A 72089-nucleotide genomic window follows, 5' to 3' on the forward strand; every position below is an offset into this window, starting at 1 on the left:
CGGCGGTGTTGTCTGAGTCTCTGTTGCTGGCCATCTCCTGAACTAGACGTCCTTCCTCCAATTCCTTGCTGTTGACATTGACGACCACCGGTGGCGGGTTGAGAGAGACGACAAATCACAGGTCACCAACCAGTGTATGGAAGACCAGATGCGATGCATGAGATGACTGGGGAGACAACGAGGGGAAGCCGCTGCCGCCGTCGCTGAGAGCCCAAGCCTGAGCGCCGCCACAGCCGCCTGCGTGCTGCCTTCGTCGCCACCTGCGCTGCAAGGCAAATGAAGATTACTAGATGGGAGACGAATAACCGACGACAGTTGTGTGCCTTCGCTAAAGCAGTGAAAATGCTAGGGTAAGAAACATGAATCCATGGGCTTTTGAATAGGCTACTAAACAAAGATCCATACGATTTGGATGGAAATTATTAGATGGTACAGTTGGATTAGGGCTTTCGAAAGCTCATGACTCCTAATATATATATATATAATTTTACATTAGCTCTAAACAAATTAACCGCCGTAAATTAAATTATTTACATTGGTTTCTTTCGTATTGACATAAATAAGTTCTTTATTTACGACAGTTAAACTTAGCCCATATAAGTTAACTTATTTATGCGAGCTTTAATTTAGACCAACGTAAATTAATGTGACCGACATTGATTTGGTTTGTTTTTGTTGTGATTAACTGTAGCCACATCCTAGTTAATCAACACATTCCTCTAGCAACGTATATTAAGTGTTGCCACATCCTATTTAAACAATGGATACTGCTAGCAACCCATATTAAGTGTTGCCACATCCTAATTAATCAACGGATGGTGCTAGCAACACATATTAAGCGTTGCCACCACCCTAATAACTTAATGTATGATGCTTGCAACACATATTAAGTGTTGCCCGCTAATTTCTTACAATGCATAAAACCATGTGTTGCTATGAATGCGTTGCTATAGGGGGGTTTGTGGTGTAGTGTGTCAAGCGGCCAAGGCCTGTCGGCCTCACAAAACATGAGCGCCATTTGACATGTGGGTCCGAAAACCCTAACAGTCTTCTCCTCCTCGCAACCACGCGACGTGGTCCGAGCCCCTCGCCGTGGAAAACGGATCTCCTCCCTGCAAATTCGGCCTCACCGTTGCACCCTTGACCGATTCGGGTGTATATAAGGTTCACGCCCTTCCGTGCACGTTGTGTCCCCTGGATCGAGAACCAGCACCGTGCTATACAGAGAAGGAGGAAAGCGGAGAGTGAGGGAGAGGGTGTCGATCCACGCCACCGCCGTAGCCTCACCCTTGGCCGGCTTCCCAGTCGTGGCGGTCTGTCCCGGGTGCACCAGCGGGCTCCGCCGCGTGTGTTGGACCAAATCCCAAGTCGGTTTTGCTTGCCCGTCGATGGAAATTGCTCGCCGTCTTTAGCGTTTCGCCTGGAATCCACGACTGTCGTGGACTACTCGCCTACGCGTATAATTCCTGGTATGAATTACTCACCAGTACCCGTCTTCATTGCCATAGTGAGTGGAGTTGGTCGAATTAGAGTTTGATACACTCAAGCCATGGATTAAAATGCGTCGGCCATGGCACGCCGCCGCGGTGACCCTGCGCGGCTACCAGAGTTTGGCCAGGGTAGGGGAGCTGGGTATCGGCCATCGGATCTGGACTGTGCAGCTAGGATTAGATCGCACCTTACCTCTTCGCGAAAATTAAATCGGGCGCGTAGATTTGGTATCGGGTGGATCAGATCTAAAGATGACGTGGCACTCTGTGGATCATAGGATCGTGATCCGAGCGCGTGCGTAACGTGTTGTTTGCTATAAATCCAAGCCGTTGATTGTAATCTGGACGGCTGTGCGCGTCCGATACCCCTTCGGCCGAGTAATTTATTAAAGAGACCCTATGTTTTCTGGATTTCAACCCGCAGTCCAGGGACCCTATTCACTGAGTCTAGGTTATCTTGCGCAGAGACCACTGTCTTCTCTGAAAATTGAGGCCCAGTCCAGAGTTCATAGGAAATGGATAATTAATAACAGGAAATGATTTTTAATGAGAAAATAAATGCTAGAACTTGTATAAATTATAGAAAATTCATATAAACTCCAAATTAATCCATTCCACTTCCTATAATTTTGTAATAATATTCTCATCAAATAGTATCACTGTTTTGACATGGAAGTCTTTTTAAAATTTATCTCCTAATTAATCTAGTACGTAGCACATAAAACCTTCAAAAATTCATATGTTAAAATCTATAACTCCAAAATTAATGACTCCTGTTCCTAGGATCTTATTTTATTGTGTAGATTTTTATTGTGTACTTTATTCACATGTTTGGTATGATGTTAATTTCTCCTTTATACTGTGTTGATTTGTATCGTGGCGAGTAGAAGAGCCTGTGACTAAGGATCCTGGTGCCCAGCAGATAGAAGTAGCTGAGCAGGAGCTCATTGAAGGCAAGTTGTGCCCTTGATCCACTTTTGTTACCCAATAATATTCTTTATTATCATTATTCAATGCATAGGTTTAATTTTGATGGGTCCCAGTAGGTCACCCTAGTCTGTTTATCCTGTTTACCTTGTTTACCCCTGATTCACTTGGGTAGTTATGCTATTGCATTATTTGGTTTTGGGATTAATACTTCATTATATCCATGTTCCAATTATTTTGTTATTTTATTTATGTTCATGTCAAGATCATTATCTTTAATTGGAACATGGAGCTTAACTTGAGAAACACGTGCCACCACAAGGGTGAAATGGGACACCCTTCGCTGACTAATTAGGAAATCTAGTGGAAGACTACCTTACTCGAAAGGGGCAAGGGCAGTAGGGGAGTTGCATGCAGGGAGGTTCTCAGGTTGATTTTGCTGCGATAGCGGTCAGACGGGGGATTCTTGCAAGTGCTCTTCCCATAAACTGTAGTGGGTTTTCCGAAGCTAGTGAAACTTTGTAAAGGCCTCGTAGTGTTACCCTGCCTCGCTTCCTTGGTAGAGGTGTATGGGGCCCATACAACCCCGTGGCAGATGGGTAACATGACTTGTGGGTACAAGGTACAACCTCTGCAGAGTGTAAAACTGGTATACTATCCGTGCTCGTGGTCATGAGCAGCTCAGGACTCTCGCATGATTAATTTATGGAACTTAAATTCAATTTGTCATTTGCATTGAATGGGATTTGTTATTAATTTTGTTCTATTACTTTTATTAAGGTTTGGTATTTACTTATATCTAGTAACTGCTAATAAAATTTTGACCAACTACTTAAAAGCAATGCTCAACTTTAACCCTTGTTGTTGATTAGCCTTACACTTCACATGAACTCCCACCTTTGGTGAGTTCATGCACACTGGTTCCCCACAACTTGTTGAGCTATGATCATGTGTGAGCTCACCCTTGCTGTCTCACACCCCGCCCACAAGAGAAGAACAAGTGGTTCAAGAGGAGCCACACAACGAGGAGTTCGACCTGATCTAGGTGGCGTCTTCTAGTTCACTTATTGGCGCCAAGGGTGATCCTTAGTTCATTTTATATTTATCTTTTATTTTGTAATAAGACTTCCGCTATGTAATAAATACTCTGATGTTATTGTGGCATTTATCTCTATACACTCTGTTATTATATATGTTGTCTTTTTTGGCGCATGTATGAGATGCACCCGGCTTTGTTCCTTAAATCCGGGTGTGACAGTACTCATTCCGCCTGCCCGCACAACACCGTGCCGGGCCCCGGCCTGTGCTTCATTCCCTCGGTAAGAAACCTATCATTGGTGATTGTTTTGTCTTCCCCATAGTGTAGCTCGGTCCAATTTAATGCTTAGCACCCGGGGGTGGTTGATTGGCTACCTCACCAGCGTTCCATCGGGTGAGGAGGCTGGGCCTCGCCTCGTACAGTTGGGGGGTGGAAGAAGGGTTGCGGACTGTCCGATGTGGCTTGGGCGGTCTGGATTAGAAGTCGGGTAACCGTTCGCGCCTTAGCACCTGAACCGTCAATCGCAGATTGAGTAGTTGTAATCGTGTGATAGTTCATAAAAACGTGGTCGGATCCTGGATGTTGATTCCAGATCCAACGGTTGAAGGGGGAGCGGGAGACTTGACCAAGGCTGATCTATTCTGGGCGCCTCATTCCTGATCAGACGGCCGAGGGATCACAGTACCCCTTCATTGTGCACGTTTTGCAGAAAAGTCCTTCTGTTTTTAGAAAACCAACCCACAGTCCATCTCGGGTTTGCACTAAGTCTGGGGAGAATTGTGAGTTAGACCCTATGTTTCTGAGTAAATGACGCGTAGTCGAGAGGAAAATAAAAATAGAGAAATAATTAGGGAAATTGATTTTTAATACAAAAATAAATTCAGAAACTTGTATAAATCATATTAAAGTCATTTTAGTCCAATTTGATCCATTCCAGTTACATTAATTTTGTTTTAATATTGTCTATCACATAGTACCTCTATTTAGCCATGAAACTTGAATTAAAATTGTTCATTTGAATTAATCTATTCTAAGCGCTAAATAACTTCAGAAATGCATAACTTAATAACTGTAGATCCGAATTTAGTGATTCTTGTTCCTATGATCTCGTTACGTAGTGTAGAATATTATTATGCATTCTGTTCTGTTGTTTGGTGTGATGTTAATTTCTGCTATACTATGTATGTTTGTATTGATGCGAGTAGACGAGCAAGCCACAGAGGATCGAGGGGTTTAGCAGGTGGAGACTGCTGAGCAGGAGCTCGTTGAAGGCAAGTTGTGCCCTTGGTCACTTCCTTTTTACCCAATCATATTCTTATTAATCATAATGATCTGCATAGGTTAATTTTGATGGGACCCAATAGGTTACCCTAGTTTGGCTATCTTTATACCTTGTTTTACCACTGAATTTTTGGGTAGTGCATGCTGTTGCTTCACGTGGTTTTGGGTACGGAGATATACATTATTCATGTTCACACTTTTATTATCAGTTTATTATTATTGTTCATTATATGATCAATATGTTAATTGGAACATCGAGAACCACCCGGGAAAACAGTGCTACCACAAGGGTGGTATGGGACGCCCTTGGCTGACTAACTAGGAAAGCTAGTGGAGGAATACATTACCCGATAGGGGCAAGGGCAGTAGTGGAGTGCTCAGTGTAGGGAGGTCCTTGGGTTGATTTTGCTGCGATGGTGGTCAGGCGAGGGATCCCTACATTGGAGCTTCCTAGAAACTGTAGCGGGTTTTCTGAAGCTAGTGGAACTTTGTAAAGGCCTCGTAGTGGAAACCTGCCTCGCTTCCTTGGTAGAGGTGTATGGGGTCCGATCAACCCCGTGGAAAATGGGTAACACGACTTGTGGGTAAAGATGCGCAACCTCTGCAGAGTGTAAAACTGGTATACTAGCCGTGCTCACGGTCATGAGGAGCTCAAACACTCACATGATTAATTTATGGAATTAAATTCAATTTGTCATTTGCATCGCATTGGGATTATTTATTATTATTTTGACTTACTATTACTATGGTTTGGTATTTACTTACACTTAGTAACTGCTAATAAAATTTTGACCAACTTATAAAAGCAATGCTCAGCTTTAACCATTATTTTGTTGATCAGCCTTACACTTCACATGAACTCCCACCTTTGGTGAGTTCATGCACATTATTCCCCACGACTTGTTGGGCTATGATCTTTTGTTAGATCACTCTTGCGATATATAAACCCCCCCACACAGGTGAAGAGCGGGTGGTCGAAGAGGAGCCGCACAACGAGGAGTTCGACTTGATCTAGGTGGTGTCTCCCAGTCAGGTTTGTGGCGCCAGGAAAATAATATTAGTTCGTTTATATTTATCATTTATTTTGTAAGACTTCTGCTATGTAATAAGTACATTTATGATATTTATGACATTTATCTCTATGCACTTTATATGTGTTGTTCTTCCTTGGCGCACATATGAGACGCACCCGGATTTATCCCTTAAATCCGGGTGTGACAGAAGTGGTATCAGAGGAAATGTTGAATGTAGGACAAAACCTAGATATACTTGGACAAAACCATTACCTACTTACCTTACTCTGATTCTTTCTACACTTATCTTGATCCTATCTCACCTTCTACTGTTCTACTCTGATTACTCTTATCTTTTCTACTCTAAGACAAGATGGGTTTCAGACCTTTGAATCCTACAATTATGATCCCTTTTTAAGAGATAGGAGACCTAAGACAAAATTAAAATTATTTTCCTATTTAAAATGTTGGTTGATTGTTCTAATGATAAATGCCTGATTTTCTTCTTTGATTGATTGAAATATTATAGAAGGACATCTTAGTATGTACCACCATAAGGTAATGGATTAGCTTTAGTAGGTGACACACTCATCTACTTAGGTAATAAATTCCCCAAAGTAATGTACGTCGTAATTACTCGCCTATTCTACAATTCTATCTTACCATGTATTTCTAACCTAGATGGTCAATACCAGGAAGGGAGGAGGAATTGATCTACCCCCAATCCACACAATCAGAGGGTACTTAGACAACAACAACAGCAAGCCGAGATGAATCCTCTGAATCCTCCACCAGCCAGAACTGATCCAACAGTTGCAGCCTAGATGCAGATAATGCAACAGATGGCTGATGCTATGGCGGATATGCACACGCAGATGTAGCAGGAACGCCAAGAGATGCGCCAAGAGAGAGAGAAGATGCATCAGGAGAGGATGGGGCAAGAACAGCAAGTCCCATTTGAGAGCACCTAGAGGGGGGGGGGTGAATAGGTGATCCTGTTCAACTTGAAAACTTAAGCCACAAAACTTGGTTAATCGTTAGCACAATTATTGCCAAGTGGCTAGAGAGGAATCAAAACACAATAACCACAAGAAATCAATCACAGAGATGGCACGGTGGTTATCCCGTGGTTCGGCCAAGACCAACGCTTGCCTACTCCACATTGTGGCGTCCCAACGGACGAGGGTTGCAATCAACCCCTCTCAAGCGGTCCAAAGATCCACTTGAATACCACGGTGTTTTGCTTGCTTTTTCTCAATCCCGTTTGCGAGGAATCTCGACAACTTGGAGCCTCTCGCCCTTACACTTGAAATTCACAAAGAAGCACGGAGCAAGGGAGGGATTAGCAACGCACTCAAGACAAGAAATCACAGCAACACCACGCACACAAGTCGCAACGAGAGCTCACAACACAACTCAAAGAGTTCACTACTCAACTAGAGCTCTAATTGCTATTGCAAAGAATCAAAGGCGCGGAATCGATGTCTTGGTGCTTAGGAATGTTGTAGGAATGCTTGGTGTACTCCTCCATGCACCTAGGGGTCCCTTTTATAGCCTCAAGGCAGCTAGGAGCCGTTGAGAACAATCTGGGAAGGCAATCCTTGCCTTCTGTCGTCTGGCGCACCGCACAGTCCGGTGCACACCGGACACTGTCCGGTGCCCGATTTCTTTCCAAAACTGGCGCAGCCGACCGTTGGCAGCCAGAGAGCCGTTGGCGCACCAGACATGTCCGGTGCACACCGGACAGTCCGGTGCCCCCTTCTAGCTGTTGGCTCGGCCACGTGTCCCGCGCAGATCGCGCGGCCGACCGTTGGCCCGGCCGACCGTTGGCTCACCGGACAGTCCGGTGCACACCGGACAGTCCGGTGAATTATAGTCGTACGTCGCCGGTGAATTCCCGAGAGCGGCCACTTCGCTCGATCCAGTCTGGCGCACCGGACACTGTCCGGTGCACCACCGGACAGTCCGGTGCTCCCAGACTGAGCAGATTCTTGGCTGCTCGAGCCAAGACATTTCCAATTGGATTTTTCCTGTTTCCAGCACTTAGACACAATACATTAGTCCACAAAACAATGTACTAAGTCCGAGAAACATACCTTTATCCTTGGTTTGTACTTTGTTCACCATTTTACATTTAAGCACTTGTTTTGACACTAAATCACCAAAATACTTAGAAATGGCCCAAGGGCACATTTCCCTTTCAATCTCCCCTTTTTGGTGATTTATGCCAACACAATATAAAGCAAGTAGAACAAATAAAACTTACTTCAAATAAGAACTCAAATTGTTTTGATTCAAATTTGACATATATGGATCACTCTTTGCCACCACTTGGTTTGTTTTTGCAAATCAAACTCAAATTTCTATCTCTAAGTCAAACACACATGTTAAGACATAAAGAGAGTCATTCCAAGAGAAATTGATTCAAGATTTCAAAAACTCCCCTTTTTCCCATAATCAACACTTCTCCCCACAAGAAGCCATCTTTTGACAAGAGAGATAATAAAAGAGTTTTGACAAACCAAAAGCTCTATTCTACTATTTTCAAAATTTCTCAAGTGGTAGCTGATCCATTTATCGCTTTGGCCTTTATTTTCTCCCCGTTTGGCATCAAGCACCAAAACGGGATCAATCTTGGCCCTAGAACCCCATTGCCTCACCAAAATCTTCAATAAGAATGCAAAGGCAAAAAGAGTACATGAGATGAACTTGGAATAAGTTACCCTCTCATCGGAGTGCAGTGGAAGTCTTGCATGGTCCAAGTCCACCTTTTCCCTTTCAATCTTCCTTTGAGACTAAATCAAGCAAACTCAAGCACATGGTCAGTCTCAAAGGGTCAAGTTGTAACACATCTCCCCCTAAAAATGTGCATCACTTTGCAACGGACTTGTGAGGTCCAGGGAGTGTTTGTACAACTTGAGCACCATTATTAAGCAACACAATGCATAAGGAACATGATCAAAGGCATAAACACATGTATGCTATAAATCAGTCCAGGTTCCGCGAATCTAAGACATTTAGCTCACTACGCAACCTGCAAAAGGTCTTCTCATCTAGAGGCTTGGTAAAGATATCGGCTAGCTGGTTCTCGGTGCTATCATGAAACACTTCGATATCTCCCTTTTGATGGTGGTCTCTCAAAAAGTGATGCCGGATGTCTATGTGCTTTGTGCGGCTGTGTTCAACAGGATTTTCTGCCATTCGGATAGCACTCTCATTATCACATAGGAGTGGGACTTTGCTCAGATTGTAGCCAAAGTCCCTGAGGGTTTGCCTCATCCAAAGTAGTTGCGCGCAACACTGTCCTGCGGCAACATACTCGGCCTCAACGGTGGATAGGGCAACGGAAGTTTGTTTCTTAGATTTCCATGACACCAGGGACCTTCCTAAGAATTGGCACGTCCCTGATGTACTCTTCCTATCGACCTTACATCCAGCATAGTCGGAATCTGAATATCCAATTAGGTCAAAGGTAGACCCCTTAGGATACCAGATCCCGAAGCAAGGCGTAGCGACTAAATATCTAAGGATTCGCTTCACTGCCACTAAGTGACACTCCTTAGGATCGGATTGAAATCTAGCACACATGCATACGCTAAGCATAATATCCGGTCTACTAGCACATAAGTACAGTAACGACCCTATCATTGACCGGTATGCCTTTTGATCAACGGACTTACCTCCTTTGTTGAGGTCTGTGTGTCCGTCGGTCCCCATCGGAGTCTTTGCGGGCTTGGCATCCTTCATCCCAAACCGCTTCAGGAAGTCTTGCGTGTACTTCGTTTGAGAGATGAAGGTGCCGTCCTTGAGTTGCTTCACTTGGAACCCAAGGAAGTAGTTCAACTCGCCCATCATCGACATCTCGAATTTCTGCGTCATCACCCTGCTAAACTCTTCACAAGACTTTTTATTAGTAGAACCAAATATTATGTCATCGACATAAATTTGGCACACAAATAGATCACCGTCACAAGTCTTAGTGAAAAGAGTTGGATCGGCTTTTCCAACCTTGAAAGCATTAGCAATTAGAAAGTCTCTAAGGCATTCATACCATGCTCTTGGGGCTTGCTTAAGTCCATAGAGCGCCTTAGAGAGCTTACACACATGGTCGGGGTACCGTTCATCCTCGAAGCCAGGGGGTTGCTCCACGTACACCTCCTCCTTGATTGGCCCGTTGAGAAAAGCGCTCTTCACATCCATTTGGAACAACCTGAAAGAATTGTGAGCGGCATATGCTAGCAAAATACGAATGGACTCTAGCCTAGCCACAGGAGCAAAAGTCTCCTCAAAGTCCAAACCTGCGACTTGGGCATAACCTTTTGCCACAAGTCGAGCCTTGTTCCTTGTCACCACTCCGTGCTCGTCTTGTTTGTTGCGGAACACCCACTTGGTTCCCACAACATTTTGCTTAGGACGAGGCACCAGCGTCCAAACTTCATTCCTCTTGAAGTTGTTGAGCTCCTCTTGCATGGCCAACACCCAGTCCAGATCTAGCAAGGCCTCTTCTACCCTGAAAGGCTCAATAGAAGAGACAAAGGAGTAATGCTCACAAAAATTAACTAATCGAGATCGAGTAGTTACTCCCTTGCTAATATCACCCAGAATTTGATCGACGGGATGATCCCTTTGAATCATCGCTCGAACTTGGGTTGGAGGTGCCGGTTGCGCTTCTTCCTCCATCACATGATCATCTTGTGCTCCCCCTTGATCACACGCCTCCTGTTGATGAATCTGTTCATCGTCTTGAGTTGGGGGATGCACCATAGTTGAGGAAGAAGGTTGATCTTGCTCCTTTTGTTCCTGTGGTCGTACTTCACCAATCGCCATGGTTCGTATGGCGGCCGTCGGAACATCTTCTTCATCTACATCATCAAGATCAACAACTTGCTCTCTTGGAGAGCCATTAGTCTCATCAAATACAACGTCGCTAGAGACTTCAACCAAACCCGATGATTTGTTGAAGACCCTATACGCCTTTGTATTTGAGTCATAACCTAACAAAAACTCTTCTACAGCTTTGGGAGCAAACTTAGAATTTCTACCCTTCTTCACTAGAATGTAGCATTTACTCCCAAATACACGAAAGTACGATACATTGGGTTTGTTACCGGTTAGTAGCTCATATGACGTCTTCTTGAGGAGGCGATGAAGGTAGACCCTGTTGATGGCGTGGCAAGCCGTGTTCATGGCTTCCGACCAAAAGCACTCGGGGGTCTTGAATTCTCCTAGCATCGTCCTCGCCATATCGATGAGCGTCCTGTTCTTCCTCTCTACCACACCATTTTGTTGTGGTGTGTAGGGAGCGGAGAACTCGTGCTTAATCCCTTCTTCCTCAAGGAACTCCTCCACTTGAAGGTTCTTGAATTCGGACCCGTTGTCGCTCCTTATCTTCTTCACCTTGAGCTCAAACTCATTTTGAGCTCTCCTTAGGAAGCGCTTGAGGGTCCCTTGGGTTTCAGACTTATCCTGCAAAAAGAACACCCAAGTGAAGCGGGAAAAGTCATCAACAATAACTAGACCATACTTACTTCCTCCTATGCTTAGATAGGCAACTGGTCCGAAGAGGTCCAAATGTAGCAGCTCCAGGGGTCTTGATGTGGTCATCACATTCTTGCTGTGATGCGCTCCTCCCACTTGTTTACCTGCTTGACAAGCTGCACAAGGTCTATCTTTTTCGAAAGTAACATTGGTTAGACCTATCACGTGTTCTCCCTTTAGAAGCTTTGTGGAGGTTCTTCATCCCCACATGTGCTAAGCGGTGATGCCACAACCAGCCCATGCAAGTCTTAGCCATTAAGCATGCATCTAGACCGGCCCCTTCTTTTGCAAAATCAACTAAGTAAAGTTTGACGTCTAGTACACCCTTAAAAGCTAGTGAACCATCACATCTTCTAAAGACAGACACATCTACATTTGTAAATAAACAGTTATATCCCATATTACATAATTGACTAACAGATAGTAAATTATATCCAAGACTCTCCACTAAAAACACATTAGAGATAGAATGCTCATTTGATATTGCAATCTTGCCTAAACCTTTCACCTTGCCTTGATTCCCATCACCGAATATGATTGAATCTTGGGAATCCTTATTCTTGACGTAGGAGGTGAACATCTTCTTCTCCCCCGTCATATGGTTTGTGCATCCGCTGTCGATAATCCAGCTTGAACCTCCGGATGCATAAACCTGCAAGGCAAATTTAGGCTTGGGTCTTAGGTACCCAACTCTTGTTGGGTCCTACAAGGTTAGTCACAATTTCCTTAGGGACCCAAATGCAAGTTTTATCACCCTTGCATTTTGCCCCTAATTTCCTAGCAACTATCTTCCTATCCTTTCTACAAATAGCAAAGGAGGCATTCAAAGCATGATAAATTGTAGAGGGACCATTCATAACTTTCCTAGAAGCATGAGCAAAATTTTTTCTAGGCACATGATGAACATTTTACCTAGGCATATCCCTACCATGCATATAGGAAGAACTAGGAGCAAACATAGCATACGAGTCATGTGAATCAAAAGCATTGCAACTCCTATGAGACTGTCTTCTATCGTTGTACATAAAAGCATGGTTCTTTTTAGTGCTACTTGCCATAGGGGCCTTCCCTTTCTCCTTGGTGGAGATGAGAGCCTTATGGCTTGTCAAGTCCTTGTCCACTACAGGCATCAATATCAAAATCCTTACACCTAGTGCAAGTCATAACGTGTTCTACACAAGAATTAGATTTATTTGCTACTTCTAATTTAGCATTTAAATCATTGTTGACACCTTGTAAAGTAGAAATGGTTTCATGACAAGTAGATAGTTCATAAGAAAGCATTTCATTTCTTTTAACTTCTAAAGCATAGGATTTTTGTGCCTCTACAAATTTATCATGTTCATCATACAACAAATCCTCTTGCTTTTCTAAAAGCCTATCCTTTTCATTCAAGGCATCAATCAATTCATTAATTTTTATCAATTTTATTTCTATCTAGGCCTTTAAATAGACATGAATAATCTATTTCATCCTCATCACTAGATTCGTCCTCACTTGAAGAAGCATAAGTAGAGTCTCGAGTACATACCTTCTTCTCCCTTGCCATAAGGCATGTGTGACGCTCGTTGGGGAAGAGGGATGACTTGTTGAAGGCGGTGGCGGCGAGTCCTTCATTGTCGGAATCGGACGAGGAGCAGTCCGAATCCCACTCCTTGCCAAGATGAGCCTCGCCCTTTGCCTTCTTATAATTCTTCTTCTTCTCCCTCTTGTTCCCTTGGTCCTGATCACTATCATTGTCGGGACAGTTAGCAATAAAATGACCAAGCTTACCGCATTTGAAGCATGAGCGCTTCCCCTTGGCTTTGGTCTTGCTTGGCTGTCCCTTGCGACCTTTAAGCGCCGTCTTGAATCTTTTGATGATGAGGGCCATCTCTTCATCATTAAGTCCGACGGCCTCAATTTGTGCTAACTTGCTGGGTAACACCTCCTTGCTCCTTGTTGCCTTGAGAGCAACGGGTTGAGGCTCATTGATTGGACTGTTTAGAGCGTCGTCCACGTACCTCGCTTCCTTGATCATCATTCGCCCGCTTACGAATTTTCCAAGGACTTCTTCGGGCGACATTTTGGTGTACCTGGGATTCTCACGAATGTTATTCACCAAATGAGGATCAAGAACGGTAAAGGACCTTAGTATCAATCGGACGACGTCGTGGTCCGTCCATCGCGTGCTTCCGTAGCTCCTTATTTTGTTGATAAGGGTCTTGAGCCGGTTGTATGTTTGTGTCGGCTCCTCGCCCCTTATCATCGCGAATCGTCCAAGCTCGCCCTCCACCAACTCCATCTTGGTGAGAAGGTGACGTCGTTCCCCTCATGTGAAATCTTGAGGGTGTCCCAGATCTGCTTGGCGTTGTCCAAGCCACTCACTTTGTGATATTCATCCCTGCATAATGAAGCTAGAAGAACAGTAGTAGCTTGTGCATTCTTATGAATTTGCTCATTAATGAACATGGGACTATCCGAACTATCAAAATGCATTCCACTTTCTACAATCTCCCATATACTAGGATGGAGAGAGAACAAGTGACTACGCATTTTGTGACTCCAAAATCCGTAGTCCTCTCCATCAAAATGAGGAGGTTTACCAAGTGGAATAGATAATAAATGAGCATTTGCACTTTGAGGAATACGAGAGTAGTCAAAAGAAAAGTTCGAATTGACCGGTTTCCTTCTCTCGTAGTCGTTGTGGTCGTCGTCCTTTTGGGAGGAAGTAGACTCATCGCTGTCGTCGTAGTAGACGATCTCCTTGATGCGCCTTGTCTTCTTCTTCTTCCCTTCTTTCCGTCTATGGCCCGAGCCGGAGTCGGTAGGCTTGTCGTCCTTCGGCTCGTTGACGAAGGATTCCTTCTCTTTATCGTTGATCACGATACCCTTCCCCTTAGGATCCATCTCTTCGGGCGGTCAGTCCCTTTGTGAAGAGAATGGCTCCGATACCAATTGAGAGCACCTAGAGGGGGGGTGAATAGGTGATCCTGTTCAACTTGAAAACTTAAGCCACAAAACTTGGTTAATCGTTAGCACAATAATTGCCAAGTGGCTAGAGAGGAATCAAAACACAATAACCACAAGAAATCAATCACAGAGATGGCACGGTGGTTATCCCGTGGTTCGGCCAAGACCAACGCTTGCCTACTCCACGTTGTGGCGTCCCAACGGACGAGGGTTAAAATCAACCCCTCTCAAGCGGTCCAAAGATCCACTTGAATACCACGGTGTTTTGCTTGCTTTTTCTCAATCCCGTTTGCGAGGAATCTCCACAACTTGGAGCCTCTCGCCCTTACACTTGAAATTCACAAAGAAGCACGGAGCAAGGGAGGGATTAGCAACGCACTCAAGACAAGAAATCACAGCAACACCACGCACACAAGTCGCAACGAGAGCTCACAACACAACTCAAAGAGTTCACTACTCAACTAGAGCTCTAATTGCTATTGCAAAGAATCAAAGGCGCGGAATCGATGTCTTGGTGCTTAGGAATGTTGTAGGAATGCTTGGTGTACTCCTCCATGCGCCTAGGGGTCCCTTTTATAGCCCCAAGGCAGCTAGGAGCCGTTGAGAACAATCTAGGAAGGCAATCCTTGCCTTCTGTCGTCTGGCGCACCGGACAGTCCGGTGCACACCGGACACTGTCCGGTGCCCGATTTCTTTCCAAAACTGGCGCAGCCGACCGTTGGCAGCTAGAGAGCCGTTGGCGCACCGGACATGTCCGGTGCACACCGGACAGTCCGGTGCCCCCTTCTAGCCGTTGGCTCGGCCACGTGTCCCGCGCAGATCGCGCGGCCGACCGTTGGCCCGGCCGACCGTTGGCTCACCGGACAGTCCGGTGCACACCGGACAGTCCGGTGAATTATAGCCGTACGTCGCCGGTGAATTCCCGAGAGCGGCCACTTCGCTCGATCCAGTCTGGCGCACCGGACACTGTCCGGTGCACCACCGGACAGTCCGGTGCTCCCAGACTGAGCAGATTCTTGGCTGCTCGAGCCAAGACATTTCCAATTGGATTTTTCCTGTTTCCAGCACTTAGACACAATACATTAGTCCACAAAACAATGTACTAAGTCCGAGAAACATACCTTTATCCTTGGTTTGTACTTTGTTCACCATTTTACATTTAAGCACTTGTTTTGACACTAAATCACCAAAATACTTAGAAATGGCCCAAGGGCACATTTCCCTTTCACCATTGCCACCACTACCACCACCACTTCCACCCCGGGACAAGCTCCGAGAATTTATGAGCCACAAGCCGCCTACCTTCGCCAGCTCTCCAGATCCTCTACATGCCGATGATTGGTTGAAGTCTGTGGAGAAAATGCTAAACATTGCTCAATGCTCCGACTGGGAGAAGGTTCTCTATGCTAATGGTTGTCTGACTGGTCCTGCTGCTAACTAGTGGGATTCTTATGTTGCTGCCCATGACACTTCTGACACCATTACTTGGGCGGAATTCACCATGCAGTTCAGAAACTACCATATTTCTGCTGGACTGTTGAAGATTAAAAAGAAGGAGTTTCTGTCATTGAAGCAAGGCAACATGTCTGTCAGCGAGTACCGTGACAAATTCATTCAGCTATCAAGATATGCTCCTGATGAGGTGGCTAATGATGAGAGAAAGCAAGAGCACTTCACAGAAGGACTCAATGGGCCACTACAGTACACACTGGTTGCTAATACCTTCCCATCATTTCAGAGGCTGCTTGAGAAAGCTCTAGCTATTGAACACAAGCGTGTTCAACTGGGAGACTTGAAGAGGAAGGCCATTGCCCAGGGGCAGGGTAGCAGCAGTATTCGCCCTCACTACGTTCCACCCCAGGGTACACCAGCTCGTCCAGGAGGAGGATCACGCCTAGCTCAGTACGCTCCATAAGGGACTCCACAGACACCCCACACTCGTCAAGCTGCCCCCACTAGCACCCGGCGAGGCCTACATGACAGAAGACATGTCGTACATTCTTCAAGTGCAATCAGATTGGGCACTATGCTAATGCTTGTCCGGTGGGGAATTCCAGTACACCAGCTCAAAACAAGCAACAGACTCCTAGAAAGGGATTCAGCATTTCTAGGGTTAATCAAGTCAGTGCTGAGGCCACTGCTGACGGTGCGGACATCGCTATCGGTATGTTTTACATTAATGCAATTCTAGCAGCATTATTATTTGATTCTAGAGCTAGGCATTCGTTTCTGTCTGCTCGATTTGCAACCACCAATGAATTACCACTACAAAATATGAAAACACCTATGGTAGTAATTACACCTAAAGGATCTGTTGAAGCAAACTATATGACACAAAGATTAACACTGACAATTATGGGAAGGGAATTCTGGTCTACACCCATAGTACTAGAAGAAAGCAGTATAGATCTGATACTCGGGATGTCCTGGTTAAAGAAAGCAAAGATAGTTATAAACTGTGCTAAGGGAACCGTAGAAATTACCAGTTCCAAAGGGGAAAGATTTGAGATTATTGTAACCGCCTCTACCAGACCAGCCATATTTCTAGTAGATGGAAAATTTGTGGGTAGAAACATCCGAGCTGTTAGAGACTTTCCAGACGTCTTTCCTGAAGAGTTACCCGGAATGCCACCAGATAGGGAAGTCGAATTCGTCATTGATCTCTTACCTGGTACTGCTCCCATTTCAAAAGGGCCATATAGGATGTCAGTGGAGGAGTTAAAAGAACTTAATAAACAGTTAACGGAGTTGCAGGAAGCAGGGTACATTTGTCCGAGTTCCTCACCTTGGGGAGCACCGGTAATGTTTATACAGAAGAAGGATGGTTCGCAACAGATGTGTGTGGACTATAGATCACGTAATGATGTTACCATTAAGAACAAGTAACCGTTACCTCGTATTGATGACTTATTTGATCAGATGAGAGGTGCTAGGGTGTTTTCTAAGATTGACCTTAGGTCAGGCTACCATCAAATGAAGATTAGACCATTTGATATTCTCAAGACGACTTTCTCTACCCGATATGGTCTATATGAATTCACAGTCATGTTGTTTGGCTTAACCAATGCACCAGCCTATTTCATGAATTTGATGAACAAGGTGTTCATGGAGTATCTCGATAAATTGGTCATGGTATTCATCGACGACATTCTTATTTATTCTGAGAATGATAGTGATCATGAGGAGCATCTGCGGATGGTGCTACAGAAGTTACAGGATAATCAGCTCTATGCCAAATTTACCAAGTGTGAATTCTGGCTTGATGAAGTACATTTCCTCGCGCATATTATCTCCAAAGGAGGAATTTCTGTAGATCCGGCTAAAGTAACAACGATATTTAGTTGGAAGATACCAAGTACAGTCTTAGAGGTCCGGAGTTTCCTGGGACTCGCATGCTATTACCGGCGATTCATTGAAGGGTTCCCCAAGATTGCTAAGCCTATGACCTCATTGTTGGAGAAGGGCAAGGAGTTTAAATGGACCTGGGAATGCCAAGAAAGCTTCAATCAATTGAGGTTTAAATTGATGGCTGCTCCAGTGTTGGTGATGCCAGATCTACATAAGAATTTTGATATATATTGTGATGCAAGTCGCCAGGGCTTGGTATGTGTGCTTATCCCAGAAGGACATGTCATCGCCTACGCGTCTCACCAGTTGTGGAAACATGAGCTGAATTACCCCACTCATGACTTAGAACTGGCAGCCGTAGTGCATGCACTCAAGATTTGGAGACACTATATTATGGGGACTAAGTGCCAAGTCTACACTTATCACAAGATCTTAAAGTATATATTCACTTAGAAGGATCTCAACCTTAGGCAGCGCCGTTGGTTGGAGCTCATCAAGGACCACGACTTGGAGATTCACTATCATTCGAGCAAGGCGAATCTGGTTGCAGATGCCTTGAGTCGGAAGGAGCATGTCCACGTAGCTATTGTAACCCAGTTACCCGATGAGTTAGCTGAAGATTTTGAGAAGCTCAATCTGGGGGATAGTTGCTCATACCGAAGGAATTACCATAGAAGTGGAACCTACCTTAGAGCAGGAAATACGCAAGGGTCAGATCGGTGATGCTAAAATTCAGGAGATCAAAGATCTAATAACTTAAGGTAGATGCCTAGACTTCACAAAAGATGAGCAGGGCACGATATGGTTCAAGAACTGGATTTGTGTTCCTGATATTGCCAGTATTCGTGAAACCATATTGAAGAAGGCACATGATTCAGCTTACTCCATCCATCCGGGTAGTACCAAGATGTACCAGGACTTGAAGCAGAAGTATTGGTGGTATGGATTGAAAAGGGATGTTGCTGGTCATGTGGTGGAATGTGACATTTTCCAGAGGGTAAAAGCCGAGCATCAGAGACTTGCTGGATTACTTCACCTGCTTAAAATACCTGAGTGGAAATGGGAAGAAATTGGCATGGATTTCATTGTTGGACTACCCCGCACTCCTGCAGGGTATGACTCCACTTGGGTGATTGTGGACAGACTGACAAAAGTGGCTCACTTTATCTCTGTGAGGACTAATTACACGTGAGCCAAGCTAGTAGAGTTGTATATGGCTCGGATAGTTTGTCTACATGGGTGCCTAAGAAGATCGTGTCAGACCAGGGATCACAGTTTACTTCTCGGTTTTGGCAGAAGTTGCATGAGTGCTTGGACACAGTTGAATTTCAGTTCGGCCTACCATCCTCAAACTGATGGGCAGATCGAGAGAACCAACCAAGTACTGGAGGATATGTTAAGAGCTTGTGCTCTTAAACATGGTGGTAGTTGGGATAAGAGCTTACCGTATGCGGAGTTCACTTACAATAATAGCTACCAGGCCAGTTTGAAGATGTCCCCATTTGAGGCTCTATATGGCAGAAAATGCAGAACTCAACTGTATTGGGATCAAACTGGTGAAAGGTGGTTCTTTGGGCCTGAAATTATACAAGAGGCAGAAGAACAAGTGCAAATGATAAGGGAGAATTTGAGAACTGCGCAGTCAAGGCAGAAAAGCTATGCGGATACCCAGAGAAGACTACTAGAGTTTAAGGAGGGTGATCACGTGTATCTGAAGTTGTCACCAATCCGGGGTATGCGAAGATTTAAAGTTAAGGGAAAGTTGTCCCCTCGCTTTATTGGATCCTTCCTAATCTTAAAGCGAGTGGGAGTAATTGCATATCAACTAGAACTGCCTAATCATCTTGCGGATGTACATGATGTGTTCCATGTGTCTCAACTAAAGAAGTGCCTCAGGGTACCCAAAGAGCAGCTACCTATGGAGGACCTTATTGTTCAAGATGATCTGACTTATACGGAGTATCCTATCAAGGTTCTTGATACTTTGACTCGTGTCACGAGGAGTAAAGTGATTAAGATGTGCAAAGTGCAATGGAGTCACCATGGAGAAGATGAAGCTACTTGGGAGAGAGAAGAAGAGCTATGAGTAGATTTTCCCCACCTCTTTCCTAGTCCATCCTTCTCGGGGACCATAATTAGGGGTACCCTCAAGACTCCTAATTCTCAGCTGGTAACCCCCATCAGCATAAAGCTGCTAAGGCCTGATGGGTGCGATTAAGTCAGGGATCAGTCCATTCGAGCGACTCGATCACGCCTCGCCCGAGCCTAGCCTCGGACAAGGGCAGCCGACCCCGGAGGATTTTCATCTTGCCTGAGGCCCCCCTCCAACGGCGAACATATTTCCGGCTCGCCCGAGGCCCTGCCTTCGCTAAGAAGCAACCCTGATTAAATCGCCGCACCGACCGACCAAATCACAGGAGCATTTAATGCAAAGGTGGCCTGACACCTTTATCCTGACGCGCGCCCCCCGGCAGAGCCGAAGTGACCGCCGTCACTTCGCCGCTCCACTGACCGGCCTGACAGAAGGACAGCGCCGCCTGCGCCACTCCGACTGCGGTGCCACTTGACAGAGTGAGGCTGACAGGCAGTCAGGCCCTGCCGAAGGCACCATAGGAAACTCTGCTCCGCCCGACCTAGGGCTCGGACTCGGGCTAAGTCCCGGAAGACGGCGAACTCCGCTCCGCCCGACCCAGGGCTTGGACTCGGACTAAGTCCCGGAAGACGACGAACTCCGCTTCGCCCGACCCCAGGGCTCGGACTCCGCCCTGGCCTCAGCCGACGACCTCCGCCTCGCCTGACCCAGGGGCTCGGACTCAGCCTCGGCCACGGAAGACAGACTCGACCTCGGCTTCGGAGGAGCCTCCACATCGCGTAACCTAGGGCGCAGGCCAGCCACGTCAACAGGAGGCGCCATCATCACCCTACCCCGAGCTGACTCGGGCCGCAGGGAACAAGACCGGCGTCCCATCTGGCTAGCTCCGCCAGATAGGCAATGATGGCGCCCCACGTACTCTGTGACGACGGCGGCTCTCAGCCCCCCTTACGGAAGCAAGAGGACGTCAGCAAGGACCCAACCGCTCCGACAACTGTCCCTCCGCCAGGCTCCATCGCTCCTCCGACGGCCACGACATCACGCCAGCTGGGTGCCAAAATCTCTCCGGCTGCCACGACGGCATGTACTTAGGGCGCTAGCTCTCCCCCGCTAGACACGTAGCACTCTGCTACACCCCCCATTGTACACCTGGATCCTCTCCTTATGCCTATAAAAGGAAGGACCAGGGCCCTCTTAGAGAGGGTTGGCCGCGCGGGGACGAGGACGAGACAGGCGCCCGCTTGGAGCCGCTCGCTTCCCTCTCCCGCGTGGACGCTTGTAACCCCCTACTGCAAGCGCACCCGACCTGGGCGCGGGACGAACACGAAGGCCGCGGGATTCCCACCTCTCTCACGCCGGTCTCCGGCCGCCTCGCTCTCCCCCCTTCGCGCTCGCCCTCGCGCTCGACCCATCTGGGCTGGGGCACGCGACGACACTCACTCGTCGGCCCAGGGACCCCCCGGTCTCGAAACGCCGACAGTTGGCGCGCCAGGTAGGGGCCTGCTGCGTGTTGACGAACAGCTTCCCGTCAAGCTCCAGATGGGCAGTCTCCAGCAACCTCTCCAACCCGGGACGGTGCTCCGTTTCAGGAGTCTTGAGTTCATGTCCTTCGACGGCAGCTACGACATGATACTCCTTCCACCGCCGCGCGACAACGACAATGGCGGCCGACAGCCCGCCCGCCGGCGGCGGAATCGACAACGTCTTCCCCGCGTGGTGGAAGAACAACCTTCGAGCTCATCCCGCCCTCTTCCCCGCCGACGGAGGGGAAGGCAGGGCAACCAAGGCCAAGCAGGAGGCAGCGCCTCGTCGGCTGTCGAGCAAGTCGACGGCACCGGCACCCCAACGGGGGGCGCACCGGGTATCGACTTTGCGCTTGAGACAAAGACGAGCGCCGTCTCCCCGCGACACGCCAATCCCAAGCAAGCGGACGACGCCATCGCGCTTGCGAAAAGCTTGCTGGGCGTCGCCCTCGTACCTGAGACGACGGTGCAGTCAGTCCCCGACGTGACTTTATCGCCGCTCGTCGACCAAGAGGTACCGACCGATTCCCATCCCACGTCATTTGGATTCAGCCTTAACCCGCCTAGCGACCTTGCTTTGGCGGGCGCTCTCGTAGAGGCGAGTCCAAACCCTCTAGGGTTTCGCATGCGGTCGCCTTGGGACCGGCTGACGGGCGTCTCGACCTACGGGCCCTCTGGGTCCGAGGAAGACGACGACCCCAGCATCTGTTGGGATTTCTCTGGACTTGGCAACCCCAGTGCCATGCGGGACTTCATGACCGCATGTGACTACTGCCTCTCCGACTGTTCCGACGGTAGCCGCAGCCTTGACGACGAGGATTGCGGCCCGAGCCGCGAATGTTTCCACGTCGATCTAGGGGGTCTCTCCGAAGGCAATCATCTCGGCATGCCGGAGGACGGCGATCTCCCTAGGCCGGTGCCCCGCGTTGACATCCCACGTGAGCTAGCTGTGGTCCCCGTTCAGGCAGGGGGCCATGACCCGCAGCTCGAGCAAATCTGCGGGGTGCAGGCCAGGCTCGACGAGGGAGCAGGAGCGCTTGAGCCGATCCGACGGGACGTCGGGCAGGCATGGGCGGGCCAACCCCCGGCCGGAGAAATACGTCATCTGCCCCAGGGTTTCCAGCACCGCGTCACAGACGACGTCAGGTTCAGGCCGCCACCCGCATCAAGTGGGGTCGACCAGAACCTGGCTACAGCAGCGATGCTTCTCCGCGCGATGCCGGAGCCATCAACCACCGAGGGTCGGCGAATCCAGGGGGAGCTCAAGAATCTCCTGGAAGGCGCTGTGGTCCGACGGGCCGAGAGCTCTGCCTCCCGAAGGCAGGGGTACCCCTCGGAACCTCATGCCGCAACTTCCCGATTCATGCGGGAAGCCTCGGTCCACACCGGGCGCACGCGCAACACCGCGCCTACGGCCCCGGGCCGCCTCGGCAACGAGCACCATCACCGCGACCGTCGGACCCACCTCGACGAGAGGGTGCGCCGAGGCTACCACCCCAGGCGTGGGGGACGCTACGACAGTGGGGAGGATCGGAGTCCCTCGCCCGAACCGCCCGGTCCGCAGGCCTTCAGCCGGGCCATCCGACGGGCACCGTTCCCGACCCGGTTCCGACCCCCAACTACTATCACAATGTACTCGAGGGAGACGAGACCGCAACTGTGGCTCGCGGACTACCGTCTGGCCTGCCAACTGGGTGGAACGGACGACGACAACCTCATCATCCGCAACCTCCCACTGTTCCTCTCCGACACCGCTCGCGCCTGGTTGGAGCACCAGCCTCCGGGGCAGATCTCCAACTAGGACGACCTAGTCCAAGCCTTCGCCAGCAATTTCCAGGGCACATACGTGCGCCCCGGGAATTCCTGGGACCTCCGAAGCTGCCGGCAGTAGCCGGGAGAGTCTCTCCGGGACTACATCCGGCGATTCTCGAAGCAGCGCACCGAGCTGCCCAACATCACCGACTCGGATGTCATCGGCGCGTTCCTCGCCTGCACCACCTGCCGCGACCTGGTGAGCAAGTTGGGTCGCAAGACCCCCACCAGGGCGAGCGAGCTGATGGACATCGCCACCAAGTTCGCCTCTGGCCAGGAGGCGGTCGAGGCTATCTTCCGAAAGGACAAGCAGCCCCAGGGCCGCCCATCGGAAGATGCTCCCGAGGCGTCTGCTCAGCGCGGCGCCAAGAAGAAAGGCAAGAAGAAGTCGCAAGCGAAACGCGACGCCGCCGACGCGGACCTTGTCGCTGCCGCCGAGTACAAGAACCCTCGGAAACCCCCCGGAGGTGCCAACCTCTTCAACAAAATGCTCAAGGAGTCGTGCCCTTATCACCAGGGGCCCGTCAAGCACACCCTTGAGGAGTGCGTCATGCTTCGGCGCCACTTCTACAGGGCCGGGCCACCCGTGGAGGGTGGCAGGGCCCGCGACGATGACAAGAAGGAAGATCACCAAGCAGAGGAGTTCCCTGAGGTCCGTGACTGCTTCATGATCTATGGTGGGCAAGCGGCGGATGCCTCGGCTCGGCACCGCAAGCAAGAGCGCCGGGAGGTCTGCTCGGTGAAGGTGGCGGCGCCAGTCTACCTAGACTGGTCCGACAAGCCCATCACCTTCGACCAAGACGACCACCCCGACCACGTGCCGAGCCCGGGGAAATACCCGCTCGTCGTCGACCCCGTCATCGGCGACGTCAGGCTCACCAAGGTCCTTATGGACGGAGGCAGCAGCCTCAACATCATCTACGCCGAGACCCTCAGGCTCCTGCGTGTTGATCTGTCCTCCGTCCAAGCAGGCGCTGCGCCCTTCCATGGGATCATTCCCAGGAAGCGCGTCCAGCCCCTCGGGCGACTCGACCTTCCCGTCTGCTTCGGAACACCCTCCAACTTCCGAAGGGAGACCCTGACATTCGAGGTGGTCGGGTTCCGAGGAACCTACCACGCGGTACTAGGAAGGCCATGCTACGCAAAGTTCATGGCCGTCCCCAACTACACCTACCTGAAGCTCAAGATGCCGGGCCCCAACGGGGTCATCACCGTCGGCCCCACGTACAAACACGCATTTGAATGCGACGTGGAGTGCGTGGAGTACGCCGAGGCCCTCGCCGAGTGCGAGGCCCTCATCGCCGACCTGGAAAGCCTCTCTAAGGAGGTGCCAGACGTGAAGCGTCATGCCGGCAACTTCGAGCCAGTGGAGACGGTTAAGGCCGTCCCCCTCGACCCCAGCGGCGACGCCTCCAAGCAGATCCGGATTGGCTCCGGGCTCGATCCCAAATAGGAAGCAGTGCTCGTCGACTTTCTCCGTGCAAACGTCGACGTCTTCGCGTGGAGTCCCTCGGACATGCCCGGCATACCGAGGGATGTCGCCGAGCACTCGCTGGACATTCGAGCCAGAGCCCGACCCGTCAAGCAGCCTCTGCGCCGATTCGACGAAGAGAAGCGCAGAGCCATAGGCGAGGAGATCCACAAGCTAATGGCGGCAGGGTTCATCAAAGAGGTATTCCATCCCGAATGGCTTGCCAACCCTATGCTTGTGAGAAAGAAAGGGGGGAAATGGCGGATGTGTGTAGACTACACTGGTCTCAACAAAGCATGTCCGAAGGTTCCCTACCCTCTGCCTCGCATCGATCAAATCGTGGATTCCACTGCTGGGTGCGAAACTCTGTCTTTCCTCGATGCCTACTCAGGGTATCATCAAATCAGGATGAAAGAGTCCGACCAGCTCGTGACTTCTTTCATCACGCCCTTCGGCATGTACTGCTATGTCACCATGCTGTTTGGCTTGAGGAATGCGGGCGCGACGTACCAGCGGTGCATGAACCATGTGTTCGGCGAACACATTGGCCGCACGGTCGAGGCCTACGTCAATGACATCGTAGTCAAGACGAGGAAAGCTTCCGACCTCCTTTCCAACCTTGAAGTGACATTCCGATGTCTCAAGGCGAAAGGCGTCAAGCTCAATCCCGAGAAGTGTGTCTTCGGGGTGCCCCGAGGCATGCTCTTGGGGTTCATCGTCTCCGAGCGAGGCATCGAAGCCAACCCGGAGAAGATCGCAGCCATCACTAGCATGGGGCCCATCAAGGACTTGAAAGGCGTACAGAGGGTCATGGGATGTCTCGCGGCTCTGAGCCGCTTCATCTCACGCCTCGGCGAAAGAGGTCTGCCTCTGTACCGCCTCTTAAGGAAGGCCGAGTGCTTCACTTGGACCCCTGAGGCCGAGGAAGCTCTCGGGAACCTGAAGGCGCTCCTCACAAAGGCGCCTATCTTGGTGCCTCCAGCTGCCGGAGAAGCCCTCTTGGTCTACTTCGCCGCGACCACTCAGGTGGTTAGCGCCGCGATTGTGGTCGAGAGGCAAGAAGAGGGGCATGCATTGCCCGTTCAGAGGACGGTTTACTTCGTCAGCGAGGTACTGTCCGAAACCAAGATCCGCTACCCACAAGTTCAGAAGATGCTGTATGCAGTGATCCTGACGCGGCGGAAGTTGCGACACTACTTCGAGTCTCATCCGATAACTATGGTGTCATCCTTCCCCCTGGGGGAGATCATCTAGTGCCGAGAGGCCTCGGGTAGGATTGCATAGTGGGCGGTGGAAATCATGGGCGAGACAATCTCGTTCGCCCCTCGGAAGGCCATCAAGTCCCAGGTCTTGGCGGACTTCGTAGCCGAATGGGTCGACACCCAACTACCAACGGCTCCGATCCAGCCGGAGCTCTGGACCATGTTTTTCGACGGGTCATTGATGAAGACGGGAGCCGGCACAGGCCTACTCTTCATCTCGCCCCTCGGGAAACACCTACGCTATGTGCTACGCCTCCACTTCCTGGCGTCCAACAATGTGGCTGAGTATGAGGCTCTGGTCAACGGGTTGCGGATCGCCATCGAGCTAGGGGTCCGGCGCCTCGACGCCCGCGGTGACTCGCAGCTCGTCATCGACCAAGTCATGAAGAACTCCCACTGCCGCGACCCGAAGATGGAGGCCTACTGCGATGAGGTTCGGCGCCTGGAAGACAAGTTCTACGGGCTCGAGCTTAACCACATCGCTCGGCGCTACAACGAGACTGCGGACGAGCTGGCTAAAATAGCCTCGGGGCGAACAACGGTTCCCCCGGACGTCTTCTCCTGGGATCTGCATCAACCCTCCGTCAAGATCGACGACACGCCCGAGCCTGAGGCGCCCTCGGTCCAGCCCGAGGTACCCTCGGCACAGCCCGAGGCACCCTCAGCTCGGTCCGAGGCGCCCTCGGTTCAGCCCGAGGTACCCTCGGCCCCCGAGGGTGAGGCACTGCGCGTCAAGGAGGAGCGAAGCGGGGCCACGCCTGATCGAGACTGGCAGACCCCGTACCTGCGATATCTCTACCAAGGAGAGCTACCCCTCGACCGAACTGAGGCTCGGCGGGTGGCGCGGCGCGCCAAGTCGTTCGTCTTGCTGGGCGAAGAGAAGGAGCTCTACCACCGCAGCCCCTCAGGCATCCTCCAGCGATGCATCTCCGTCGCCGAAGGTCAGGAACTCCTGCGGGAGATACACTCGGGGGCTTGCGGCCATCACGCAGCGCCTCGAGCCCTTGTCGGGAATGCCTTCCGACAGGGCTTCTACTGGCCGACGGCGGTGGCCGACACCACTAGAATTGTCTGCACCTGCGAAGGGTGTCAATTCTATGCGAAGCAGACCCACCTGCCCGCTCTGGCTCTACAGACGATACCCATCACCTGGCCCTTTGCTGTGCGGGGTCTGGACCTCGTCGGCCCCTTGCAGAAGGCACCCGGGGGCTACACGCACCTGCTGGTCGCCATCGACAAATTCTCCAAGTGGATCGAGGTCCGACCTCTGAACAGCATCAGGTCCGAGCAGGCGGTGGCGTTCTTCACCAACATCATCCATCGCTTCGGGGTCCCAAACTCCATCATCACCGACAACGGCACCCAGTTCACCGGCAGAAAGTTCTTGGACTTCTGCGAGGATCACCACATCCGGGTGGACTGGGCCGCCGTGGCTCATCCCATGTCAAATGGGCAAGTAGAGCGTGCCAACGGCATGATTCTACAAGGGCTCAAGCCTCGGATCTACAACGACCTCAACAAGTTCGGCAAGCGATGGATGAAGGAACTCCCCTCGGTGGTCTGGAGCCTGAGGACAACGCCGAGCCGAGCCATGGGTTTCACGCTGTTCTTCCTAGTCTACGGGGCCGAGGCCGTCTTGCCCACAGACCTGGAATACGGCTCCCCGAGGATGAGGGCCTACAGCGATCAAAGCAACCAAGCTAGCCGAGAAGACTCGCTGGACCAGCTGGAAGAGGCTCGGGACAAGGCCTTACTACACTCGGCGCGGTACCAACAGTCCCTGCGACGCTACCACGCCCGAGGGGTCCGGTCCCGAGACCTCCAGGTGGGCGACCTGGTGCTTCGGCTGCGACAAGACGCCCGAGGGAGGCACAAGCTCACGCCCCCCTGGGAGGGACCGTTCGTCATCGCCAAGGTTCTGAAGCCCGGAACGTACAAGCTAGCCAACAGTCAAGGCGAGATCTACGGCAACGCTTGGAACATCCAACAGCTACGTCGCTTCTACCCTTAAGATGTTTTCAAGTTGTTCATATACCTCGCACCCATGCAAAGTTTAGTCATCAAGGAAGGGTCGGCCTCGCCTCGACAAAACCTGACCCTCCCTCGGGGGCTAAAAGGGGGGGAACCCCCTCTGCGTTGAAATTTTCCTCGAAAAAAGATCTCTTCTGCCAGAATGTCTTTCGTGCTTTTTGACTACTTCGAAAAGTGGATCCTGAAAATGACGGAGTACACGTAAGCAGCCAAGGCTGACCGAGCCGAGGGACTCCTACGCCTCCGGGATACGGATACCTCACTCATCACCTTTTGCGATAAGTAACTCACATTCGGATAAGTGATTCCGCGGACCGAACAAGTCTTCACGTTTGGAAGCTCTTCTGCCGAAGCGATCCTTCGAGCCTTCTTGACTGAGTCGGTGACAGAGCCTCATGGACGGGTAAAAGTGCACGTAAGCGGCAAGGCCGACCGAGCCGAGGGACTCCCACGCCTCCGGGATACGGATACCTCACTCATCACCTTCCGCGAGAAGTAACTCTCGCTCGCACGAACATCCCTGTTACCGACAAAAAGTCCAGATACTCGAAACAAGAGGAAAAGAGACGCAGCTTTACAACACAGCGAGGGTGTGTTCTGGCCTCGGCGGCCGCAGGAGACACACGCTACAAGACAATCCGATCCTGCAGGCTCGGATCTTGACGCTGGAAGGGGGCAGCAGCACCCTCGGCATCGACGACACCATCGGCGAGGTCCGACCTAGCCTCGGACGGCGACGCGGTCCGAAGATCTCCACTCCGAAAGACGACGTCATCGCCACGCCCGGGCCATCGCTGCTAGGGTCTTCTCCGGGAGACCGGCCCGAGCGGGCGGCTCGGCCGGTCACCCCGGAGCCTCGGTCAGCCGTTCCCAGAGGGCGCCAGCCCGACCCGAGGCTTCGGCTGGTCAACTCCGGCGTCGGTCCCGCTAACGGACGACCCGGCTAGGCTCCGGCCAACCAGGTTTCATTTTCGAGCCAACTCTGCCCCTGTTCACGCTGATATCGCTACCCCTGGCCTCGGCTCATCCAAGAGCGGCCGAGGGGTCCCTTTAACTAAGCTAGAGGAGCCTCGGACAACAAGGCCGACCGAGCCGAGGGACTCCTACGCCTCCGGGATACGGATACCTCACTCGTCACCTTGACACGGGGCGACTCACGCTTGGTGAAGCGGTTCAGACAACCAACAGGCGAGTCTTAGCGCTCGAAAATGAGGAAAAGACACGGCTCCGTGCCAAAATTACATACATGTTTAGGCCTCGACAGCCACAATGAACAACAACACTGGCATTCAAAGTGCCATTACAAGCGGAACTCCGGTTCCCCCTCCGCAGGTGCGAACAACCCCACTCTATGGGGGAGGGCCTGCGGAGCAACAGAAGTCCGACGAACGGCGCGCCGTCGCCCGCTCCAGCAGCAGCGACGACGACGACTTCTGCTCTGGGGGGCCGAACAGCGGCAGCACTGACCTCAGGGCGGATGCTGCTACCAAGAGGCCCCCGCCCATGCCCAAACTCATGAGGCAAGGACGGGCAGAAGGCCGTAGAGTTGGAGGTCGGTCCGTGGGTGGCCCTGGCTATCTCGTCAGCAGAAGAACCTCTTCCAGCTGCCGTGGCAGACACCGGAGCCGCGAGCGGCTCCATAGCCACTCGCGTCCGAGAGCCAGGCACGGTGCAGCTGCCGGCGCCACGGACGACGACCGCCCTTCCTCTCCAATCACTGAGTGAAGGAGCGGGCCACCGCCCACGCAGGGGCCGACCCCAACTCGGCACACTCCCCTCCCCAGCCCTGGTGATGAAAATCCTTGAGGCTGAGGGAGGGGCAGAGGCCGCAGCCCGGCTCGCTTTCCCCCACCATCAAGCTGGAGGTCACCATCTTGGGTGACCGCCGGCGGAGGGGTGCAGCCGGGCTGCGTGATGAAAATCCTTGAAGCCGAACGATGGCTGAAAGGTACCAACTCCCACGGAGTTGCGTTCCTCCAATGATGAGGCGAAAAGACGACGGGTATCCCCCATCCGGAGGCTTGGAAGGTGGAAAGACACGATGCATAAGGGAATGTAACACCCGGTTTTAAAGGACAAAGCCGGGTGCATCTCATACATGCGCCAAGAAGACAACATATATAATAACAGAGTGTATAGAGATAAATGTCATAAAACATCAGAGTATTTATTACATAGCGGAAGACTTATTACAAAATAAAGGAATAAATGTAAAACGAACTAAGGATCGTCGGCGCCAATGTCGACTGAGAAACGCCACCTAGATCAGATCGAACTCCTCGCCTTGTGGCTCCTCCTGAACCACCTGTTCTTCTCCTGTGGGGGGGGGTGTGAGACAGCAAGAGTGAGCTCACATACGTTCATCGCTCAACAAGTTGTGGGGAATAATGTGGCATGAACTCACCAAAGGTGGGAGTTCATGTAGTGTAAGGCTGATCAATGAAATAGAGGTTGAGGCTGAGCATTGCTTTTATAAGTTGGTCAAAATTTTATTAGCAATTACTAAGTGTAAGTAAATACCAAACCTTAATAATAATAAAGAACAGTAATAGTAAAATAATCCCAAATGCGATGCAAATGTCAAATTGAATTTAAGTTCCATAATTAATCATGTGAGGGTCCGAGCCGCTCTTGACCGTGAGCACGGCTAGTATACTAGTTTTACACTCTGCAGAGGTTGCGCATCTTTACCCACAAGTCGTGTATCCCATGTCGCCTGGGTTTGCAAGGCCCTTAGACACTACCGAGGTGAATGGCTAGGGATCCACTACGAGGCCTTTACAAAGTTCCACTAGCTTCCGAAAACCCGCTACAGTTTATAGGAAGATCCAGTACAGGGTTCCTGGCTGACCGCCATCGCAGCAAAATCAACCAGGGACCTCCCCGCACTGACCTCTCCCCTACTGCCCTTGCCCCTTTCAGGTAAGGTAGTCTTCCACTAGCTTTCCTAATTAGTCAGCCAAGGGCGTCCCATTATACCCTTGTGGTAGCACTGTTTTCCCGGGTGGTCGCTCCATGTTCCCATTAATTTAATGATCTTAACATGAACAATAATAATAACAAGTTAATAACAGAATAATCATGAATAGTGTATCTCCATACCCAATCCACATAAAGCAATAGCATGTACTACCCAAAAATATTTCAGGGGTGAACAAGGTATAGAGGTAATCAAAACTGGGGTAACATAAAGGCTCCCATCAAAATTATCCTATGCAGATCATTAAATTTAATAAGAACATGGCTGGGAAAGTAAGTGATCAAGGGCACAACTTGCCTTCAATGAGCTCCTGCTCAGCTATCTCTACTTGTTGAACCTCAGAATCCACAGTGGCTTGCTCGTCTACTCGCATCAACACAATACATACATAGTATAGCACCAATTAACATCACATCAAACATGTAAATAAAATATACAGTAAAAATCTACACATTAAAATGAGATCATTGGAACTGGAATTATTAAATTTGGAGTTATAGATTTCAAGTTATGAATTTCCTAAGGTTTAATGTGCTTGAAATAGGGTTAAATGATAAATTAATTTTTCTTACTGTTTTCATGTAGAAACAGAGACTCTAGATGATGGAGAATAAAATTACAAAATTTTAGGAACTGGAATGGAGTGATTTGGACTAAAAATGGATTTTCTATGCATTTTACAAGTTTCTATATTTGTTTTTGTATTAAAAACGAATTTCTATAATTAATTCTCTGTTTTTAATCATCTCAGGACTGGGCGTCTATTTTCAAAAAGATCAGGGGTTAAACCAGAGTTTTCCCCAAGACACAGATCACAACTACGTGGACTGCGGGTTGAATCTCAATAAACCCAGGGGTTCTTTAATAAAAAGCCGAGGCCGAAGGGGGTATTAACGATTCCTAGCCGTCCGATCTGATTCCAGCGCACCGGATTAGATTTAACCTATTATGAAACGGTACGCCTCGATGACCACAGGATCTAGATCCTACGGTTTAGATCTAATGAACGCTGGAGCCATTCCCCGCCACTGGATACTCATCCAACGGCCGCTATATGCCCTGGCCGAAGCGTTATTTGGTTTTCTAATCCCGACCATCCAACAGAGGATCGACGGCCGAGATCGCGCGCACCAATCTACAGCGAACACGGCGGCGATGGCGCACAGGTTCCGCGGCGGATAGCTCGCCGGCGGCACGCAATCCGGCTAATCACTACCCCATACCCAAAATTGGACAGCTCTACACAACGAGACCGACATGGTGAAGGTAGGAGTGGAGTTCTTGCCTGCGATTCTGGATCGCGTAGACGTGACCACGGGCGCGGCGGATCCGAAGCGGTGATGAAGCTCCGGTGAAGAATTCGCCGGCATAGATCGCTCCCAACCCGATGCCGGTGCACGCACACCTTCCCTGGGTCCTGGCGACGCTATTAGACCGAAAACCCAGGGCGGGGCGCAAGCACAGTGGAGGTTTTGCCGTCGGCGGCCGCGAGGTGGCTCCCAGCACCGTTCCCCAACCTCTACGGTGGTGTTTCGCGAGAGTCAGACGGGAGAGGGATTAGGCGAACCCGGCGTGGGGCATCCTATAAAGACGCGGTCGTGGCCAGAGCACCCCAACGAACCACGCGAAGTCCGCGCTCCGCGCGCTCCGCCATGCGCGGAAATCCATTGACGCGGGTAGAACTGACCACCAGGGTCCACGGATCAGAGAAAGCGCAAGAGAGAGAGTCGCCGCCAGGTGGGACCGAGCGGGCCGAAGGGCGGCCCCGCGATGGTAGGAGGTTCCGCACGCCCGGGGCGCCGCGCGCGCAGGAGTCAACTGGGCCGCACGGTGGAGATGCGAGGGAGAAGGATCTGACGAGCGGGACCCACTAGCAGAGATGCCACTGCGCGTGCGAGGTGAGACCGACACGCGGGACCCACTGTCGGCGCACCCATAAACTCGGTGGAGCGGGCTGGCGCGAGGGTAACACTTGGTGGGCCGAAATGGAGCACCAAGGCCCAGGTAGGTTCTTTTCCTTTTCTTTTTATTTTTCTATCTTTTCCTTATTTCAGATTTCAATTTGAATTCAAATGTCGTTTGAAGTTCATGCTTAAGTGAATTGCTCAAGTTCAAGCACCATTAAGAACAGGTGCATTTATTTATTTTATAAATCCTTTCCTTATATTCATATAGTATTTCTCTCTTCCCTTTCTAATTTTAACCCTAGGTTCGAATTGGGGTTGATTCCACATTCCAAGTCATTCTTTTGTTTCCACTATTATTGTTATTGTTATTTGAATGCACAAGCAAAAAAAAAATATCCAACATGACGTATATATATATATATTTATCATTTGTTTTAATTAATCACTTTTTTTATATATATGGTCTTTTTATGATGCAAATAAGGCACATAAAATGAGGAGATATCTCTATTATTCTTTGTGTACAACTTGGAGTATTACAAATCCTACCCCCCTTAAAAATAATCTCGTCCTCGAGATTTAAGAAGATCTAGGGAAAAGGTGTGGAAAATCTATGTGAAGCTCTTTTTCTCTCTCACAAGTAGCTTCATCTTCTCCATGATGGCTCCATTGTACTTTGCACATTTTTATAACCTTATTTCTTGTAACTCGAGTCAAAGTGTTAAGAATCATGATTGGATACTCCATGTAAGTCAAATCACCCTGAACACTGAGCTCTTCTATTGGTAATTGTTCCTCATGAACACGGAGACACTTCTTAAGTTGAGACACATGAAATACATTATGCACATTAGATAGATTATCAGGTAGCTCGAGTTGATAGGCCATCTCTCCAACTCGCCTAAAAACTCTGAATGGTCCAATAAAACGAGGGGACAATTTGCCCTTGACTTTAAATCTCTTCATTCCACGAAGTGGTGACACCTTGAGGTACACATGATCACCTTCCTCAAACTTCGGTGGTCTCCTTCTATTATCAGCGTAGCTCTTTTGCCTGGTCTGAGCTACTCTCAAGTTCTCCCTGATTATACAGACTTATTCTTCTGCCTCTTGAATAAGTTCAGGTCCAAAGAACTGGCTTCCTCTAGTCTGATCCCAATATAGAGGAGCCCTGCATTTCCTGTCATACCGAGTCTCGAACAGTGACATCTTTTGGACTGGCCTGTTAACTATTATATGAGAACTCAGCATGAAGTAGACTCTTGTCCCAACTACTACCATGCTGAAGGGCACAAGCTCTCAACATGTCCTCCAATACTTGATTAGTCCTTTCAGTTTGTCCATCAGTCTGAGGATGGTAGGCCAAACTAAAATTCAACTTCGTATCTATATTCTCATGAAAACCTTTCCAAAATCTGGAGGTAAACTGTGATCCTCTATCCAAAATGATCTTCTTCGGTACACCGTGTAGAGACATAGTCCGAGCCACATATAACTCTGCCAATTGAGATCCCTTATAAGTAGTCTTGACCAGAATGAAATGAGCCACTTTGGTCAGTCTATCCACAATAACCCATATAGAATCATATCCTTTCGAGGTGCGTGGCAATCCAGTCATGAAGTCCATAGCAATCTTTTCCCACTTCCATTCGGGTATCTTTAATAGGTATAATAGTCCAACTGGTCTTTGGTGTTCGACCCTAACTCTTTGGCACACTTCGCACATAGCCACATGTGCAGCCACATCTCTCTTCAATCCATACCACCAATATTTTTTTGCTTCAAATCCTGATACATCTTAGTACTCCCAGGGTGAATAGAATAAACTGAATCATATGCCTCCTTCAATATGGTTTCTCGAAGACTATCAATATCGGGAACACAGATCCGATTCTTGAACCATATCGTGCCTTGCTCATCTTCCGTGAATTCCGAACCTCGACCTTCAGTAATCAGATCCTTAATCTCTTGGATTTTGGCATCACCAACCTGACCTTTACGAATTTCTTGCTCCAAGGTAGGTTCCAATTCAATAGTAACTCCTTCCGTATGTGTAACAATTCCCAGGTTGAGCCTCTCAAAATCCTTTGCTAATTCATCAGGTAGCTGGACAACGAAAGTGGAGTGAACGTGCTCCTTCCGACTCAAGGCATCTGCAACCAAATTTGCCTTGCCTGGGTGGTAGTGAATCTCCAAATCATAATCCTTAATAAGCTCCAACCAACGACGTTGCGTAAGGTTGAGATCCTTCTAAGTGAATATACTTCAGACTATTATGATCCGTGTACACTTGACACTTGGTCCCCATGATATAATGTCTCCAAATCTTAAGCGCATGCACAACGGCTGCCAATTCCAAGTCATGAGTGGGGTAATTCACTTCATGTTTCCGTAACTGACGAGAAGCATAAGCGATCACATGTCCTTCTTGCATGAGCACACATCCTAAGCCTTGGCCACATGCATCACAATAAATGTCAAATCCCTTCTGTAGATCCGGCATAACCAACACTGGTAGTGACGTCAATCTCTACTTCAATTGATCAAAGATCTCTTGGCACTTCTCGTCCCACTTAAACTCTCTTTCCTTCTCCAGAGGCGAGGTCATAGGCTTAGCGATCTTAGAGAATCCTTCAATAAATCTCCGATAATATCCTGCAAGTTCCAAGAAACTCCGGATCTCAGTAACTATAGTGGGTATGCTCCACACCACTATCTCCTTGACCTTAGCAGGATCCACTGATATCCCTCCATTAGAAATGATATGTCCAAGAAATGGCACCTCGCCAATCCAAAACTCGCATTTGCTAAACTTGACGTAGAGTTGATTATCTGTAGCACCAATCTTAGATGTTTCTCATGATCACTATCACTCTTGGAACAAATAAGAGTATCGTCGATGAAAACCACAACGAATCTATCAAAATCATGAACACCTTATTCTTCAGATCCATAAAATAGGCTGGTGGATTAGTTAGTCCAAATGACATAACAGTGAACTCATATAAACCATATCGGGTCGATAAAACCGCCTTGGGAATATCCGATGGCCTAATCTTCATTTGGTGATAACCCGATCAGAGATCGATCTTCGAGAATACCCTAGCATCTCTCATCCGATCAAATAAATCCTCAATACGGGGTAACAGATACTTGTTCTTCATAGTAACATCATTAAGTGATCTATAGTCCACACACATCCTCTGGGATCCATCCTTCTTCTGTACAAATAGAAACGGTGCTCCCCAAGGTGAGGAACTCGGACGAATGTACCCAGCCTCTTGTAACTCAGTTAACTGCTTCTTAAGTTCCTTTAACTCTTCTACAGACATCCTATATGACCGTTTGGGAGTAGGGGTAGTCCCTGGTAAGAGATCAATGACAAAACTCAACATTCCTCATCTAGTGGCATCCCTGGTAACTCCTCTGGAAAGACATCCAGAAAATCCTTAACTGCACGGATGTTGTCACCCACAAACTTCTCATCTACTAAGAATGTCGCAAGTCTGATGGTGGTAGTTACTGCAACTTCAACTTCAAATCTTTGTCCTTTGGAACTGGTGAGTTATATGGTTCCCTTAGCATAGTGTATAAACTGTCTTTGCCTTTCTTAACCATGACATACCAAGAATCACGTCTATAGTGCTCTCTTCTAACACTATAGGGGTAGCAAATTTGGGCTAGGAATATAGGGTAAGAAGGAAGAATTGTAGACAAGACAGTGATTACGAGGAATGTTACTACGGGGGATTTATTAGCTAAGCAGGTTAATATTTTACCCACCATAGCTAATTTATTACCTTATGCTGGCACATGCTAAGATATCCATATGTAATATTTCAATCAATCAAAGAAGCAAATCAGACATTTTTCATCAGAACAATCAAACAACATTTTTATTAGAGAAAATATTTTTTTCCTTAGGTCTCCTATCTCTTAAAAATGTCATAGGGGTAGGAATTCCAAGGTGTGAAATCCATCTTGTCTTAGAATAGAAAAGGTAAGAATGATCAGAGTAGAACAGTAGAACGTGAGACAGGATCAAGATAAGTATAGGAAGAATCAGGGTGAGGTAAGTATAGAATGAATCAGAATAAGATAAGTAGGTAAGGGTTTGTCCATTTCTATCTAGGTTTCGTCCTACAGTCAACATTTCCTTTGATACCACTTGTGTAACACCCGGTTTTAAAGGACAAAGCCGGGTGCATCTCATACATGCGCCAAGAAGACAACATATATAATAACAGAGTGTATAGAGATAAATGTCATAAAACATCAGAGTATTTATTACATAGCGGAAGACTTATTACAAAATAAAGGAATAAATGTAAAACGAACTAAGGATCGTCGGCGCCAATGTCGACTGAGAAACGCCACCTAGATCAGATCGAACTCCTCGCCTTGTGGCTCCTCCTGAACCACCTGTTCTTCTCCTGTGGGGGGGGGTGTGAGACAACAAGAGTGAGCTCACATACGTTCATCGCTCAACAAGTTGTGGGGAATAATGTGGCATGAACTCACCAAAGGTGGGAGTTCATGTAGTGTAAGGCTGATCAATGAAATAGAGGTTGAGGCTGAGCATTGCTTTTATAAGTTGGTCAAAATTTTATTAGCAATTACTAAGTGTAAGTAAATACCAAACCTTAATAATAATAAAGAACAGTAATAGTAAAATAATCCCAAATGCGATGCAAATGTCAAATTGAATTTAAGTTCCATAATTAATCATGTGAGGGTCCGAGCCGCTCTTGACCGTGAGCACGGCTAGTATACTAGTTTTACACTCTGCAGAGGTTGCGCATCTTTACCCACAAGTCGTGTATCCCATGTCGCCTGGGTTTGCAAGGCCCTTAGACACTACCGAGGTGAATGGCTAGGGATCCACTACGAGGCCTTTACAAAGTTCCACTAGCTTCCGAAAACCCGCTACAGTTTATAGGAAGATCCAGTACAGGGTTCCTGGCTGACCGCCATCGCAGCAAAATCAACCAGGGACCTCCCCGCACTGACCTCTCCCCTACTGCCCTTGCCCCTTTCAGGTAAGGTAGTCTTCCACTAGCTTTCCTAATTAGTCAGCCAAGGGCGTCCCATTATACCCTTGTGGTAGCACTGTTTTCCCGGGTGGTCGCTCCATGTTCCCATTAATTTAATGATCTTAACATGAACAATAATAATAACAAGTTAATAACAGAATAATCATGAATAGTGTATCTCCATACCCAATCCACATAAAGCAATAGCAAGTACTACCCAAAAATATTTCAGGGGTGAACAAGGTATAGAGGTAATCAAAACTGGGGTAACATAAAGGCTCCCATCAAAATTATCCTATGCAGATCATTAAATTTAATAAGAACATGGCTGGGAAAGTAAGTGATCAAGGGCACAACTTGCCTTCAATGAGCTCCTGCTCAGCTATCTCTACTTGTTGAACCTCAGAATCCACAGTGGCTTGCTCGTCTACTCGCATCAACACAATACATACATAGTATAGCACCAATTAACATCACATCAAACATGTAAATAAAATATACAGTAAAAATCTACACATTAAAATGAGATCATTGGAACTGGAATTATTAAATTTGGAGTTATAGATTTCAAGTTATGAATTTCCTAAGGTTTAATGTGCTTGAAATAGGGTTAAATGATAAATTAATTTTTCTTACTGTTTTCATGTAGAAACAGAGACTCTAGATGATGGAGAATAAAATTACAAAATTTTAGGAACTGGAATGGAGTGATTTGGACTAAAAATGGATTTTCTATGCATTTTACAAGTTTCTATATTTGTTTTTGTATTAAAAACGAATTTCTATAATTAATTCTCTGTTTTTAATCATCTCAGGACTGGGCGTCTATTTTCAAAAAGATCAGGGGTTAAACCAGAGTTTTCCCCAAGACACAGATCACAACTACGTGGACTGCGGGTTGAATCTCAATAAACCCAGGGGTTCTTTAATAAAAAGCCGAGGCCGAAGGGGGTATTAACGATTCCTAGCCGTCCGATCTGATTCCAGCGCACCGGATTAGATTTAACCTATTATGAAACGGTACGCCTCGATGACCACAGGATCTAGATCCTACGGTTTAGATCTAATGAACGCTGGAGCCATTCCCCGCCACTGGATACTCATCCAACGGCCGCTATATGCCCTGGCCGAAGCGTTATTTGGTTTTCTAATCCCGACCATCCAACAGAGGATCGACGGCCGAGATCGCGCGCACCAATCTACAGCGAACACGGCGGCGATGGCGCACAGGTTCCGCGGCGGATAGCTCGCCGGCGGCACGCAATCCGGCTAATCACTACCCCATACCCAAAATTGGACAGCTCTACACAACGAGACCGACATGGTGAAGGTAGGAGTGGAGTTCTTGCCTGCGATTCTGGATCGCGTAGACGTGACCACGGGCGCGGCGGATCCGAAGCGGTGATGAAGCTCCGGTGAAGAATTCGCCGGCGTAGATCGCTCCCAACCCGATGCCGGTGCACGCACACCTTCCCTGGGTCCTGGCGACGCTATTAGACCGAAAACCCAGGGCGGGGCGCAAGCACAGTGGAGGTTTTGCCGTCGGCGGCCGCGAGGTGGCTCCCAGCACCGTTCCCCAACCTCTACGGTGGTGTTTCGCGAGAGTCAGACGGGAGAGGGATTAGGCGAACCCGGCGTGGGGCATCCTATAAAGACGCGGTCGTGGCCAGAGCACCCCAACGAACCACGCGAAGTCCGCGCTCCGCGCGCTCCGCGCGCTCCGCCATGCGCGGAAATCCATTGACGCGGGTAGAACTGACCACCAGGGTCCACGGATCAGAGAAAGCGCAAGAGAGAGAGTCGCCGCCAGGTGGGACCGAGCGGGCCGAAGGGCGGCCCCGCGATGGTAGGAGGTTCCGCACGCCCGGGGCGCCGCGCGCGCAGGAGTCAACTGGGCCGCGCGGTGGAGATGCGGGGGAGAAGGATCTGACGAGCGGGACCCACTAGCAGAGATGCCACTGCGCGTGCGAGGTGAGACCGACACGCGGGACCCACTGTCGGCGCACCCATAAACTCGGTGGAGCGGGCTGGCGCGAGGGTAACACTTGGTGGGCCGAAATGGAGCACCAAGGCCCAGGTAGGTTCTTTTCCTTTTCTTTTTATTTTTCTATCTTTTCCTTATTTCAGATTTCAATTTGAATTCAAATGTCGTTTGAAGTTCATGCTTAAGTGAATTGCTCAAGTTCAAGCACCATTAAGAACAGGTGCATTTATTTATTTTATAAATCCTTTCCTTATATTCATATAGTATTTCTCTCTTCCCTTTCTAATTTTAACCCTAGGTTCGAATTGGGGTTGATTCCACATTCCAAGTCATTCTTTTGTTTCCACTATTATTGTTATTGTTATTTGAATGCACAAGCAAAAAAAAATATCCAACATGACGTATATATATATATATATATTTATCATTTGTTTTAATTAATCACTTTTTTTATATATATGGTCTTTTTATGATGCAAATAAGGCACATAAAATGAGGAGATATCTCTATTATTCTTTGTGTACAACTTGGAGTATTACAGGGAACACGAAGACATGGTCGCTTTCCAAAGGGAGTCACCCTCCTTTTAAAGGCGACTCTCCCTACTTGCGCCCCCAACCGTCGCGGGCTGAGTCTTCTCCAACACACTCCAAGGTCCTCCCCTGCGGCGCGGGGGCTGGGTCCCACATGTCATGCAAACCGGCTCAAAGCAGAAGAAGCCAAACCGCCGCGCGTGGTGCGCACGACCGCCCAACGGTTACAAGTGACCCTCCACTTTTGCCCAGACCAGTGGGCGAAAGGGGCGGGCAGCCATGCAGGCGGCATGCAACCACGCCAAGTGGACGCCCTTCTCCGACTCCCAACACGCCCAGCCTGGAGGCCCAGGCCCACGCGTCGTGCAACCGGCGCACCGAATGCTTCGTGCATGCAACTGCACCGCCACTTGCACCACCACCGGGCCTCCTCGATTGCGGAACCAATACCGCGACTTGAGGCGACCCAGAGCATGACCCAGCAGCGCTAGCCTGGCGCGGCGGTCAGTGCGGCCAAAAATGGGCCGGCAGTAATGACGGTGGCAGGCGGACGGGAGCAGCGGTCACGTCGTCAGCCAAGCTCACGTCCCATCCGGAGGCAGCGAGAGAACTCCCTCTCACGGCGTGAAGACAACGCACCCGTGATCCATTCCTCGAACGGCTCGCGCACGCGCAACGGCCGCCCCGCCAACCACTCGCCCCGTCGCATTAACTCCGCGGCGGGACAAGCGGCGCCTCTGGCAGGAGAAGCGGGCGACGCTTCGCCTTCGCCATAATGACCGCGTCAATAAAGGTACGCTGCGTCGTTCGATTTCGTATCCTTTTCCTTTTTTTCCTCTTTCTCTCTCTTGCAACAGGGACCGGGAAAGGGGGATACCCCGAAAAGGATCCTTCCCCGTGAAGGAACCAGGCTCCGAGCCTCCCTACTGATCAGAGGTTCAAAGGCTGGCCCCCCGGAAGGGTTCGACAGCCGCCTTAGGTCGCGTGGGCCCTACACCCACTACTGGTCAGAGGTTCGAAGGCCGGCCCCTCGGAAGGGTACCACGGCCGCCTCAGGCTACTCGGGCTCCGCGCCCATTACTGATCAGGGGTTCGAAGGCTGGCCCCCGAAGGGTTCACAGCCGCCTCAGACGCCGAGCGAGGGATGACCATGGGTACGTTCGATACATAACCAAGGCTCGGGCTGTGCTCCCGAGGTACCCTAGGACATTTCCGAGACCAGCGGGAGCGATCTTGTAACGGAATCCCATCAGAGGGAGGCATCGAGCCCTCGGACCCCGTCGCCAGGGGACCGGGTCCGGCAGATCACCCGCAGGTACTTTTGGGCGTGCCTCTGGGCCCCTAGCCGACCCCTAACGAACGGGGCACGGACGTCCACTCGGATTACCCGCTTGCAGCTCACCGGAGACACCATGTTCGGCGCCCATCGAGGGCAACATGGCGCTCTCCCCCCTCCTCCTTGCGGAAAGGCGACGCAGGGGCATATGTAAAAAAGCCGAGTCTGTCCCTGATCGCCCTCTCGCCCTGTGCAGAGGCTCGGGGGCTGCTCTCGCAAACCCGGCTCCAGCCAAACCGTTGACAGCGTCAACATACCAGCCCGAGAACTTGGGACCCGACCGTACACCCGGGCTACGGCCAGCTCGCATGAGGGAACAACCAAACCAGCCGAAGCATCACGCGAGGCATTAAGACCTCGAAGGAGTGAAACCACTCCTCCGAGGCCTCGGGGGCTACACCTGGCGGGTGCGCTCGCGCGCACCCACCGGAACAAAATGCAACCGAGAAAGGCTGGTCCCCTTGCAAAAAAGTGCGACGAAAGCCTCCAAGCGAGTGCTAACACTCCCTTCGAGGCTCGGGGGCTACTGTCGGGGACCATAATTAGGGGTACCCTCAAGACTCCTAATTCTCAGCTGGTAACCCCCATCAGCATAAAGCTGCTAAGGCCTGATGGGTGCGATTAAGTCAGGGATCAGTCCATTCGAGCGACTCGATCACGCCTCGCCCGAGCCTAGCCTCGGACAAGGGCAGCCGACTCCGGAGGATTTCCGTCTCGCCCGAGGCCCCTCTCCAACGGCGAACATATTTCCGGCTCGCCCGAGGCCTTGCATTCGCTAAGAAGCAACCCTGACTAAATCGCCGCACCGACCGACCAAAGACGGCGAACTCCGCTCCGCCCGACCCAGGGCTCGGACTCGGACTAAGTCCCGGAAGACGACGAACTCCGCTTCGCCCGACCCCAGGGCTCGGACTCCGCCCTGGCCTCAGCCGACGACCTCCGCCTCGCCCGACCCAGGGGCTCGGACTCGGCCTCGGCCACGGAAGACAGACTCGACCTCGGCTTCGGAGGAGCCTCCACATCGCCCAACCTTGGGCGCAGGCCAGCCACGTCAACAGGAGGCGCCATCATCACCCTACCCCGAGCTGACTCGGGCCGCAGGGAACAAGACCGGCGTCCCATCTGGCTAGCTCCGCCAGATAGGCAATGATGGCGCCCTGCGTACTCTGTGACGACGGCGGCTCTCAGCCCCCCTTACGGAAGCAAGAGGACGTCAGCAAGGACCCAACCGCTCCGACAGCTGTCCCTCCGCCAGGCTCCATCGCTCCTCCGACGGCCACGACATCACGCCAGCTGGGTGCCAAAATCTCTCCGGCTGCCACGACGGCATGTACTTAGGGCGCTACCTCTCCCCCGCTAGACACGTAGCACTCTGCTACACCCCCCATTGTACACCTGGATCCTCTCCTTACGCCTATAAAAGGAAGGACCAGGGCCCTCTTAGAGAGGGTTGGCCGCGCGGAGACGAGGACGAGACAGGCGCCCGCTTGGAGCCGCTCGCTTCCCTCTCCCGCGTGGGCGCTTGTAACCCCTACTGCAAGCGCACCCGACCTGGGCGCGGGACGAACACGAAGGCCGCGGGATTCCCACCTCTCTCACGCCGGTCTCCGGCCGCCTCGCTCTCCCCCCTTCGCGCTCGCCCTCGCGCTCGACCCATCTGGGCTGGGGCACGCGGCGACACTCACTCGTCGGCACAGGGACCCCCCGGTCTCGAAACGCCGACAATCCTAATCTCGAGAACGAGATTCTTTGTAAGGGGGTAGGATTTGTAATACCCAATTTGTAAGAGATAAGGAAAAGAATTGATTATACTACATGTTTTGCCATCCACAAGATAGAACATGAGCATAACCATATTTAAGACAACAAATAACTAATAAAATACTCTATGCATCATGCTGGATGTCATTTGTCTGTGCATCAAATATAAAGTTATAAATGAATTAAGACCAGACTTGAATCCAAAGTAGTACACTATATAATATGGGAGCCAAAGAATTAAAGAATGGAGGATGAGTAATTATTATAATAATAACTAAATAATAATTCTGGTATAAAGGGGTAGTATCATTCACATTAGAATCTTATTTGGTATTTGAAAGTTTGAGATTCAAAGTAGGAATTCAAATTCATTTGAGCACTTGGATTTGGAAAAATAGAAAAGAAAAAGAAAATCAAATTCAGCCGCATTGGGCTGAAATCGGGATAGCCGGCCCACCTAACCACTTATCTGCGTAGCCCAGCTAACAGATTGGCGCCGACACGTGGGGCCCACCGGGCAGCCGTACGACTCGTGCCCGCTCTCAACCTCTCACAGGTTCGCGGGGCCCGCTCGACAGTTGCTCACTTCGCGTCGCGCGCTGATCAGCCCTGTAATAACATTGTTCCACTAACAATAGTTGAATGTCACCACTCGCTGCAAATGTTTCATATTATCTATACGTAATAAAGGGAGTGTTTGTTTCTAGTGACTAATTTTTAGTCACTCCATTTCATTTCATTTTAGTTCCTAAATTAACAAATATGAAAACTAAAATTATATTTTATTTTACATATTTAACAATTTAAAGACTAAAATATAATAAAATAGAGGGAATAAAAATCAGTCACTAAAAACAAAACACCTCCTAAGCTGAACGAAACCTTGATTAACGCCATGAGGTTCACACGACCCTGACAACGTAGGAGTACCGTCGCCGGCCCGGTTGCTGTCACACTTAAACAAACCCAAACCGCGCCAACGGTGCGTCCATCGTTTTCCTCACCTTTACGCGCATTTGGCAATGATTCAGCAATTGACCAATTGACCTATATGCTCCCAACTGATGGCTTCCGTCCAGACTGAAGTTCCGGATCGGAGGCATATAAACGATTACCGAGAGGACTTTGGGGGTAGAAGTGGATCGAAAGAGATTGATTCTAGTAAAATTGAATAGAAGAAAATTTAATTTTATTTAGCTAGGTACTGTTTGGTTCATAAATGGTAACATAAATTGTAACAATAATGATTTATACTCGAGTGACATCGATAATTAGCTTGAATAAGCCTATATCAGTTTTGAACACGGCTGGACTTAAACAAATATAGAGTGTTTGGTTTGAGAAATCATATCATCCAAATTAAGGTGGTGCATCATGGATTCATTCCTCAGATTTGGTGGGATGACTCCATTCCTCATATTAGTACTAACAAACTAACTATGAGGAATGAGATGGTGATGGATCAACTCATTCTATTCCACAAACCAAACAAAAATAATGAGGAGTGAGAAGACGATGGATTAGTTCATTCCTCAAACCAAACACCCCAATATAGTTTAACGTTATTTGTCACCCTTCACATTGCTTAATCCATTCGATCCGCATACAATTGAACAAGTTCTTATTGGTTTTGTGCCTTCAATTCCAAGTTGTTGACACATTTGCGTCCTTCAATTCAACACAAATTGTTCAAAATTGCTGTCCGCAGTATAAAACCCATGCATACACCAAACAACAGCAGCTATCAATCGATCATCACTGCGCAGCACTGAGATCAAATTTCGCCCATGTCTGGCTACCTGCCACCGGGCTTCCCGTACCCCATCTTTCCTCCACCACCGCCCCCCTCTCCGTGGTCTCCGCCCAAGTCCAGAGACAACAGCACGACGTCCGGCGGGGTCATCGCAGGCGTCGCCATGTCTGTCGGCGCCTTCCTTCTTCTGCTCTCCTGCCTGTGCAGCCTCCACCAAGGGTACCGCAACAGCCGCGCCAATGCCGCGGCCGACGACGCTGCCGCAGCCGCTGCAGCGCTCGCTGCGCGGCCGCAGGCGCCGCCACCCCGCCCAGAGCCATGGGACAACCAGGAGCAGTGGCTACGCCGCCACCGCAGCGATCGTGACGACGACGGCCGCACGCGGCGCGCCAGCCTTACGGCGGGCCTCCCGTCGTTCACGTACAACCGGACGGTGAGGCACAACGTGACGGGCAGCGGGGACGAGGCGGCGACGTGCTCCGTGTGCCTCGGAGCGTTCCAGGTCGGGGAGACAGTGCGGCTGCTGCCGGTGTGTATGCACCTTTACCACGTCGAGTGCATCGACCCCTGGCTTGAAGCGCACGCCACGTGCCCGCTATGCCGGTCGGGCACTGAAGAATCCACGATGCACGGCAGGCTGCTTCTGCCGGTTTAGACGCGCTCTATCTCACCCGGATTCAGGCCTTCACGGTGTGCATAGTTTGCATCATAAGAGAACTATAGGTGTGTTACGTTGTAAAGAATTTATAAATGCGTAAATAATGCGGTGTATATTTTCAGCTGTTAGCCCGTTTGCTAGGCCTTCAGCTTTGGCTTTTTTCTAGAGCTATGCCAAACACCTTTATAAAATGGTTTACTAGCACTTAAAGCTAGAGTCATTTTTGTACTATGCAGGAGAAATCACAAATAGTACAAATAGTAGCTTCATCGGCTATGACTATGGTTCTTACATTTTAATATAGGGAAATAACTCTGGCTCTATGATAAGCCATTTCTGGTAAACGATTATGAAATGTCTTTAACTCTAAAAAAATAGCTTTTCAGGAAGCCAGTGATGGAGCTGTTTTGAAGGAAGCTACAGCCAGAATTGAGAAGCTAGCTTGTTTTAGCGAGGAGTGAGAAGCTAGCCAGAAGCCAGAGCTAGAAGCTAGCTTGCTGAGTGCATTTGTATCTATAATATAGAGCGTGTTTGTTTGATATTTAGCTTCTTAGTGTTGGATTTTACTATTGACTACTATAATAAATTTTTAACTTTGCAACGCACCAGAAGTGAGAAGCTTAACTCAGCAGGCTTTTCAGTTTTCGGTTTACTTCTCAGAAACCAGATTCCATGTTTTCAAAAGTATTTGTATCTATTATCTATTTCGTATTATTGTAATATTAAATAGCGAGGTGCTTCTACAACTAATTTCTTTCATTCTTTTTTCACTTTAAAAAATACATAGTATCTGATCTGGACTCTGCTCATGCACCAAGTTACATCATGATCTCCCCTCCTATCACACCTATATTTAAAAAATAAAGCCGGGTGCGTCTTATATGTGTAACAAGGAAGATCATCACATATAATGACAAAGTGTATATAGATAAATGTCATAAATATCATAAATGTCATTATTACATAGCGGTAATCTTACAAAAATAAATAACAATAATACTGCGAACTAAATATTATTTTCCTGGCGCCACAAAGCTGACTGCAAGACGCCACCTAGATCAACTCGTATGCTTCATTGTAGGGCAGCTCCTCTTCGACCACCTGCTCTTCACCTGTCGGGGGATGTTTATATATCACAAGAGTGAGCTCACAAAAGATCATAGCTCAACAAGTTGTGGGGAATAATGTGCATGAACTCACCAAAGGTGGGACCTCATGTGAAGTGTAAGGCTGATCAATAAATAAGGGTTAAAGCTGGGCATTGCTTTTATAAGTTGGTCAAATTTTATTAGCAGTTACTAAATGTAAGTAAATATCAAACCAGAGTAATGGTAGATCAAAATAATAATAAATCCCAATGCAATGAAGATGACAAATTGAATTTAATTACATAAATTAATCATGTGAGTGTTCGAGCTGCTCATGACCGTGATCATGGCTAGTATACCAGTTTTATACTCTGCAGAGGTTGCACATCTTTACCCACAAGTCATGTTACCCATCTGCCAAGGGATCGCGACTTCCCATACACCACTACCAAGGAAGCGAGGCAGGATAACACTACGAGGCCTTTACAAAGTTCCACTAGCGTCAGAAAACCCGCTACAGTTTCTAGAAGCTCCAATACATGGATCCCTTGCCTGATCGCCATCGCAGCAAAATCAACCCAAGGACCTCTCTACACCGACCACTCACCTACTGCCCTTGCCCCTATCGAGTAAGGTAGTCCTCCACTAGCTTTCCTAGTTAGTCAGCCAAGTGTGTCCCATACCACCCTTGTGGTAGCACTATTTTTCCGAGTGGTTCTCCATGTTCCAATTAATATAATGATCTTATCATGAACAGTAAATAACAAACTGATAATATAAGTATGATCATGAATAATGTGTATGTTCATACCCAAAACCACATAAAGCAATAGCAAGTACTACCCAAAAATTCAGTGGTAAACAAGGTATAAAGATAGCCAAACTAGGGTAACCTATTGGATCCCATCAAAATTAACCTATGCAGATCATTATGATTAATAAGAACATGATTGGGTAAAAAGAAGTGATCAAGGGCACAACTTGCCTTCAACGAGCTCCTGCTCAGCAGTCTCCACCTACTGAACCCATGGTTTCTCTGTGGTTTGCTCGTCTACTCGCATCAATACAAATAAATATGACATAGCAGAAATTAACATCACACCAAACAACAACACAGAATGCATGATAATATTCTACGCGTCGTAACGAGATCGTAGGAACAAGAATCACTACATTCAGAGTTACGGTTATTAAGTTATGAATCTTTGAAGTTACTTAGTAACTAGAATAGAATAATTCAAGTGGATAATTTTAGTCCAAATTTCATGGCTAAACAGAGTCACTAGGTGATAGACAATATTAAAACAAAATTAATGCCACTGCAATGAATCAATTTGGAGCTAAAATGAATTAAATATGAATTTCACAAGTTTCTGGAATTATTTTTGAGTTAAAAATCTATTTTCTAATTTCTTTTTCCTTGTTTTACTGATCCCTGGATTGCACGCATTAATACAGCGAAGCTCAGGGTTTTTCTTGCAAAAGTTCCCTGGCCCAGACTGCTCACGTGGTGGACTGCGGTTTTATTTTATAATTTCTGGGGACTCTTTAGTAAATCTGGCGTCACAAAGGGGTACACACCGATCTTGGTCGTCCGATCACACGCCAAGCGCCAGGATTGGGTTTTCCCACTTAAAAGACCAGATATGTTTTAATGGCCACACGATTTGGAAGGGACGGCTCAAATTCTATTATTCCAGAGTCCTAAGATCCACCCGATCGGATCCAACAGTCTAGATTAGTTATTTGAAGCGGTAAGCTCACTTCTAATCCTCCCTGTTGCACGACGATCCAATGGCAGCGACCACGTCATCTTCACGAGAGAGTGGCCGCCGAGCCGCACGCATAGACCTCGCTGGAGCAAGCTCCGGCGAGAATGACTCTGGGTGCCCAGTTCCAAACACCAAATTCCAAGGTGAGTTATAACGACCTAAGTACCACGAATTCGTAGGAGTGTCACTTATGGTGGATTATGTCGCGGAAGGCTCTAGCCACGCGGCGCGGCGGCGATGCCTCACCAGCGAGAAATTCGCCGCGCTCCGATCACCCAAGCGAAAAAATTGGGCGGCGAAGATCTACGGCTTGGTGCCCCGCGCCCATCTGATACCCCGCAGGACCGCAATTTCAACGGATGTGCACTTTCATGGACTTGCTCCTCTCCCTGGCTTTACGGTAATGGTGCAGGTATGGTGGGGAGTTTGCGGGTAGACGAGAGGGGCAGGGAGGCGCGGGTCAAATAGCCTCGGACGCGGCCCCGTAGGCAGTCCCCCCCCCATTCCATCCGCACGAGGATCCCGGTAGAGTTGTTAGTAGTGCGCTGCGAGCTGGCCGCGGAGGGGAAACGACCGCGACATTGACCCGATGGTCCCACCTAATCAGTCTGAGCGTGAGGCTACCTGGGAACTTGAGGAGCTGATGCGGCAGAAGTACCCCAAACTTTTCGTTATGGGTGAGTTTTTGTCTTCGCTGATCTCTCTTTTGTCGTTCTGATAGAAGCGTTGGAATTCGAGATCGAATTCTTTTTAAGGGGGGTAGAGTGTGATACCCAATTTTCTGAAAAAAAGTAAAATTTCATTTTTCTCTTTTTTCGTGCTCCGTGCCATTGGGTTTTGGAGTTTTAGGAGGCACATACCTTAGTTGAACGGTAGTTTTTCGGGCATTATTTGCTAGGGTCGGGAGTCCAGTGGGGAGCAGGGGTTGTGAGTCGTCGATCCGCATCTAGTGGTTGGGAGTCCCTCCTAGTTTTCCCCCCTCCCTACTCCCCTTGCAACCGCCGCCCCGCCCTTCCCACCTATTCTTGCAACCGACTCCTCCCTCTCCCCCTCTCTTCCCCATTGTTGCAGCCGCCCCCCATCTCACCAAACCCTAGCCGCCTCTCACCATTTCCTCATCCCCAAGGTGCAGCCACCTCTTCCCCTTTGGATCTCCTTCGAGTTGGTACAAGCCTCTAATTGGAGAATTGGTGAGAGGAAGAAGAAAGGGGTGAAGGAAGAACTCAAGGTGATCTTGTGTTTTATTTTGTATTTGTGCTGCAATTACATTTGGTTATCTGTTCAACTAGGCGAATTGGTAGTAGTGTTGTCCTAATTTTTGGTGGCGAGCGGACAGCAGTAGTGTTGGTAGTTTCTGGGATTTTTGTGGGGGCAATTAGCTGTAATCACTGTAAAAATCATGTAGAGCATTGTCATATCTTTCCATAGAGTACTCATGGGTTCGATTCGGTGGAATATTCTAGGAGATATCGCATTTTGAACTCAGCTAGGTTGCTGTCCAAAAAAAAACAGAACACAGGGTGTACTTTGTCGGCTATTTGGGGCCATCGAGATTTGGAATTTAATTATCTTTTAAATATGAAACTTGTAGGGAATTTTATGTAGATGTTTCTGGAGTTTTTGTTTGATATCATTGCAGTTATAATTTTAAAGTTAAGAAATTAACAAGCAGCGCTGCTGCAGTTTGGTGGGTGATGGGGAGAGTTGTTGCTCGCGACGGGTTGGGATTGTGCGTAGGTGCGGCGTTGATTATTAGCGATTGTTATGTGAATATGTGCATTAAGTTGTGTGTAAAAACAGGTGGTAGACCTCCGGATCGTACTTAGTACCATTCCGAATTCCCGGTGAAGGCAAGTAAAAACAGTGATGGTTTATACCATTCGGTTGTATTATGTGCCCTGTTCTTGAACTTATATAAGTATCGAATGTTTTTATCATGGAATTCCATTATAAGAATTGTTGTTTGAAGTTATTCATGTTCTACTGTTTTAAATATGTTGAGGGCATTGTTCGAGCATGTTATATGGGTTGATTCCTATCTGGAGGAAGTGGAAGTATCTATTTAACACATGTTAAATGGGGTGGACTTATGTTGGTTTGTCATGCATAGTGCATCCATCATTCTTTGCATTGAAGTTTCGTCGTGATCATATGGTCCGACCGTACCGGTACAATAAGCATCATACATTGCCTGAGAAGGGGTACGATGCAGCTTCATATCCCTAGAGGTATGAAGGCAGAAGTCATTATTGCAATTGTAGTCATATGCACTCATGAGGAACATGTGGAACCTGTCATTGATATGTTAATATTGTGGATCTCCTCTTCGTGATTTGGGAACTAGGTGTTTGGTACTTTGTATATTTGCTGCACTCCACTCTAATATTTAAGAAGGGAGTTGTGAACTCCATGGTTGGTAAAACACTATTTTTTTACGTTGTCTAACTGTTGGTTGATCATTTTCCTTGCTGAGATGTGTCATCTCACTCTTGCATTGTTTGATGCAAGCACTTGAATCTTGCTTGGGGAAAAGAGGGAAGTAGCGGCACGATCACTACACTTCTAAACAACTTTACCACTGCTTAGTAATGTCTTTAATCAGGGGCTTCGGGTCAAGGATGTTGGTCATTTTTTAAATAGTGTGTGCAAGTGGTTTAATATGTTCTGGTCATTATGGTGGTCGTATTTTTGGTTAGCTAAATTCATCATGTTCTGAATGTTTACTCTTCTCTTACATCATGTTTATACACTTTGGTTTCCTCGTTATGCAAGTTTCAAGGGAGGTGCTGCTGAATTTTTCTTTCTGTCTTTATCTTTTTTCACATAGCAATTTGTGGGAAGGGTTTTTGGTGACACCCATTGTGTTTGGGACAACGAGGTGTTACACCGCTCTTACAGAGTTCTTACCAGCACTGCAGGTGGCAAACGGTGGTCGATGTGACAACACTTAGAGCGTGTGTGTGATTGCAAAGGAGTATCTGTTCTGCTCAAGAGAAAAGGTGGAGCTTTGGAAAGGCTTACTAAATATATATATGTGGCACACAAGTCAATAACAGATAGCAATGATGAATAAGTGTTCCAAGTACTCATCCTAGTTGTTGGCCTAGAGAATGTATTAGCAAAGTTGGAGGAAAACACAAAGGAGGTGATAAGGATCTAGGAACAACAATGGAACAAGTTGGAATGAAAAACAATCACAGAGGTACACAGATCAATGGTGTTCCTGCTTATGCTCACACTTTTTGTCTTTTTTCTCTGATTTTTTCTTTGTTTTTTCTTTTGTTTTGTGTGGATTTGTTTTGCACTTGCATTTTTATATTATCTTCTTTTTTCACAAGAGTGCCGCAAAACAAGATATAACATAAGAGTATCAAAAAAATCTCGTTTGTCTGTCACAAATTTTCTGCTATAACTTCAACAAACTGTTTGACAAATTTAGAGACCTCAAAATCAAAAACTCACAGGGAAAACGTTGTAGGTCTCCTTTTTATCTTTCATTTAGATATATGGATCGACTATTTTGGATAAAGGAAGTCAAAGATATTGACCCTGAAATACAGACTGGTCCAAAATTTCAGGATCACAAACAGATTTACTTCCAATACCAATAACTCCTTGATACTTATGGTTTCTAGAAATCTCGTGAATAAAAAGGTTTTATATAAGTTTCTAATATTTATAGAAAGTATAAGAACACTAAATTTTGAGTTCGTATGCGAGATTTATGCTCAAAATACCGAACTAGACAGAAACTAATCTAATAAGGACGAGTTGATGAGATGAAAATTGATGGGTGAATGGGTTCAGTTTATGGATAGGGTTGGTTTTGTGGATGGGATCGATTTATCGAGATTGAGTTTGTTGGATGGCAGCGGATGGTAATGACCAAAATGACCCAAAACAAATCTAAACCAACAATCCAATTAGGGTTGTTAGCAAGGCAAATGGAGGATGAATGAATTCAGTTTATGGATAGTGTCAGTTTTGGTGGACATGATCAGTTTATCGAGATTGAGTTTGTGGGATTGTGGGGGATAGATATCCCCTGGGTCCACTAAAGAAGTAAAAGGCCTCACGAAAAGCCCAAGGGCCCAATAATTCGTAAGGTCATTCTTTCGTGGGCCTAGGGAAAGACCACCAATAAAAAGGATGCGGGACTGATTAGTGCAAGCACAGGCGGCCCACAACGTCGAACGAATGAATCACAAACAGAAACCCGACTTTCCCGCGCTGAAGCCCCCATGCAACGGAGCCATGCGAGGATAAGTCGGCGGAGGTTACGTAGGGATAAGCTCAAGAAGTTCACTATCTTTCAGCTACTTGTTGCTATCATAACATATGTAATGCTCCACGGCCGAGTATATAAGGCCTAGGGGGCACCCCTTCAGATCGATCGATCCTACTCTACTTAGCCACCCACAAACATTCTCTGTGCCCTCTATCCAGAGAATCCTCTTGTAACCACGCTCATATACTCACCAGGACGTAGGGTGTTACGCACTTCTAAGCGGCCCGAACCTGCAAACCTTGTCCATTGTCCCTCGTGCGATCGGCACGAACCATTTTGCTACAGTCGTCGACACCGTCCTACTCCTAAAAGCACCTTGAGGGGTAACCCCGGGTGTGCGGTCGGACCCAAAACACCGACAGCTGGCGCGCCAGGTAGGGGGTGTGTCGACGATCCAAGCTAGCTCAATGGCCGTCACCTTCCACAGCAAGATTACCATGCGTCCCGGATCCACATTCTGCTTCGGAACAATCTCATCCGTGGCGGACGAAGAGGGAATTCTACATCGCCTCGCGGATCTACCGGAACAGAAGTCTCCTCCAACAAACTCCGAGAATGCTGGAAAAACGCTACCTCCGGCTCTTCGGAACAAGATCGCCTCCGGGGAGGCTAGAGCTAGACGCTCGCTGACCCGGAAGACTCCACTGTCTACTCCCCCGACGAAAGAATGGACACAGGTCATGAGAAGGAAGGAGATCAGAGAGAGGCCAGTCATTCTTCCCGTTCCTCCGGCCTCAAAGGAGAACAGAAAGAAATTCGCCGCGGCAGCAATGCCGTTCTACCCCGACGTCCTCTTCATTGGGAGGGCAGAATCGCTCGCCGTCTCCGACGATGAACCGACTGCACCTGGAGAAGAACCGCCTCAGCGAGAGTCCCGCCGACGAAGGAACCGACGCAGGAACATCCGACGACACCACGCAGCTGGAGAACGGGATCCGGAGCAGCCTGTCTCGCGAGACGAGGTCTCAGAGATAGGAGAAACTCCGGAAGAACGCGTCTTCAGGGAACGAAGGAACTCCCGACGACGAGATCGCCGTCGGACTCAGGAGCAAGCCGAGCAAGATGCAAGGCAACGACGCGAGAATCCGCTCTTCGGGCGCAACCTGAACCCCGACTTCGCCCGAGCTATGAATACGCCGAGCGAAGTCGGAGGCGTTCTGGCCCGGATAGCCGACGGACTTCCTCGGACCCCCGACGCCGAGGGATACCGGCGCCTGTTCACTCAGGCAGCCAATCATCTTCTACCGCTCGCCCATCCGCCGAACGATCTGCGACACGCCATCAACAGTCGCCGAGACGCGCGAAGCTCTATCAATGCTTCGCGCGAACGGCGGCACGAGAACGAAATTCGCCGTCGGGAGGAGTATGACCGGGATCATGGCTTTCCGACTCAAAGCCAGGCCACCCGAACTGAGTCAGCAACGGCTTCAACTGGTGGAACCTCCCGAGAACGGTCGAGGAACCACCACCGCCACTCCCCTCCCCGGGACAGGCGACATCCTCGACGACAGGAGGACACGTGCGGAGTATCTGCTCTTACTCCGCGCCTTAGGGCCATCCAATGGCCTCCAAACTTCAAGGTATCCAATGTCGACAAATATGAACCTAAGCAGGACCCAGGGGGCTGGTTAGCCGTCTACACCACCGCCGCTCGGGCTGCCGGGGCATCTGAGGACGTCATGACTGCGTATCTGCCCATCGTCCTCGGGCAAGACGCACTGCAGTGGCTACGGCATCTACCCCGACACTGCATCGACGACTGGGGAGACTTCAGCCGATGATTCACCGCCAACTTCCAGTCTCTCTCCGACAAGCCAGCGCAACCATGGGACCTCAAATCCATCAAGCGCCGGGGAGATGAGACTCTCCGGTCATACCTTAAAAGGTTCCAGACCATGAGAAACCGCATCCCCGAGGTCACGGAGGCGGCCGTGATCGAGGACTTCTACAGAGGATCTAATGACTCGACTTTCGTCCGAACCATACTGCAAAAGGCGCCAACCACCTCCGAGGAGCTGTTCCGGGAAGCCGACCTCTACATCACCGCTGACGAGCGGGCCCAGGACCTCATCGGAGGAACAAAACCCGTACCAGCGGCACCACGACGCGACGCGAACCAGCCGTCCGACAAGCGCTGGGAGAAGAGGCCCCGCGAAGAGGTACACGCCGCCGGACCACCCGCCTCTCGTGCCCGAGGAGGACCTCGTGGAGGCGAACGCACGCTGGACGACATCCTCGACGCCCAGTGCCCGTACCACAAGGATATGCGCCACACTCTCCGCAACTGCCGGGACTTCAAGCACTCCGTCGGGCATGGCCGACCCTTCCAACCTCTACCACCTCCTCCTCCGAGGGGAGGACCAGATGAACCACGACAACCCCATCAGCCGGAGGAAGGGGGAGGTGGAGCTTTCCCGCGCGTTGACAGGGAGGTCAACGTCATCTTCGGCGGGCATGGGTCGCAGGAGAACAAGAGACAACAAAAGCTCAACGACCGCCAGATACTGGTGGCGACCACCGGCCCTCTCGCCCCGTACCGGTGGTCGGAGCACCCAATCACGTTCACTCGGGAGGATCAATGGCTCAACTTCGACCACCCAGGCAAATACCCGCTCCTCGTCGATCCGGTGATCCGAGAGAGCCGGGTGAAGAAGGTACTAGTGGACGGGGGGAGCAGCATCAACGTCACCTTCCCCCGAACGCTTCAAGGCTTGGGAGTTCACCTCAAAGAGCTCCACGAGTCAGACGCTCCTTTCTTCGGCATCGTGCCGACGGAAGGGGAGTATCCGCTGGGCCACATCTACATGCCGGTCACCTTTGGGACTCCGGATAATTACAGAACCGAGTTCCTGAGGTTCGAGGTGGCAAACTTCGACTGCGGGTACAACGCCATCATCGGGAGGCCAGGGCTGGCCAAGTTCATGGCCATTCCACACTACACGTACATGATACTGAAGATGCCAGGACCACAAGGAATCATAACTGTACGCGCCGACTTCCAAGGCGCCGCAGAATGTTTCCGAGTGGCCATCCAGGCAGCCCTCACCACCAAGCCATCAGCGATTTCTTCTACACCGGCGAACTCTAAGCCTGATGAAGACCTCGCCGTACCGGCAAACGAAGCTCAGGCCGCGACCTCTATGCGGCCGACTGAAGACACCAAGCGGATCAACCTGGGCTTCGCTGATGAGCGCAAGACGGCCATCATCAGCTCCAGTTTGAGTGACAAATAGGAAAGCGCGCTCGTCCAGTTCCTGCAAGATAACCGAGACGTATTCGCATGGCAACCTGCGGATATGCCGGGAGTCCCAAGAGAACTGGCCGAGCACAAATTGAAGGTCTATCCCCAGGCGAGGCCAATCCGGCAAAAGCTGCGTCGTTTCACGCCCGACAAGAGAGAGGCCATTCGTGCCGAGTTAGCTCGCTTGGTCACGGCCGGATTTATTAGAGAAGTATTACACCCCGAGTGGTTAGCCAACCCTGTTCTTGTACTCAAAAAGAATAAAGTGGATTGGCGCATGTGCGTCGACTATACTGATCTCAACAAACACTGTCCGAAGGATCCCTTCGGGCTCCCAAGGATAGATCAAGTGGTGGATTCCACCGCTGGATGTTCGATGCTGTCTTTCTTAGATTGCTATTCCGGGTATCATCAGATTAGTTTGGCAAAAGAAGACGAGGAAAAAACGGCGTTCATCACCCCATTTGGTGCTTTCTGTTATACCTCCATGCCGTTTGGCCTCAAAAACGCTGGAGCGACTTATCAGAGAGCTATTCAAACATGCTTAGCCGATCACTGGGGCAAGCGTGTGGAAGCTTACGTGGACGATGTGGTGATCAAAACGGAGAATCCAGAAAACTTCATCGAAGACTTACAGCTGGTTTTCAACAGCTTGAGAAGATATAGATGGAAGCTCAATCCTGAAAAATGCGTCTTCGGGGTACCAGCAGGAAAGTTACTCGGATTTATTGTCAGCCACCGGGGAATTGAAGCTAATCCAGATAAGATTGAAGCTATCATGAAGATGGAAGCTCCTCGATCACAGAAGAAGGTTCAGCGACTCATTGGGTGTATGGCAGCCCTGAGCAGATTCATATCCAGACTGGGAGAAAAAGGTCTGCCATTTTATAAACTACTGAAGAAGGTGGATAAGTTTCAATGGACTTCAGAGGCACAAGAAGCTCTAGACGCACTGAAGAAATTCCTGACAACACCGCCAGTATTGAAACCGCCCCGGCGAGCTACGCCGACTCAGCCGGCTGAAGATCTGCTGTTATATATCTCTTGCACGACTCACGTGGTAAGCACTGCGTTGGTAGTCGAGCGAGTGGAAGAAGGGCATGCCTACCCGGTTCAACACCCCGTCTATTTCATCAGTGAGGTTCTAGGCCCATCGAAGAAAAAGTATCCTCAAGTTCAGAAGCTATTATATGCAGTACTTCTAACTGCCCGCAAGTTGCGTCACTACTTTGACGACCACAAAGTCATAGTAGTTACTGGTTTTCCCATAGGGGACATTCTTCACAACAAGGAGGCCATTGGCCGGATAGCCAAGTGGGCTTGCGAGTTGGGGTCCCATGATATCGAGTTCCGACCTCGCACCGCCATCAAAACTCAAGCACTGGTCGACTTCGTATCAGAGTGGACAGAACAGCAAGTGCCGGATAATCCAGAAACCACAGAAGTATGGCGAATGTATTTTGATGGCTCGCTGAAGCTGCAGGGAGCAGGAGCAGGAATTCTCTTCACTGCACCTAGAGGCGAACACCTCAAGTACGCTCTCCAATTGCTATTCCCGGCCTCTAACAACGCAGCCGAGTATGAAGCTTTGATACACGGATTAAATATCGCCACATCGCTGGGTGTCAAGAGACTGATGGTATATGGGGATTCTCTGGTAGTCATCAGTCAGATAAACAAGGAATGGGATTGTTCAAATGATTCAATGGGGAGATACTGCGCCGCCGTCCGAAAGCTAGAAGATAAATTCGAAGGTCTGGAGTTTCATCATATAGAAAGAGATCGGAACACGGCGGCTGATATACTGTCCAAGCTCGGATCCGGTCGAACTCAAGTCCCGCCCGGGGTCTTCGTGCAAGAAATCCTTCAGCCGAGCATCTCGATGGATCAAATAGAAGAGTGCAACATCATAGACCAACCCGAGTCAGACTCTGATGACTGGAGGCAACCGATTATTAAGTATATAAAGAATGAAGAAGAGCCAGATGACAAGAACTCAGCAGAGCGCATTGCCAGACAATCAGCTCACTACACACTCATTGGGGAGGTATTATATCGGAGGGGCGCGTCAGGCGTCCTCATGAAGTGCGTTCTCCCGTCCACCGGGAAGCAACTTCTGGAGGAAGTCCATGCAGGGCAGTGCGGAATACATGCAGCATCCAGAACATTAGTCGGGAAGGTTTTCAGGTCAGGATTCTATTGGCCGACAGCAAAGAATGATGCAGCTGAGCTAGTTCAGAGATGCGAAGCTTGCCAGTACCTGTCAAAACAACAGCACCTGCCAGCACAGCAGCTACAAACCATACCAGTAACTTGGCCTTTTGCATGCTGGGGATTGGATATGATTGGACCTTTCAAGAAAGCTCAAGGAGGATACACCCATGTATTGGTGGCAATTGACAAGTTCACTAAATGGATAGAGTTCCAGCCCATTGCCTCTTTAACCTCTGCTAAAGCCGTGGAATTCATACAAAGCATAATATTCAGATTTGGGATACCAAACAGTATCATCACCGACTTGGGATCCAACTTTACCAGTTCAGAATTCTTTGACTTCTGCGAGCAGAAAAGCATTCAGATCAAGTATGCATCTGTAGCCCATCCGAGAGCCAACGGGCAGGTTGAGCGAGCCAACGGAATGATATTGGAGGCACTCAGAAAAAGGGTCTTTGATAAAAATGAAAAATTCGCAGGAAAATGGATAAGAGAATTGCCTTATGTTGTTTGGAGCTTGAGAACTCAACCTAGCCGGGCCCTGCATGGAAACACTCCTTTTTTCATGGTCTATGGGTCGGAAGCAGTGCTACCCGCTGATCTCAAGTTTGGGGCGCCAAGATTGATTTTCGAAACCATAGCGGAAGCTGAGGCCACCAGGCTGGAGGATATTGATATACTTGAGGAAGAACGACTGAATGCAGTAATACAATCAGCGCGATACCAGCAGACTCTAAGGCGCTATCACGATAAGGCTGTGCGGCAAAGGTTCTTTTCAGTAGGGGACCTCGTCCTTTGCCGAATTATAACGGGGGAGGGACGACACAAGCTATCACCCTTATGGGAAGGACCCTTCATAGTGGCAGAGGTCACTCGACCCGGATCGTATCGCCTCACCCAGATGGATGGTACAGAAGTCGGGAACTCTTGGAACATAGAGCACCTCAGAAAGTTTTACCCCTAGCTGTACTTCAAAACAGCCGGGGCGGCCATGTACTCTGTAAAGTGGAAATATGTCATCAATAAAGAGAAATTTCAAAGATACTTGATTCATTTATGATTGACTTGCATTCTTACTTAACTCGGGGTGACCACTATGCCCTACAAACGGAGCAATCGGCTTAAGTCGGCAACGACTTAAGGCGGTGCAACATGCTCACGCTTACTTAACTCGGGGTGACCACTATGCCCTACAAACGGAGCAATCGGCTTAAGTCGGCAACGACTTAAGGCGGTGCAACATGCTCACGCTTACTTAACTCGGGGTGACCACTATGCCCTACAAACGGAGCAATCGGCTTAAGTCGGCAACGACTTAAGGCGGTGCAACATGCTCACGCTTACTTAACTCGGGGTGACCACTATGCCCTACAAACGGAGCAATCGGCTTAAGTCGGCAACGACTTAAGGCGGTGCAACATGCTCACGCTTACTTAACTCGGGGTGACCACTATGCCCTACAAACGGAGCAATCGGCTTAAGTCGGCAACGACTTAAGGCGGTGCAACATGCTCACGCTTACTTAACTCGGGGTGACCACTATGCCCTACAAACGGAGCAATCGGCTTAAGTCGGCAACGACTTAAGGCGGTGCAACATGCTCACGCTTACTTAACTCGGGGTGACCACTACGCCCTGCAAACGGAGCAATCGGCTTAATTCGGCAACGACTTAAGGTGGTGCAACATGCTCACGCTTATTTAACTCAGGGGTGACCACTATGCCCTACTAACGGAAGTTACCGGCTAAAAGTAATTGATGGTTTAAACCAGTATAGCATACTCACGCTTACGCAGTTCAAGGGATGATCTCCATATCCCACAAACAAACTTCATAATTATCATGTAGCATACCACAAATTTGCAAACTAATAAATTCTGATACGATAAGAAAGAAATCATAACATTCGAGTGATAAGCTGATGTCCTCTAAATAAATACTTGCTCATGCTAACTGCGCGCTCAGAGCACGCGAACTGTTTCTTTATTTTCCAGTGTCTCTCTCAGGAGCGACTGACGAAGAAGGGCGATTCGAGGAATCAGGGGCAGCAACCACATCGGCTCTTATATCCTCGGGGACAACCACGCCAGGTCTTCTCATCAAGATTCGTCCCGCCCGAATGGCCTTGTCCAGGGCCTTATCGCGCTGAGTTTTGAAAGTGACAGCAGCCTCTTCAGCAACTTTAACAGCCTGCTGAGCAGTTTCCAACTCCCGGGCAATGGTTTTCTTGGAAGCTCGGAGTTCCTTGATGGAGGCATCCTTTGCTGATAGCAACTGTGTAAGGCGGGCCACTTCGTCCGAAGATTCTTGCAGTTGACGGCGCTGACTGTCAAGTTCCTCCATCGTAAAGCGGTGGCTCCTCTCCAAGATGGTCAGCGAGTTACTGGAATCCCGGTACAGTCTGTCCAAGTTGTCGCGAGAAGCAGCAAGGATACGTTTTTCTTCCTACAAGCAAAAATCAAGCTCATTCAGAATCCAAGAGCGTGATAAGGCGAAGCACAGGTTCGTAAGCTACCTTCTCAGAGTTAAGCTGAACATGAAGAGAAGAACTCAGAGCGTTAGCGTCATCCAAAGCCGCAGAGACCTGACTCAACTCGATCTGACTTTGAGAATACTTCTCCTCGAAGTCAGCGCATCGTCGAGTCATTTCAGCTTGATCTTGAGAATGTTTTTCTTCAAGAACTATGATCTGCCGAGTCATCCCTATCAAGAAGTATTCAAACAAAACGAGGTCAGAAGGTAAAACAACCTACGGACAAGAATAAAGAAGAAGGAGAAAGGACACTGACCAGCATTGATGGCCTCCAACTCAGATACACGACGACGAAGCAACACTGGATTCCAACACTCGAGAGATGATGCCACTTCTGGGGTAGAAGCACCTTGTGATTTCAGTTGACTGACCAATCCATTCACCAAAGCCTGACGAGAAGAACAGGTGAGTATAATGACAGCAATTCATGCAACATAGAGATCAAATTAAAGCACGGCACAGCACCTGGAGGTTGGAAAAGAACGAAGGGATCCCCAGGTCAGGAGAAATCAGCTGATAATCAGGTATCAGACCACCACCCGAAGCAGCTCGCAGTAGGCCAGCAGGAACAAGCTCAGTACATTCAGCAGAGTTCAACTTCAGACCAGTGGGGATGCTGCCCTCCAAAGCGACCCCCTGATCCGGAGTCCGAGCCACCGTCATGCCGCCAGAATGTGGAGGTGAACCCACATGAACATCCATAGAAGTGCAGGAGGGAGACCCCGCTCGGACACCCTCGGGGGCTGGGTCAAGGTTGGCACTGCCCACTTGAGCTGGGTCACCCCCGACAACACCCTCGGGGGCTGGGTAGTGGCCTACACTCCTCACCTGAGTTGAGTCCTCCCCGGCGACACCCTCGGGGGCTGGGCACATATCAGCACTATTCAAAGGATCCAAGCTCTCTGCCGTGACCACCTCTAAGGTCGACGGGCCTTCAGCTGTTTCCACAGGATCAGGACGGTCCAAGTCATTATCCCGGCCCTCAAGATCGCGCTCTAAGGTCGACGAGGCACGGGACGACCTCAACCCTGCATCTGGCACGGCTGCGCAAATTTCTGTTGCATCAACGTCTGCAGGTTCCAACAGCAAGTTCTCAGGGACCATATCCTCTAGAGCTTGATCAAAATTGGTCATGGACAGTTCTTGCAGACCAATAAGAGCAGACAAGGCAGGAGAAGGAACCCCACTACTACCACCGCTAGCGACGAGCTGCCGACTGTTCTTCCGAGTTAATGGAGTTTCATTCTCTTCCTCCTCATCTTCCACAGCAGCAGCGCAAACAGCATCCTCATTAGGGTCAGCAGCAGGCGGAGCACACCCATTGGGATCAACGTCAGCTAGACCAGTCGCAGTCATTTCTTCAGCAGTAGGAGCTAAGGTGCTGGCATCCTCATCAAAGCTAGACACTCGCCGGAGGCGTCTTCTTTTCCTTTTCTGCTCATCAGCAGAAGGCTCGGGCTGACTGGTTCGGCTAGGACGCCTCGGGCGAGTATTGGCAGGTTTCGAGACATCCAAGGTCGCATCAACCTCTGGAGGCGGCACCACTGCCAGTGTACCATCAGGAACAGTATCAGACGAATCCTCAGCTAGCAGATCGAGCATGTCATTTATGTCTGCGTCACTAGGGTTCAGGGGCACTTCAAAATAAATCTGTCGTTCATCATCAGGTATCTCCCCGAGCGAAGCAACTAAGGAACGGACATCTTCAGCAGAAGGTCGAACTCTAAGACCCAAATTGCTATCTGTCACGGGCGGATTGGACACAAAAAGAGTGAAATCTTGGGGAGAAGGCAGGTTCCAAGCCGAGTATGCCACTGGAGCTCCAACGTTTGAAACCTTACCCCTGAGGATCATCTCGAGTCGGCTCACCAAATCAACAGAAGGAATTCTCCTATTAGTAACTCGAGTTGGGTCGGCCAGCCCTCGGTAAAGATATGCTGGATAGGCCCTGTCCTTCAGCGGCTGAATGTTTTTGAAAACAAAATCTGTGACCACAGCTTCGGCAGTCAGACCTCTCTCTTTCAGTAATCCAACCTCAGTAAGCAACACGCCCGCCTCGGCTACTTCTTGGTCCGTGGGAGATTCAGTCCAACTCGGAGTGCGAACGTCTGCCTGTCTCCCTGAGCGAGGAGGAAGAGAGTTTCCATAATTGTCCACTATAAACCACTCCAGACGCCAGCCTTTAATGCTATCCTTGAGAGGTATCTCGAGATACTCGGTCTTCCGCCCCCGGCGCATCTCTAAACTGGCACCTCCGACCAATTGATGTTGCCCCCCGGCCATCCCAGGACGGCAGTGATACAGATACTTCCATAAGCCAAAATGCGGCAGCACGCCAAGATAAGCCTCGCAAAGGTGAACGAAAATAGAGATTTGGAGAATGGAGTTAGGGTTCAGGTGAGTCAGGTTGATATGATAAAAATCAAGGATGCCACGGAAAAAAGGAGATATGGGAAGGCCGAGGCCGCGAAGAAGGAAAGGAGTATAGACCACTGATTCGTGGGTATCTTCGGTTGGGACAGTAGTCCCATGGCAAGAACGCCAAGAACAGAGCTCCCGTGGAGGGAGAACCCCGACGGAAACAAGGCGGAGAAGCTCAACTTCAGAAATCACAGACATATGGTTACCTGCGAAGGGTAACTGACTGTTGGGATCGATGGCGGGGATCACTGCAGCAGACGAGTTCGCGGTTTTCCTCTTGGGCGCCATTCTTGCTTCTCGCTAGCGAAACAGAGTAGGAGGCGAATGGCAGAGAAGACTCAGATGCGGAAATGCAAGAACTAGGGCACGGAAAGCAAAGGCGGCTGAAAGCGCGACACTTAAGGGATATTCTTGAGCCAGATACCTTTTCAAAAGTGCCCGGTCATCACCCGGCGGTCATCTCCGAAATCTCAGCATGCCACGTGGATATCTAACAGTTATTTCCAAGAAAGCCGATGTGCCACCTCATCACTCGGCCATTTTCCTCAAAGAAACTTGAAGAAGCTGGCTATTACTCGGCGTTGCCTCTAAAACGCCGACCACGTGTTCAATCGCTCGGCATTACTTCTAAAATGCCGACGCCGACCTTCAATCACTCGGCGCTGCCTCTAAAACGCCGACCACGTGTTCAATCGCTCGGCATTACTTCTAAAATGCCGACGCCAACCTTCAATCACTCGGCGCTGCCTCTAAAACGCCGACCACGTGTTCAATCGCTCGGCATTACTTCTAAAATGCCGACGCCGACCTTCAATCACTCGGCGCTGCCTCTAAAACGCCGACCACGTGTTCACACGCCCAGCATTACTTCTAAAATGCTGATGCCGAAATTCTATCACTCGGTGTTATTTCTAAAATGCTGGCCCCGTATTTTGTCACTTGGCATTATTTCCAAAATGCCGATGCCGACCTTCAATCACTCGGCGCTGCCTCTAAAACGCCGACCACGTGTTCACACGCCCAGCATTACTTTTAAAATGCTGATGCCGAAATTCTATCACTCGGTGTTATCTCTAAAATGCTGGCCCCGTATTTTGTCACTTGGCATTATTTCCAAAATGCCGATGCCGACCTTCTATCATTCGGCATTGCCTCTAAAATGCTGGTCTTGTGTTCGATTGCTCAGTGTTACTTCTAAAACGCTGATGTCAATCTTCACAACCGCTCGGCGCTGTTTCTACTACATCAAAAAGAATCGATTCAATATTTAGCAAAACCAGTGACGAGTCATCAAAAAGAGGAGATAAACGACAACTTTCATTGAAGGGAAGTTAATAAGTTACAAACCAACTCTTTATGAGTTGATACTTCCCTAATTCTACTTTACATTACTACTACTACTAAACTACACTAATTACTACTACATTATTCTAGCTATACTAAACTATACTAATATCTAAGAAGACCAGTGGCGTCTAGCCACTGGCCCTGCCCCTGCCGCCGCCGCCGCCCCTGGTGCTGCCCCTGCTGCTGCCCCTGGTGCTGTCCCCGCCGCCGCCGCTGCCGCCCTTGGTGCTGCCCCTGCCGTCGCCGCCGCCCCTGCCACTGCTGCCGCCGTCGCCGTCATCGCCGTCATCGTCGTCATCGTCGTCGTCGTCGTCTTCACCCTCCTCGCCGCCGTCCGAGTCCTCCTCACCCGAGGAGTACTCCGACTCATCCGAGCCTTCGAGCCCGGCGCGCTCGACGGCCCGGATGTATGTCCAGACCTCCGCGGCTATCCCCTGGGAGTCGTCCGAGTCATCGGACGACGCCGGGGGAGAGACGGGAGCCGGAGACCCCTCGGGCTCGGAGGAGAACTCCTCCTCCGAGTACTCCGAGTCACCAAACTCCTCTGATGGAGGAGTCGGCTCACGCTTACGCTTGTTGTTCTTGCCCATGGTTGAGAGCTTTGGGAGAGAAGAAAGGGAAGAGGCAGTAAGGAGCAACGAAGAGAGGTGAAGAAACCAGAGAAGCAAAGGGGTTATTTATAGAAGGGAAAGGCAACCGCTCACTTCTAACCGCGGTCACTGAACAGTCGCAAAGCATTCAATAAGCACTTCCACTCACCCGAAGACACGTCAGGCGGCGGACGCCGTTTCATGCAACACTACACCCATTGGGACTCCAGTCAACAGCGCGAAGGATATGATTACACTAGCCGTCCCATCGCATTACTACTCAGAGGCAACCGGCTAAAACACTCAGCGTACCAAGTCGTCCCTTGCCCACACCCATTGGGGGGGGGACGCCCAGGAATTTTCGGTACATTTTTCAAACGGTCACATCCGTGCAGGGCGTGCAGTGAATACCTCAAGACAAAAATGAGATATCAACAAGAGTTAGAGGGAAGCCAAATATAGCCAGTGGAGTGCAAAATATGGTCGACAGAAATGACTTGAAGACTAGACAGAGAACGTCCATCAAATGTCCAATCAGTCACAGAGCAAATAAATTACACTACCTAGCGAGATATGGATGGATTGCGAACTCGGCTGCAAAAGACAAAAAACATGCTGACCTCTGAAGCATAAAAACTGATGACATAGCGCGGATGACATCATGCCAATTTTTTACAAGCAGAAAGGATAATTCTCAGCAAAAGGACACAGAAGGAAGACCTTCGAGTAGATTATCCTCAAAAATCCACTTGAAGGTCGGGGGCTACACCCATTGGGTGCACCTTCGGTGCACCCCATGGATTATCATTCTAAATCAATATAGTGCCGACCTCTAAGGCGTAGAACAAGATTGGAAAGATCAATCCTCAACTGAGATGCAGGAAAGCGAATGGAGAAAATCTTCGGAGAAGACCTTCGAGTAGATTGTCTTCTAAAATCTACTCAAAGGTCGGGGGCTACACCCATTGGGTGCACCTTCGGTGCACCCAAGGAAGTCCAGAATCTTATAATACGAAATGCCGATTTCTAAGGCACAAGCACAAAACCAAACTTTGGTCGAACGAGTGATCAGAGCCAGAGGAGGCAGCAGGAAGTCATTTTCTGAACCTTGGATCTTTGAGTTGATTACCTCTAAATTAACTCAAAGATCGGGGGCTTGTGGGGGATAGATATCCCCTGGGTCCACTAAAGAAGTAAAAGGCCTCACGAAAAGCCCAAGGGCCCAATAATTCGTAAGGTCATTCTTTCGTGGGCCTAGGGAAAGACCACCAATAAAAAGGATGCGGGACTGATTAGTGCAAGCACAGGCGGCCCACAACGTCGAACGAATGAATCACAAACAGAAACCCGACTTTCCCGCGCTGAAGCCCCCATGCAACGGAGCCATGCGAGGATAAGTCGGCGGAGGTTACGTAGGGATAAGCTCAAGAAGTTCACTATCTTTCAGCTACTTGTTGCTATCATAACATATGTAATGCTCCACGGCCGAGTATATAAGGCCTAGGGGGCACCCCTTCAGATCGATCGATCCTACTCTACTTAGCCACCCACAAACATTCTCTGTGCCCTCTATCCAGAGAATCCTCTTGTAACCACGCTCATATACTCACCAGGACGTAGGGTGTTACGCACTTCTAAGCGGCCCGAACCTGCAAACCTTGTCCATTGTCCCTCGTGCGATCGGCACGAACCATTTTGCTACAGTCGTCGACACCGTCCTACTCCTAAAAGCACCTTGAGGGGTAACCCCGGGTGTGCGGTCGGACCCAAAACACCGACAGGGATGGCTGCAGATAGTAATGACTAAACTGACCCAAAGTAAATCTAAACTAGAAACAAGACCTTGACCTAGACACAAACTCAATACGGTGGAATCTGAAACCAAATTGTGAAAGGCTAAGGCGAAGTCTTTAGGTCAGGATACACTAATGGTTTTTAATGTTATGATAGAATGTTGGGTAGTTTTTTGGTAACAAAATGAATCTAAAGTTAAGATTATACCTCATGGGAAACCTGAATCTTGATACCACTTGATAGAGGGCAAGGCTTAATCTTTCATGAGGTACGATAACTTGATTGAGTGGAGATCTCGATGTTGATGATCCAAGGCTTCGAACGAATGGATCCTCGCAATCACTACACCACTGCTCCATTGGTTTTCACCCATGACACACCAGTGACCTCGCCACGAAGGCTTATCCCTACAAGAGCAATCAAGAACACAAGCAAGAACATGAAGAACGCAATCAAAATTGTGTTGATTACGAGGTGGGGTCTCACAAACTGATGAACAATGATATTGTTCGATAACAGATATGATCTAAGAAAAACCCAAACCCTAATGTGGTGGCATCTACTGATAAAATAGAGGTTACAGGCGTGTGTGACCCCTGGTCGCACCCCTAATGGGCTCCAACACGATACACGTCCCAACAACCCAACAAACGGTGATGCAGCACCAAAACAGAATATGAATGCTGACTTGTTTCGACGATTCCTGTTGACTCCAGATGAACTTTAAGATGGTTCCAGTTGGGTTGGAAAAGCTTGTCTTCTTACCTTTCCATCCATAAAAGCCCAACCTAATCGGAGTTCGGATGCATCCCAGACATCTATTTTAGTGCAGACCGGTCCTGGACTCCGAGGTAGAGATAAAGTTGAATCAGACTTGGCTTTCTCCTGTTGTGAACATCCTAGATTCTCCTCTTGACATCTTGGCCTTTCCCAAGTTCTTGTTAGTGCTCTCTGAGGTTCCTAATCATCAAAACATCCATGGCACCAAGTGTAAGCTCTAAAACACAATTAACTAGGTTAGAACGAACCTAGAGATTTAGGAGTTGTGCACGTGCTCGTTGTCTTTCCATGCGTTGTTTGTATGGGAGTGATATCCTCATCACGTCCACAACAACCCAACCATCTATTGGTTTTTTCACTAGTCTAAACTACACCTAATACATAGAGTCTATTCACTTCTACGATTTTTATCCGACGGTCACGTGCATCACATGAAGTTGCTTCGCCTCGACACACCCTTCGCGATGATGCCATGTGCCGCTGTTGATTCGTGCTGGAACCACACCTCTGTATTTTGAGGCCTAAACTCAATAAAAGCAATAACTGGATGATTTTGAGGCTCAACTACCGAAACTGCCATGAGTAGTGCACCACATGCGCGTCCCCTTGGCCTTGACCGTGGCGGCGACATCATCATCTCTCCCACGTCCTCACGCGGGTATGTGTCCTAGGTGTCAACCACTGCGGCTAGTTGTAACACCCTGAATTTTGGGGTATAAAATTTCTTTGCTCGATACTCAAAATTCAGGTGTTACCCTTTCCTTTCTTCACTTTTCTTTTCCCTTATCAAAACAATTTGTTCTATGTTGGCGTGAGCCCTAGAAGTGTCATGGTTGTTGCATTCATGTTGTTGCATAATGTTTCTAAGTGCAAGAAGTGTTTGAAACATGTTAATATGTCTGGTAGAAGTTTCCCATAATTTTTCATATTTTTTTGAATATTTTTCTAAAAGTTCTAAATATGTTTTTGGGTTCATTAGGTGCCAAGTTATCTCTACGAATTTTCCTATAATTTTTGGAGCCTTTGAGATATTTTTTGGACATTAAAATGATTTCAGCTTTTTCTGGATTATCTTTAATTTTAAATTCGGGATAATTATGAAAAATAAAATATCTTCAAACCCTAGCAATACATATATGGTTGGAATTATCTCATCAAGCCCTTTCCGAATTTCGAAACCCCTTCTCCAGTGTAGATCTGAAACTCCCGGAATTGCTCGCTAGAGTTTAGGATGGTTCCATCTCCAGCGACAACTCCGGTGAGCAATTACTTTCGATCCGTGCATCATCGGTGGAATCCGAGGGTACCGATGTGTTCGTCTTGTCAAGAGCTTTGTCCTGGTGCCTTCGATTCATCAATCCGACCGACGGTTCGTCCTCAATCGGTGGATTTGTCCTCGGCTCTGGCGATGGTTTCTTATGCGATGAGCCTTTCCTCCATTGTTGCCTATGGTGTTCTTCGTTTTTGTTTCCCCCACGTAGCCCTCTCTCTCTCTCCTTCCCTCTCTCTCACCGACAACGGCGTGCTACTCCGGTCCTCCCCCCCTCGGCGGCGGCTGGCTTTACCCTGGCCCCCTTCCCCCTTTCCTTCCATGGTTGAGAGGAAGGAGATGGAGCAGGAAGAAGAAGGCGATTTTGCGAATAGACCCCTGAACAATTTTAAAACTATGCGCATAAATATGTTTCCAATTTAAAATCTCGATAACTTCTACGTTTTAAATCCGATTCGCTCCGTTCAAGTCGTGTTAGATTCATATTAAATTTTTCTACATGTTGGAAGTATTATTCTCTACTATTGCACATTTATTTAATTTATTTAAACGTTGGTTTGACCAATGGTTATTAAAATAATATTTCAATTTGCGAACACACATGGTTAATCTTAAATGAAATTTTCTTTATTAATAATTGTTTATTTTAAAAATGCTAAATATTTATTTGTCCCCGTGTGTCGTGTTGGCCCGCGCGTCGCGCGCGTGCTGTGCGCGTGCTGCCGAGCTATTTGGCGCGTTGCATATTTCATCTCACGCCATTAATTCGTCTCGCTTATAGTCGCTTATATTATTTTAATTACTCATCTAACAGAAGGCTATTAGCATAGTAGATTAATTAAAACTAGGCGATAGCTCTAGTTGCATATAATAAATGTCGAATAACATGAGTATGTCGAATTAAATGTTCCATTTCATATTTGTACAACATAGACTCAATAACTTCTCAACCGTAGCTTCGATCTCAGCATTTATTTTTCTCATGTGACCGTAAAAGCGAGCGATATTTTGTATTGCACATGTTTTTCCCTTGTATGGTGTATTGTTCCTTTCTATTTCAAGAATGTTGAATGTGTGTTCGCACTCGCTTAGATAACATTCCGTCCGCAGAGTATGAGGAAGTCGCAGGAGAAGCCCCTGAGCAGCAGTAATTTGGTGAAGGCAAGTGTCATCTAGCCTATTATGTCATATTTACTTTATAATCCACCGTCCCGCATACTATGATTAACCTAAGGGTTGAGTAGCTTTCTATTTATCCTATCCTTGATTACCTTTTTGGGCTAGGTTATTATAATCAGCTACATGCTAGTGCTTTACACTAATCAATGAACATGGTGAGAATTACTTTATGATAGTATAATTTATTATGATTATGATTATGATTATGAACTTATGGCATTTTAGGGGACTCGGGCTGTTTCCCAAGTACCTCTCAATAAGGACCTGTTCGTTGAGAGACTGAGAGCACCTAGAGGGGGGGTGAATAGGTGATCCTGTAAAACTTAAACTTATAGCCACAAAACTTGTTAAGTGTTAGCACAATAATTGCCAAGTGGCTAGAGAGGAGGTCTTGCACAAAGAATTCAACACAGAGAAGACACAGTGATTTATCCCGTGGTTCGGCCAAGTACAAAACTTGCCTACTCCACGTTGTGGCGTCCCAATGGACGAGAGTTGCACTCAACTCCTCTCAAGTGATCCAATGATCAACTTGAATACCACAGTGTTATGCTTTTCTTTTCTTATCCCGTTCGCGAGGAATCTCCACAACTTGGAGCCTCTCGCCCTTACACTTTTGATGTTCACAAAGAATCACGGAGTAAGGAAGGGAAGCAACACACACAAATCCACAACGAAATGCGCACACACACGGCCAAGAATCGAGCTCAAAGACTATCTCAAAGTTCTCACAAGAACGGAGCTCGAATCACTTAGAATGACAAACGAATGCGCAAAGACTGAGTGTGGATGATCAAGAATGCTCTAAGGTTACTTGGTATCTCCCTCCATGCGCCTAGGGGTCCCTTTTATAGCCCCAAGGCAGCTAGGAGCCGTTGAGAACAAATCTGGAAGGCCATCTTTGCCTTCTGTCGTCGGGCGCACCGGACAGTCCAGTGCACACCGGACACTGTCCGGTGCCCGATTTCCTTCCTTAAACAGCGCAGTCGACCGCTGCAGATGCGGGAGCCGTTGGCGCACCGGACAGTCCGGTGCCCCCTTCCGACCGTTGGCTCGGCCACGTGTCCTGCGTAGATCGCGCGGCCGACCGTTGGCCCGGCCGACCGTTGGCTCACCGGACAGTCCGGTGCACACCGGACAGTCCGGTGAATTATAGTCGTACGTCGCCGGTGAATTCCCGAGAGCGGCCTCTTCGCTCGAGGCAACCTGGCGCACCGGACACTGTCCGGTGCACCACCGGACAGTCCGGTGCTCCAGACCGAACAGCCTTTTGGCTGTACACAGCCAACTTTTCTCTGATTCGATTTCTCCTGTTTCAAGCACTTAGACACAATATATTAGTCTTCAAAACAATGTACTAAGGCTTAGAAACATACCTTTACTCTTGATTTTGCAATATGTCCATCCATGGGTATAGATTCACATTTAAGCACTTGTGTTGGCACTCAATCACCAAAATACTAAGAAATGGCCCAAGGGCACATTTCCCTTTCAATCTCCCCCTTTTTGGTGATTTATGCCAACACAACATAAAGCAACTAGAACAAGTGCAATATCACTCAAATAAAACTCAAATTTATTTTGATTCAATTTTGGCATATATGGATCATCCTTTGCCACCACTTGGTTTGTTTTTGCAAATCAAACTCAAATCTCTATCTCTAAGTCAAACACACATGTTGAAGCATAAAGAGAGTCATTCCAAAAGAGATTGATCAAAGATTTCAAAAACTCCCCCTATTTCCCATAATCAACACTTCTCCCCACAAGAAGCCAACTTTTGACAAGAGAGACAATAAGAGACAATAAAAGAGTTTGACAAAACAAAAACTCTATTCTACTATTTTC

The 72089-nt window shown here is 48.9% G+C and overlaps 1 protein-coding gene across 1 annotated transcript; it reads left to right on the forward strand.

Moving 5' to 3' along the window:
* The first annotated feature begins 45087 nt into the window (after positions 1-45087).
* LOC103639995 (putative RING-H2 finger protein ATL71) lies at positions 45088-45895 on the forward strand. Its single transcript, XM_008662661.2, has one exon. The coding sequence runs from the start codon at positions 45101-45103 to the stop codon at positions 45719-45721; it is 621 nt and encodes a 206-aa protein (XP_008660883.1). The 5' UTR covers positions 45088-45100; the 3' UTR covers positions 45722-45895.
* The last annotated feature ends 26194 nt before the right edge of the window (positions 45896-72089 follow it).

The sequence above is a fragment of the Zea mays genome, chromosome 9, assembly GCF_902167145.1.
Source record: "Zea mays cultivar B73 chromosome 9, Zm-B73-REFERENCE-NAM-5.0, whole genome shotgun sequence".
In the NCBI taxonomy this organism is placed as follows: domain Eukaryota; kingdom Viridiplantae; phylum Streptophyta; class Magnoliopsida; order Poales; family Poaceae; genus Zea; species Zea mays.

Bases quoted from the DNA above. Each gene is read 5' to 3' on its own strand.
- LOC103639995 (XM_008662661.2), top strand. From the start codon at position 45,101: ATGTCTGGCTACCTGCCACCGGGCTTCCCGTACCCCATCTTTCCTCCA.